This window comes from Dendropsophus ebraccatus, chromosome 11 (genome assembly GCF_027789765.1).
Source record: "Dendropsophus ebraccatus isolate aDenEbr1 chromosome 11, aDenEbr1.pat, whole genome shotgun sequence".
NCBI classification, from domain to species: Eukaryota; Metazoa; Chordata; class Amphibia; order Anura; family Hylidae; genus Dendropsophus; species Dendropsophus ebraccatus.
Window position 1 is genome coordinate 56,060,611 of NC_091464.1, and position 66,109 is coordinate 56,126,719.

The 66,109-nt window shown below is 42.2% G+C and overlaps 1 protein-coding gene across 2 annotated transcripts; it reads right to left on the bottom strand.

Moving 5' to 3' along the window:
• Positions 1-13,010: 13,010 nt before the first annotated feature.
• On the bottom strand, positions 13,011-59,296 carry LOC138768157 (apoptosis-inducing factor 3-like). 2 transcript variants are annotated; one of them, XM_069946270.1, is made up of 19 exons: positions 59,178-59,295; positions 49,813-49,894; positions 48,781-48,890; positions 47,379-47,488; positions 44,818-44,862; positions 44,646-44,727; positions 43,447-43,559; positions 42,932-43,018; positions 39,080-39,171; positions 37,670-37,800; positions 36,706-36,821; positions 30,612-30,683; positions 29,890-29,953; positions 27,453-27,529; positions 25,821-25,938; positions 19,097-19,195; positions 16,015-16,090; positions 15,829-15,933; positions 13,011-13,501 (listed from the first exon to the last, which is right to left on the bottom strand). In XM_069946270.1, exons 2-19 carry the CDS (start codon positions 49,872-49,874, stop codon positions 13,465-13,467), a joined length of 1,596 nt encoding a protein of 531 aa, XP_069802371.1. In that variant the 5' UTR covers positions 49,875-49,894; positions 59,178-59,295; the 3' UTR covers positions 13,011-13,464. The 2 variants fall into 2 exon arrangements, with proteins under 2 accessions (XP_069802371.1, XP_069802372.1); XM_069946271.1 differs by lacking the exons at positions 13,011-13,501; positions 15,829-15,933; positions 16,015-16,090 and adding an exon at positions 19,634-19,703 and having other exon boundaries at positions 19,115-19,195; positions 59,178-59,296.
• Between the last annotated feature and the right edge of the window lie 6,813 nt (positions 59,297-66,109).

Consider the following 66,109-nt stretch of genomic DNA (forward strand, 5'->3'; position numbering starts at 1 on the left):
ACAGGGAACCTCAAGAGTGTTCCACTCGCAAGCAGACACACCCACACGGTAGAGTAAGCCACCCGGTCATACACTATACGGTCACACACCGCACATGCACTCTTCCTGGAGCTAACTAGGTTCGTTTAGGCTACAAGACAAACCATCAAACTTTTAGGTTTAATGCATTAAAATGGACAGTACTTGGTTACAAAAAGACATACAGACACTGCAAACAATTAAAACAAAAGGGATAAAATAAGAAAGTTCTAATACTTAGCACAGGATGCGTCGTATGGGTTCTTCCTTCCCAGGGGATATGGGCTTAGAAAGTGGTGCACAAACCAATTCGATTGGATCCCCAACTTTGTGACAATTACATGTTCCCTAGGTCTCACTTTTATGTAAGACCTGAAAGGGTTGGGCTGAGGGCGTCACCTGACATCTGTAACTCAGCCCCTTTGGGCAGAGCTTCAGCTGCCCCCCTCAGCCCTCAAGGGAACACACTTGGACGTATCAAAAAAGATACTTTCCCAGGCACCATGTCAATGGTACGGGCCCCAGCCCTTCTTCATAATTCATATCTCGCCGTTCTGATTCCTGGCATATCAAACATCATATGCCTCGGACACTCAGAAGGTGAGATACCCCTTATGGCATGATGAGGACAGGTAGACCGGCGATGTTTGGACTCCCCGCGATGTCCTCATCATAACCGACGCTAGGAAATTGGTTCTGTGGCTCTATGTTTTATTTGAAGAAAGTTATGGGAGATTTCATATTCCTATTCCTTTCCTCAAAGAGAGTCCACCCCCTGCTGGCATGGAGTCAGTGAGCCTGCCTCAGAGGTGCGAAGTCAACACTCTAGTCACAATCTACTCCACCATCTCCTTTACAGCTCCATGCTTATTCCCCCATGCAGAGAGACTTTTGGTCTTTTACACAAGGTAATCAGACGGCCTGACTCCAAGCTAATCAATAAGTCCATATGATTAACTTGCATCAGCTATGGGTTATTGCTATTAGACTAAATCTATAAAATACCAATCACAATCTATAAAATATCCACTGCATGAATACATATAAACCACACCACACCTAAAACCACTTTACATATTCATGAATAAGGACAGGGCTGTCCATATTCCTTACAATAAGCATTTCCCGTAATAAGTCTATGTTGGTGATTTGTCTTTCGGGGGGGGGGGGGGGGGGGCAAAACAAAAAAAAAAGTTTTAGCCTGATTTCTCATTCCAGCTGATGAAACAATCATAGGCTGATCTTTTCTTTAGGCCCTGACCTAAACTGACTGGGCACCGATCCAACGACTAGGTGTAATAGCGATGTGTGACCAATGGCTGATGATTCAACCGTTTACATTACCTCTCCACATTCCCGGTTTCTCAGTAATGTAAACTGGCCAAAGGCTCGCCCTTCGCAGCCCTTGACAAACGGTTATCGGGCCATGTAATTGGCCCAGTAAACAAGCGCTAAATAAGACCCACAGGGAGAAAAGAGAGGGGTCACTCTGCAACATGTTTTACCATAGGGTGAACATCATAAACAAATAACACTAACATCCTGAAATAAAAAAAAATAAAAAAAAAGTCTTTTTACTTTGACAGTGGAAAAAACTTTGAAAGTGCAAAAAAAAAAATTTGTCTACATCCTTAAAGGGGTAGTCCACCAAAAAAATTTTTCTTTCAAATCAACTGGTGCCATAAAGTGCCAGAGATTTGTAATTCACTTCTATTAAAAAATCTTAAGTCTTCCAGTACTTATCAGCTGCTGTGTGTCCAGCAGGAAGTGGTGTTTTCTTTCCTGTCTGACCCAGTGCTCTCTGTTGCCTCCTCTGTCCATGTCAGGAACTGTCCAAAGCAGGAGCAAATCCCCATAGAAAACCTCTCCTGCTCTCCAGACTGGAAATAATACAACTTCCTGTTGGGCATACAGCAGCTGATAAGTACTGGAAGGCTTGAGATTTTTTAATAGAAGTAAATTACAAATCTCTGGCACTTCATGGTAGCAGTTGATTTGAAAGAAAAATTTTTTGGGTGGACTACCCCTTTAAAGGGTTAAAAATTAGGATATTAATGAATAAACCAGGCAGAGGGTCTTGTGCAGAGACTAGAGTATCACCCCCTGGCACTGAGGGTACTGAGGTGAGGACACGCCCACATCCTGGCCGCTGTCACCCGCCGGCTCCTCCCCTTATTATACACTCAGGTAAGTGTTCCCCATTGTCGCTGCCTCCCAGTGCCGGTAACTAGCACTGCCCGGCAGTCCAGGCCCCGCTCCCGCCTGTAATAGTGCACAGGAGCCGGCTTTATACCGAGCAGCCCCCCGGCCCCTTCCTGGAACTTATTATCCTAATGACGCCGTAGTGTGAATCAGCCTCTGCAGACACGCCGCACTGTCCCGTCTCCGTCCCCGCCCTGTATGCTGCCTGTGGGGCGCGCTCCCCCCGTCACCGCCTCCGTCATCACACGACACAGCTTTACAGCCCGAGCATTAAAATGCCAACTCACGGGAGCGCAGAGCAAAGCCTGAACTACAACTCCCGTCATGCTCCACCGCCTCTTCCCATTAGTCACCTATAGGCTGACGCTGTAAACTTATCACACTGCTGGCGCTGAAGGGGCGGGCACTTCCCCGAATCTGACACGTCACTGTACAAGATACAACGTCAATCATCGGCTTAGGGGGGCGTTGCCAATAAGGAAGGTCTCTTTAGAAAGGGGGCGTGTCCAGCCGCAGCCTGGTCCTGATTAATTATTCAGGAGGGCGTGCCGCCCCGCCGCTGATTGGCTGCGGCTAGCAGGAGTCCGTTTGCGTCATCACGTTGCCAGCTGATCGGAGTTTGGAGCCGGCTTGCTGGGAGTTGCGGGGAGACAGGACAGGTCAGCGGGAGGGAGCGGTCACTGGGAGCTGCCCGGAGCGCTGTACTGCCAGGGGATGGTGGAGGACGGCTACGTGCTGCTTATAGGGTGCGGTGTGTGGGGTGCAGAGACTGGGGTGCTGCCGGACACATTGCAGTGAGCTGGGGTCCAGGCATAGGGCGCTGTGCACACTGTAGGGTGTGGTGCGCTCCCCTAAGTGATGACACAGGAGGTGAGTACCGCGCACAGTGAGTGGAGGTGTCGCAGTGTCAGGGTGAGTGCCGCGCACAGTGAGTGGAGGTGCCGCAGTGTCAGGGTGAGTGCCGCGCACAGTGAGTGGAGGTGCCGCAGTGTCAGGGTGGGGTACCGGCAGGACTTCTCCGTGGGGGTGGGGCACCTGAACACATCGGCTGTCAGGGAGAAGTTGGGGCTCAGGCTGGAGACCACCCAGCTCCTTGGCACCTGATGGGGGCACTGGGTGTAAGGTGACCCCCCCCCCCCCCCCCCTCATCTCACATAGAGGGGACAGGTGGGGTCGTCCTTGGGGTGTGGAGGGGGGGGGGGCACAGCTCAAGATGGGGTCCTTAAAGGGTTAATGCTGGCTGCTAGGACAGGTAGTGTATAGACTGGGTGGAGCCCTGCATGGAGAGCAGCAGGGGGGCACTGTGCTCAGGGTCACTGCTGGATCAGCTGTCCCCACTGCTCTAGGCCAGGGTGGGTGTGGCATAGTCAGGGTGGTGGGTGCCTTGGGCACTCCATTGGCAGCTTCTCCTGGCTGATCCTTCCCTGTAGCCCTTTAAAGATCCTGCAGGTGGATTTGGTGATCCGGGGAGGCTTCAGCACTGAGGAAGCGGCTACGACCACACCCAAAGAAGAAGCCCTCGGCTGAGGAATGATGACATGTAGCTCTGCCTTCCACGGTAAGGATATGGCTGGCAGCCCATGTAGTCCCTGCTAGGGACCGTCCCCTCTGCTTCTCATCATCCTCTTCATCTGTAAAGTGCAATGTTCCTGAACCTGTCACAAAACTACAACTCCCATCATGCCCAGAAAGTCTTTAACAGTGGGTGCATGATGGGAGTTGTAGCTTTAGCACAGCTGGAGACACACATTGGGGACCGCCGGTATATTGTAGCCAGATCTTCTTTGTCCCTTTCTCCTCCATTACAGTCACTTGACCTCCAGCAGCAGCAGATCTCTTCTCCATTTTTCCTTACTCGCCAGTCCTCATCCTCTTACTTCTCTCTCTACTTTCTCCCATATGCTGCTGTCTCCCCCTCCCTCCCTCCACATAGATCCTGTTTGCTTCTCCTGCGTTCAGAAGCTCTGATTCATGCTTATGCAACCTGCTGTTTGACATGTCACCACTAGGGGTGGTAGGCAGTCAGTCACTACTCCGCAGGTCATGCCCTGGAGAGGGAAGAGGAGCACAAACTTTCAAGTATTTGCTTTCCCAGGCTCTGGCTGTCGTTTAGATAGAGCCTATCAGTCGTTGGTTAGCGGAGGCCTTGGCATTACGTAGGAGTAGGCAGCATGTGAATGATTCCCTATAGAGCGCTTTATATTGCTATATTCCTTACAGTTTAATCTAGTCCTTGGATTTCTCAGTGCGCTGTATGTCGTCCTCAGGCTGTTGGACTGGGTGTAATATGATGTATATGTGCACTATACTATTGTTTTTGCACTATTTGTCACAATCTTAATGCCAGTTGATATAGGAATATATGGTGTGTAGTAAATGAAGACAATACTTGGTTAATCGATAACATTCTATTACTAAATAAAAAAAAAATATCATTGAAAATTTTGTTTCAATATATAGAATTTTCCTTGGTGATAATGGAAGGGTGGCAACCAAAATGGCTGCCGTTACAGCTCCTTGGGGGAGGGGCAGGGATGGGAGCAACCTTTAGACTGCAGCAAATGTCACCTATGGGGTTGGTAAGTGCAGGCCATAAAGCTTTAGGCCTTACACAGTCTTCTGTATTGGGCTTTGCCTCTAGGCTGTACAGCAGTTACGTCCTCGTGCGGGAAAGGGTTAAAGTGTCACTATTGTAATTTTTTTTTTTTTTTTTTTTTTTTTTTTTGCAGAAATAAATAGTACAGGTGATTTTTAAGAAACTTTTGTAATTGGGTTTATTAGGCAAATATGCAATCATCTGCCTTCAAAAAGCCTTTCCCCAGGTTCCCCCCCCCCCCCCCCTCCCTCCTCGCTCTCATTCACTGCTCATTATCAGGAAATCTCGACTCTTTTACACAGTCTGTTCTATGGAGAGGGGAGGAGGAAGATTAGTCAGCAGCAGAGAACATAGGATTACACAGCGGGACCTGTTTGAAAGCAGTATTCAGAGGTCAGTTATGACTTCAGAGGACATAGCCCGGTGATGTAGCAGTAAATTAACTTTGTTGTCCTGTTTTGGTGCCTCATCTTCCTCCACCCCTCCCCTCTCCATAGACAACCATGAAGACAGGGGGGAGAGCTTCAAACTGCTTTTTCATGATAAAAAAAAAACTAAACATTTTTCTGCTAATTAACCCAATTACAAAGTTGCTTAAAATCACCTGTACTATTGATTTCTGCAAATAAAAAAAAAATTAAACAGTGACACTTTAAGGCCAGTTTCACACGTACAGGATCTTCAGCTGATTTCACGCTGCGAGTTCTGCAGATAAATCCGCTGCGATCCTGTGTCCTGTCATTTTCTATGGGTTTACATAGTCACAGTGGATTTTTCATTCTGCTTCGAGTACCAGTAGTGACTAGTTAGCAGCTGAGGACCGCCCCCATGCCTACATAGGTAGTATGTGTTTGGGCTGTATGAATACAGCTCATAGCAATCACATAATAATAATAATATTATTAATTTATAAAGCGCACTTAATTATATGGCTCGAAACAGTGCCCATAGCCTTGTTGTAATGTATTTATAGCTGTAATGGCGATTTTCGTGATTGGTTCACTTTAAGGCATTGTGTTACTAGTCGTTCTGTAAGCCCACTGTTGGAGTTTCTTCTAATCTTCTATTTTACAGTAGCATGTAGTGTGGCGTCCATTCATAGGATGGATGTTGCTGTCAGAAAATGCTAAAGGTAGTAAATCAGATAATCACAATTGATTAGGGTTAGTGGCTCCAAAGGTGAGGCATTATTTTAAAGTGAGCAAGTCATTAGAAAATGATCTATTTGTTTAAATCCAGCTTTTGTCTAATATATTTTTAAGAATTTTTGGTGATTTTATAAAATCTCGAATCTTCCAATTTCTATTTTTTGCCAGTAGCCTTAATAATAAGCTGACCATTCCTGTTCTTTATCTTCTCCTTATCACATACAGGATTACAATGAAAGTAATAGTTTCAGCACATAGTTAGTAGAGGATCTTCACCATAGCTGATGTTCAGAGCTCAGCTTCTCCCTGTAGAATGGCCATACAGGTCACAGAGCATGCCTAGAATACTCTCCTGTACAAATAAATGGGGTCTTTCAGGCTGTTGCCTGTATTAATAGGGCTTGCTGTAAAGCATGTCTCTAAGTGCTGTTAAAAACATCTTAAGCATGATAACTGCCCCCATAATAATGTTCTAAAAATTAAACTGTAACCCTCGTTTCAGTGTCATTGTTCTGAAAACAATAAATATCAACATTACAAGCGATTTTAACCCTTAGGCGACCCTGGACGTACGGGTACATCCGAGGCTGCCTCACCGCTTTCAGAGCATGGCCGCACTGAACCGCTCTGAACCGCCGCGGTCCCAGTTGCCGCTCATAGCCCGGGACCGCGGCTATTAGCGGGCACGGTCTGATCACCGTGCCCGCTAATACAGTAATCAGATGCAGCTGTCAAAGTTGACAGCTGCATCCTATTACCGAATGCAGCACTTCCCTGGTGTCTAGTGGGGAGGAGCAATCCACACATCTTACCCCTTCCGGGGTCAGCGCCGTAATGGCGCTGATCCCGGCTCGGCACTCGGAAGCAATCGATGTGCCTATCTCATGGATCTGTGCTGCATATCTATGCAGCACAGATCTCAATGAGAGATCAGTGCACTTATACTAGAAGTCCCCCAGGGGGGCTTCTAGTATATGTGTAAAAGTTAAAATAAAAGTGTTATTAGCAAAAAGCCCCCTCCCCTAATATAAGTCAGAATCACCCCCCTTTTCCCATAAATAAAAATAAACAAATAAATAAATAAACAAACATGTTTGCTATCGCCGCGTGCGTAATCGCCCAAACTATTAATTAATCCCATTCCTGATCTCGCACGGTAAACGGCATAAGCGCCAAAAAATCCCAAAGTGCAAAATTGCGCATTTTTGGTCGCATCAAATCCAGAAAAATTGTAATAAAAAGCGATCAAAAAGTCGCATATGCGCAATCAAGGTATCAATAGAAAGAACATATGGCGCAAAAAATGACACCTGACACAGCCCCATAGACCAAAGGATAAAAGCGCTATAAGCCTGGGAATGGAGCGATTTTTAGGAACATATATTTGTTAACAATGGTTTGAATTTTTTACAGGCCATCAGATACAATGAAAGTTATACATGTTATATATTGTTGTAATCATAACGACTTGAGGAACATATATAACAAGTCATTTTTACCCAAGGGCGAACAGCGTAAAACGGAAAAAAAACAAATAAAAGAAATGTGTGTTTTTTTTCCAATTTCACCACACTTTGAATTTTTTTCTGGTTTTGCAGTATACGTTATGAAAAAATTCAGCCTGTCATTGCAAAGTACAATTAGTGACGCAAAAAAATAAGGGCTCATGTGGGTTTCTAGGTGGAAAAATGCAAGTGCTATGGCCTTTTAAGCACAAGGAGGGAAAAACGAAAACGCAAAAATTTAAATTGGCCCGGTCCTCTAAGGGTTAAGAAACTCTAATAGGTTTTATTTAGCAAAATAGTTTCCCTTTGCTTTTTGAATAGAGAGGCTTTTTTGCCTAATAAAACCTATTATAGGCTACTACTGATTTCTGCAATAAAAATGTGAGTTACACTTATAAGTAAAATCTACAATAGGAACAGACTAAAAAAAGTCTCACTAACTGATCATTTACCAAAAAAACAAAAATCTACATTCACATTAAAATGTTCCTGTCTCCTGTTACTCATCAGGGAGGGTAGGTGTAACCCTGTGCTCTTGCTATGTTGAGGAACGCCCCCTGGACATTTGAGCCTCATTTACATGCTAACAGACTGCTGACAGTCCCGCTTTACCCCACAGGACACCTTTTTCCACAATACCAGGAGACGGGATGGGTGGAAACAATTACATCTACTTACCTCCCCGGCTCCAGCTGCGTTCTACTGCTTTGGTCCCCATGGTGTCCAGATGCTTCCTGGTTTTCAGACGTGACATGGCAAGCCTGCTTAGCCATTCAGCGGCTGTAGTGGTATCCTGCCTCTACCACTGAATGGCTGAGTGGGCCTGCCCTGTCATGTCTCAAAACAAGAAAGTGGCCACACACCAGTGACCAGAGCGGGCCCCTTCCTGGGCATTGCTGAAAAGGGTCCTGGCCGGAGTACCCATTTAAGACCTTGATGGTGACTTCTCTTTCAAGTGTGAGAATGTGCTAGAAATTGGTCGTTTCCATATTACAATCCATTTAAGGGTCCATGTGCAGGATCTGAATATCAGTGTAACTAAATGACCGAACACAGCTACAAGTCTGCTGCAGTTCCTGTACGTGTGAATGGATGCAAAAAGTATACACTCCTAAAACTTGAGGGTGGAGTTGTTTCCGCAAGCTGCTTTACAAGAAAAAATAACCTTGTGTTTTTATGGGACATACTGGATACATTATCACATTGCCATCCAGTACTATAATCGCACCTGTACAGCCACCACGGAGCACTGGCGTTACGTTCATGTGACTAATATCGTGTTACATCACTGTGTGCAGCTGGGTTTGTTTAATTGTGATATTTTTTCAAAAAAGCTTATAGGAAATATCTTTAGTTGATAACCTAATGCATAGATATTAGATTATAATTTTGTTATGTATATATGCTTTTAGCGGCTTCCTAAAAATGGCTTCTACATTCCTTCTAGTGGAGCAAAGGCTCCTCTATCATCTTGACTCCATCTACAGTATCTTCTAGTTACGAATGATGCTGCAGCCCATTGTAATGTTATATAAAGGGGCTTTCCAGTTTTGCAAAAATGATTTTATAATGAAGTTTTGACTTTATTCCTCAATTTTTTTTGTATGTATGTATGTATATATATATATATATATATATATATATATATATATATATATATATAAATATAAATATAAATATAGAGAGAGAGAGAGAGAGAGAGATGAGCGAACCTTGAGCATGCTCGAGTCGATCTGAACCCGAACTTTCGGCATTTGATTAGCGGTGGCTGCTGAAGTTGGATAAAGCCCTAAGGCTATGTGGAAAACATGGATATAGTCATTGGCTGTAGCCACAATATGTTTGTTTTTAATTGTTTTAGTACTCTTGCACAATAAAAACACTTTTTGAATTTCTATTTTTTGTCTTTGCATTCAGAGCACTATAGGCATATAGCCACGGCAGACCTGCAAATTTTTGATAGGCCCCTAGCTTGCGATGGCAACCATTGGCACTTACTGTGACTTTTGTGGGGTACGGATAGACAAAAGTGAGCCCCCTCCCTCTGTCAAATTGCTTAGATGCCCTAGTCACTGTTAAGAGTGACGACATATGGCTTAAACTCTGCACTGAACTTACCTCTGATCCTGGCAGGTAAAGCAGGGACCCAGTCTTGCTGCTAATGGTACAGGCATATTCAGAGAGCTGGAACAGTACACTGCAGGTCTTCTGGGGACTTTTGTCTGCACTGTTACAGCATTACAGCAATATGCAGTCTAGAAGTTTTCTTGTTACCCCTCTGAGATAATTTGTTTAAAAAAAATAAAAATTTATATATAATATATAATTTTTTTATTTTTTTTTCTAATGGGAATCTCACAGCTCTGCTAAAACAATGTGATCAGCTGACAAGCACATCACTGTAACACACCATGCACCTGTGTGATTGTCATATGAGCAGGACATGTATTCATATTCCCAAGATCTTGAATACCTGTTGAATTTTCCAATATGTTTAGTTTAACAGTTATTAAAGGGGATGTCTGGGGGAAATATTTTTAAGTTTAAAGTAGAAACTGGTACTTACCTGCCACTGAGTTCCCTCGCCAGTGCCACCAGTGCTCATCTGTTCCTTTTTTTCTATCTTTTCATATAGAAAATGCCCACGCCATTCCTTGGCAGAAGCAGTTACCCACCTTAGGCAATATTACTTGTGTATTTATATAAGGTTTCTACAGAAGGTTGGGACTGGAGGATCAGCAATGTAAGGAAGCCCTATATAGAGAATGGATGGAGCGCTGGGTGGCAGTGCATTATATTTCAGCAGTCTCATGATCAATGGCGGTCTGAGCCCCTACTGAATAACTTTTTATCCACTGTCCTCTTGAGAAGATAACTTTAGGAGATGGGAATACCCCTTTAATTTTTATGACAAGGTGTGTTCAGTTTAGACCTTCAGCCTCGAGCAGATAATCAGGAGATGTAGACATATTTAGATATAGGGGATTCCCCCAATAGGTCATATTTTGGAAAAGTAAGTCTTTCCTCTCTGTGGTTATTGTATGGACCGGATGTGTGGACTTCTCAATATATATTCACCATGTATGGAAGAACAAATAAATGGACTGTGCAATGTCATTAGTGATGTAAGAAGCGAGTGGCTGATCTGTCTAATCCTGTGACTGTGACTCACACTATGACGCTCACATACATAAGCTTTCAAGTGACAAATTAGGTCAGGGGTGAAAGTAGCTATTGGAATTCCTCTGCGTGATATTACAGGCAGCTCATTTTGTCTGTCCGGCCTCTGTGGTTTGGGAAAAAACATTCAGTTCATTGCAATCTGTCTTATTGTACGTAAACCAAATACGTTTCTTCATTCTGATAAATATTTAAAACTTTAAGTGACCTTCTCCTCTTTCCAGTTCTTAGAATGGGGTCCAGATCACTGAACCCTTTAAAGGAGACACAAATTCTTATGATCGACCAGCAAGGGTTAAAAAGGTTTTCTTCAACTTGTATCCCTTTAACGGCTATAAAACTTCAGACTCTTATGGTAAACATCTGGAGAACACTGGGTTAAAAGGATATGAAGTGTGAGGTTATACATGGGTAGTGGCACAGCACTTAGAAACTATTCCATAAGATTACATTTTAGACTACATTTTATGCATTAAAGTCGTGGAAAAGCAGCGTCCTCAAAGTTTCCTAAAACTCAGATGCCAAAGAACCTGCTAGAATGTGAAGTCAGCAATTAGAATCTATTATTCTGGGATCAGTCGCATAGAACTTGGAGGAAGATAATAAATAGTGATAGGGGAAAACCAAAAATAATTGTCTGCCTTCACCTCTATTCAGAAGCATTAACATCTGTATTTCTGTAAATATTAAGTGCCCCTTTAAGAGTTGGGGTGGAAGACGCAGTCCCTGGAAAAGATTATGGAGAGGTGGAGCTGCTGGCTTAGAACAAAGTGTATACGACACCAAGGGGCCGTCAGCCGGGTTGGAATTTAGATCATATGTATCAGGCATTTGTGGAATGTTTGGTATCCCAGCCCCTGTCCCAGCAGTGCACGTAGCTGGGAATCTGCGTCGTCGCCTTTCCAGTCGGCACTTTAACAGATGTCTCGGTAAGAAGTGTCAGGAGAAACTTTAGCAAGTGTTTTTGGTGTGATCATGGCACCGTAAGCTTTTTAATGGCTCAGTTTGCTAGTAACTTTCCTGCTATGTGCAGTTTAACAGTATTCCCCAATACCTAGAATGCTTTACCCTTTACGTATTGTCCCCTTTTAGTGTTTTTCTATTATTTTTTGATCATTTTTGCATTGTTCATGTTGGTAGTACCTATCAGTGTTTTCTAATTTGTGCTATTTTATACTATACATATTATGCTGTAATGTAGAGAGATATCTGACTTATAGATTGGGATAGGCCATCAATATTAGATTTTGAGGGTGACCTGTAGTTTAGTACAAAGAGGCAGCTATATCACCTCTGCAAGTATGCTTTTTTCCAGTGTTTCTGTAGAGACCTTGGCTTGATCATACATACAGGTAGTAAACAAGCTTGTTGACACACACCTCACATAGCTGATCTTCTGTAATGCAGTGGGTTAGGGTAGGTAGCTCATACATCTCATTTTGTCGTGAACGCAATAAGCCCCAGTAACTGTCATCTACCTCCAGGTTTACAAAGGAAGTTTGGATATAGTTCAAGAAAATGGTTTCAAACTACAGTATAGGAACATTTCCTCTGTAGTTACTGAACTTATTTATAAAGGCTCAGTGTACGTACGTTTTTCAGCCACTTTGGGTACTTGTAATGTTGTGGGATCCTAAGCACTTTTTGACAGCTATCAGATTACCAATGAGATCTTTGTGGTTGAAACGCTTTGTTTCAGTAAGGTGTTTTTTAAGGTCATGAGTTGACTCATATTGATGTCCTATACAGATTTTTAGTATTTGTTTTCCAGATATTTTATTACAGGTTCCGTGCCTTTTCTACCTTACTTTATTCCTTAGAGCAACAAAAACAGTTTATTGTTCCCAAAGGTGCAGGTAAAGGCTGGTGGTTGATATTACAGGGTGACTGGTCAGTGTACCTGAGACATTGCGCTGGAACATTGTTCTATATAAGTCACTACAAATACATGTATATTGCCTAAAATCTTGGCTTATGTCATGACTGAATATGGATTGTTTTATTTCCACAGGACATGGAAGTTGTCAGTATTTTGGCTCACCAGCAACAGTTCTTCAGTGGCAAGCTTTATGTTCATGCTCAATGCTAAAGCTGCCAGTTGAAGAACTGTTGAAGTTGGCCATTATTCCCCTAATTCTGAAGACTTTGGAAGAAGCTGAACAGGAGCGATGTTGTGGGATTGTCTCACATATTGTGTCCTGTGTAAAAGAATTTACGTAAAATATTCATGGTACTTCGTGTGGTTCATGGAGGAGGTTTTACCCTTCTTACAAACATAAATAAATATATACCCTGCTGTGATGTGTAACTGGGTGAGAATACCAAAATATTTAACGCATGTGGTCATTTCTAGATTGGAGCTGAATAGGCAGACTCTGGCTATATATTTATTACATATATTTCATTTAGTAAAAATGTGCAAGAATTTTCATACAGTATTTTTGTCATCGCTTAGCCAGGAAGGGGGAACCTTTGGCGTTCTAGCTGTTGCAAAGCTACAATTCCCATCACGTCTGGTCAGTAAAGCAGTTTTGCATTAGTAAGTAAGGCCATTTAAATAAATGAGACATATCATTTAAAATGTCTTTATGTATAATTGCACAGAAATTGTCATCCCAAGACTTGTCCTGGTCCAGACAGGATTATGGAGGAACCATCAAGCAAACTCTTGAGGGTGGCTGCTCTGTTCATTACGCAGTAGTGGATCAGTCTTATGAAGGCTTGTGTAATAGGGTACCATAACTCACCCTGAAGGATGCTCTTGTATTCCTGGTCTTTGGTTGTCAGGAAGGATTAGTATAGTAAAAAAGTAGGATCATAATTTTGTGATCACACTAATAAAGTCTTCAGCCCTGCACGGAAAATGACACATTGAGTGGTTTAACATCAATGAATGAGTAAACACAAAGAATTACTCGAACGGGATTATTGCATTGAGTTACATCTTGTCCTGGGAAACTTGCGGATCAGCACATAAAGTCTTCTATGAAAAGTGACACTTCAGAGTTTTTTTTTTTTTTTTTATGGTGAAATTTGTGGTTTAATAAAGTCTGCAAACAAGATGTGTTCTGTGTATTTATTACATTGTCAGTGGCTGCCATGGTGGCAACAACATAATGGAGGCTTGACTCAGACAAGAAACCTGTCAAGATGATGCCAGTTACTACTTAAAAACCCAGCATATGCCTACTGTATGAGAGCTAATATGGCTGTATGCAGCAAACCCCAACTGGCCTAAAATATTGAATAAAGATGAGCGAGTTTACGGTAATGAAGCAAATCGCTCCTTTAGTTTGGCAGGCTGCGCCTCCCTTGATGTGGGAAAAAGCTGGATCCAGTCCTAGGAAACTTCTCCCAGTTTCCCGGGGCTGGATCCAGCTTTTCCAGGCACCCAGAGTGGAATGGCGCAGATAGCTGATAAGCAGACTGCTGAGCTAACAAAGAGCTTTGCTTTATTACTGGTAATTTGCTCATCTCTAATATTGAGCAAGTAATAAACCCTTCATCTGAGGCACAGGAACCGGGATTTTTTTTTTTAATTCTGGATGATATGGAATATTACAGGAACTTAGCTAAAGGGTTGTCACTAGAAGACATCAGGTAAGTTACTAAGACCAATATGACAAATTAGAGACTCATTCCTCACACTGAGTTTGTCTACATTTCTGTTGTGCTGGGTTAGTTGGGGGGCACCAATAGGTCAGTGTCATCATACCCTAGATATTTTGAGGTTGGGCCCCCTGTAATAGCATACACTTAAATACATGAGCACGGCAAATGGAAAAAAAATTGGAATATCACCTTTTTCTTTTTTAGGTTAAAGGGAATATATCATCAGAAAATGACTTTTTGTTTAAGGGTGCCTTCACACATACCAGATCCGCAGCGGATTTCACGCTACGAATTCACTGCGAAATCCGCTGTGGATCCAGTGCCATTCATCCCTATGAGAGCACATACTCGCAGCGGAAATGATAGCACAACAGCCGTGGTGCTGAGCAGGTAATGTGTGCTCCTGGCTGCAGGTGGCACGGAGGAGGGGGGGGGGGGGTTGTTAACTCTCATACTCATACTTACATACTGTGAATATGTGCTCTCATAGGGATGAATAGCATTGGATCCGCAGCAGATTTTGCTGCAGATCCAGTATGTGTGAAGCCACCCTAAGGGTGTGTTCACACATACAGGAACCGCAGCAGATTTGATGGTGCAGATTTTTATGCTGTTCAGGTATTTAGATTAAATTTGCTGCGGATCTGGTACGTCTAAACGTTCCCTAAACAAAGGTTTGTTGAACATTTTTTGTGACTTTACAAGTTTTCCATTTTTCTATCTATATTCTCAAATAATTCTGAGATTTTACAGTTTTCAATCTCACCACTGGGGCTAAAACTAAGAGACTTCCTGTTGTGTCTGTGGTGATGAGAGGGGGCTGCTGTAAAGTGATCTGTACAGAATTACAGCAGCATGTGACACCAGCAGATAGAGGAGACAATAGCAGCTCCCTGTGGAATGGCTTTTCACATGTCACAGAGCACACTCAGTAATGCTTTACATTCATCTCAAGGGGACAGATTCTGTCTATTGTTGTCTATGTCCATGAGGCTTGTTGTAAAGCATGTCACTGAATGCTGTCAAAAACAGATCATGCAAGATGGCAGGTCCCAAAATAATTGATTTAAAAAATTACCGTTCGAAACAGATTGGAATAAAAGAGGATTTAGTGTCTGACTCTAATCAGTAAAAGAAAATTTAGATATGTTCCTTTTAAAATTAGTTATGTGATCACCAGTATCAGTACATGTACAGTGATGTGAGCCCACAACATACGCAGTATGCTGGCTATCAGTCCTTGGTGTTGGAGTTACATTCATTGTCGTCATTAAACCCCTCCTCCAGCTGCAGTCAATACCAACTGTGTCATTTAGGAGGTTAGATGATTGGTGCAGATTTATCAACATGGTGCAGATTTATCAAACATGGTGTTAAGTGAAACTGGCTCAGTTGCCCCTAGCAACCAATCAGATTCCACATGAAAGGTGGAATCTGATTGGTTGCTAGGGGCAACTGAGCCAGTTTCACTTTACACCATGTTTGATAAATCTCCCCCAATGTGTTTTATAAAACCAGTACAAACATTTGTCCCCAGCATAGTTATTTTGTTAAAACTTATACTTACAACACATCCTTTTTGGTGATTCTTTTGTCAGAGAAAATAATTTCTGCCACCTGGGACACAATAGGGTCAAAGTTCATGCTTGACACTGCAACCACATTGTCATCCCTGCATGAGCAAGTGAGATGAATAAATACTTAAGTTTCCAGAGTGTTACAAGAAAAAAAGAAAAAAAAAGCGTATACATACTTCAAGTAAAAAGACAAAAACTTAAGTTCTTCAAGTGTGCCTTTCATCACAATTTCAGTGTATCCTTCTCCAAATCCTGCACAGAAAAATGTAAGAAGTTAAATGAAAGGATTAAGTAGGAAGCCACAGAATCAATTTCAGAAACACTATAATTTAGAGGAAACACATTGCCATTGAGCAATGGCCGTGTGTACACTCCAGGTGGGACCATGGTGAACCAGGAAGTTACATGTTGGGATTGATTAGTGGGGCAGAAACCCTCTAACCCCATTAGAGTCCCTGCTATATGATTGTATAATGCCAGAGGGTTGTCATAGGAGCTGGTGGTTTACCAAATGCATTCAGAAAGTCTTTTATGTTGTGAGTTTGTGCTATGAGAAAAAAAAAGTCCTCCTCATTGTTCTCCACTCAGTACCCCATAATGACTGTGAAAATAATTTTAGAAATTTTGGCCAATTAAAAAGTATTCATACCTTTTGCTATGACCTTCAAAACTTAGCTCTGGAGTCATCCATTTTCTCTATAGGCTATTTCTGCACATTGATTGGAGGCAGCTGCAGTAAATGGAGCTGATTGTATCTGCTTGGGACAGACACAGCCCTGTCTCTATAAGGTCTCACAGCTGACAATGTATATCAGAGTAAACGCCAACCCATGAGGAGGAAACAACTGCCTGTAGAGCTCAGAGACTAATGGTGCGTTTACACAGGCAGATTTATCTGACAGATTTTGGAAGCCAAAGCCAGGAACAGGCCATAACCAGGGAACGGGTCATAAAGGAAAGACTGAGATTTCAAATCCATTCCTGGCTTTGGCTTCCAAAATCTGTCAGATAAAAGAGGAGAAATCTCAGTCTTTCCTTTATGACCCGTTCCCTGGTTATGGCCTGTTCCTGGCTTTGGCTTCCAAAATCTGTCAGATAAATCTGCCTGTGTAAACGCACCATAAAGCAGGCCCTCAGTAAGAGACACATGCAAATCCATCTGGAGTTTGCATAAAAAAAACCTAAAGGAATCTCAGACTCTAAGAAACAAGATTCTCTGCTTCTATAAAGGTTGAACTTTTTGGCCTCAATTCTTATTGTCATGTCTGGAGGAAACCAGGCACTGCCCAATACTAACCCTACAGTGAAACATGGTGGTAACTGCATCATGCTGCGGGGACATTTTTCATCAGCTAGGACAAGGAGACTGTTAGGATTCAAGGAAAGCTGAAGAGAGCAAAATACAGAGATATTTTTAACAGGGTTATCCAGGATTACCGAAACAGCAGCACCACTCTTGTCAGGGTGTCGTTATGCAGCCTGGCTCCACTGAAGTGAATGGAGATAAATTATAGGTGTGGTGCTGTTTATGTAACCTAATAGCTGTGTTTTTTTTTCTAATCCTGGATAACCTATTTAATGAAAACCTGATCCAGAGTGCTCTGGGTCGAAGGTTCATCTTCCAACAAGACAATGACCCCAAGTACACAACCAAGCCAACACGGGAGTGGCTGGGGAGCCCCAGCTAGAGCCCTGATGTGAACCCAAGAGACTTAGATATGGCTGTTCACTGATGGTCCCCCATCCAACATGACAGGTCTTATGATAGGCAAAGAATGGCAGAAAATCCCCAAATCTAGTGTTGAGGAGACCTGTCTACTAGCCTACGGCTATATCAGTGTTTTCCAGGACTCCCTAGAATGACATTCCAACTTCTGCAGCCGAGAGGAATCAAATGCAGAGCATTCAGTGCCGAACTTGAACAGTTTGGCAGATCTTCTCAAGACTACCCAAATCCAGTTTTACAAACCTTGTGGCTTCATATCCAAGAATACTGGAGGCTGTAATCACCACCAAAGGTGCTTTAACAAAATACCGAGTTAAGGCCCTGAATACTTATGTCTATTAAATATTTAAGTTTTTCCTTTTTAATAGTTTGCAAAAATTTCCAACATTCTGTTTTTACTTTTTGTCATAACTGGGTATTGAGTGTTGATATTCCCAGTAAGGCCTTGTTCACAGTGCAGCCTTCTTGGGTTTGATTGGTTATTCCACAGCAGGTATTTCCTTCATAGTTGCCTTCTTTAGGCTAGGTTCCCACAATGTAAAAATAAGGGCAAATAATGTTGCAAAATTTATTTGTCCTTATTTTTACATTGTGGGAACCAAGCCTTAGAGTGCACACCTGATTTGGTCTAACAAAAATGTCATGTCAGCCTGGTCTCGGCAGTCTTCACGATTGCCATACCTACATGGATTAAAAGAAAAAGCTAAAAAAAAAAAAAAAAAAAAAAAAATCTAACTAGGGTACATCTTCACAGATACTTAAGAGTACCTACATGTGGTCTTCATATTTTCTGTATACTCTAATAGGGAATTGAGTTACCCATGTTGTCTGGGGTTGTAAATTGTTGTGCAATAGCCATAAGAGGCCATTTTACCAACAATAATTGATGTTTATTGAAAACAATTTCCTATTTCTGAAATCTCTCCATGGTTGGCCACAGCTTCATCTAAATAGCTTGGCTCATGGCTTGCCTCCTCTCTATAAACAGCGGCTTTTCCACACTTCATTTAATTACGGTAGTCTAAATCTGTTGGGTAAAAGGATTATATTAGTGTTAGCTGCAATGTTTACCTATGGCCAACTAGGGCAGGAAGGAATGGAGCAGAAATACATGGGACGGTAGTTTCTATTTCAACTCTATTTAAAAAACAAAAACAAAATTTGACAATACCCAACAGTCCAAAGTGCCGCTCCTGCTAAGCCAGGCATGTCCAAACTTTTTTCGAAGAGTGCCAAATTTGATGAAGTGAACATGTGCGAGGGCCGACCATTTTTCATGCTACATGCTATATGCTTTATAACACAGGCAGATAATAGCAAGCTGGATACCTGGGGGGCCGTAAAAGTTCGGAACGCGGGCCGCAAATGGCCCTCCGGCCGGACTTTGGACATGCCTGTGCTAAGCAGAACCCAGCCGTCCATGCATTACAGAGCAACCTTTTGGCATCAAAAGGAACTGTATAATGCATTGAAGGGGTTATCCAGGATGTACAGTCTCAAACCTGGCAAGCATTATTGTCTTATGAACACACCTGCATAACGAATACTCTTTCCCAACAAAGACGTCCAAAAAAACGGTACAGACTTCACAGGCACTTGCTTGTTCAGCATGTTGAGAGCTGCGATGCGCCCTGTAAATAAAGAAAGATTCTTCTTTAGAAGTTGCATCTACAAATAGTTTACATCAGCGTGAAAATAACTCCTCATACAAGTGAATGGGGTTGTGTTGCAACTGACAAGCAGCTACTCAGGATTCACTTGTATGAATCATGGATTCTGGTCACTAGAGTTGATCGAACCTCGGGAAATGCCAGGTTCAATCAAACTCGAACATTCGATTATTAATAGGCTGAATCTCGGAATTCCAGGCAGTACCCAGGCACTCTCCTTCTTCCCCACGGACCAAGAAGGCATCAGCAATCTAATGCAGAAGGTTCAGCAATGTTCGAGTTCGATTGAACCTAGGATTTCCCAAGGTTTGATCAACTCTACTGGTCACGTCATTGGGAATCATGTATGCGTCCCCAGGCTAATGGCTTACAACTACACAGAAGTAAATAGCAAAATACCTTTGTATGCAGTGTACAGTAGATGGGCAGCCAACTGGTGCTTAACTTTCAAAATGTACAGGACACTCCCCTTGCAAAAAAAATAGGATGACTATGTAATTTCAGGTTAGTTTACCTGATTCTCATATAACAACCTAGGTTTAAAGGAGAACTCTTATAGATGAGTTCATCTCAAGCATGCTCGGGTTTGTCCAAAGCCAAACATGTAGCATTTGATTACTAGTGGCTGAAGAAGTTGGATACAGCCCTAAGGAGTCTTTCCAGGACTGTTTTCCAGGCAGCCTTAGGGCTGCATCCAGCTTCTGCAGCCATCGGTAATCAAATGCTACATGCTTGGTTTTGGACGAACCAGAGTGTGCTTGAGATTCACTTATCTCTAGTTTTTTTTTTTTTTTTTAAACTTCTGATTGCATAGTGACGTTTCTGCACAGTATTGTTTAGCTCTGCTTAGAGTATACAGGGAGAGCGGAGTATGGATTTAAAGAAGTAATATTTCAATTATGGGGTGGGGGAGTTAAATAAATAAATGCCAATAAGCTTCTTTTAGGATGTTTACCAAAGATCATAAATTACCTGGCAACATTAGTGTAGACATTTGGTTTAAAAGGATACCGTGTGTGTGTATGTATATATATATATAATATATACACACTTTTATAATTTCTTATACATATTTTTTCATTTTATTAACTGTGCTTGTATTTTAGCCTAGATATATTGTATATATTGCCGCCTCCAAGGAAAGCTGAGGAGAGCCAAAGAAGCAGTTGTCTACTCAAAGATGAGCACAGGATACAGATAGTATATTACCAATACTTAGTTCTCTAAGAACTCCTCCAATCATAACTTTTGACATCTCTGTAACAGTCTAAGGGGCCTATTCCATGGGAGTGTAGCCAGTGATTGGCTGAGCGGTCTGACAGCTCAGTCAGGCCGCACCGAAGCTGATACTACGCCGCAGGACCCGGGGAGGAAGACGAAGCGCAGGAGAAGCCCAGACAGGTAATGTATTGCTGCAAGGACATTGGTAACGATGTCCCTGCAGCCCTCGCTTAACGATCATCAGGGCCTTATATTAGGCCCAGTAAACGAGCGCTGATCTAGCAGACCCTGACTGTCAGAGGTTGAGGGAAAACAACAACAATCCTTCAAAAAAGTCTATATCCTACTGGTTAAAAGAAATAGGTGTAAAAGTAATGAAAATATAACCCCTTATTGGATATATTCTCAACAAAACATTTTCCTGGAGTAGGCTTCCATTGTCAGTTGTCATATCAAAGAGGTACTCAGGAGAAAAAGAAATATGTTCAGATTAACAGGTGCTGGACAGATCTGTAAATTAGTTCTATTAAAGGGGTACTCCAGAGGAAAAAAAAAAATCATCTGGTGTCAGAAAGTTATACAGACTTGTGAATTACTTTTATTTAAAAATCTCAAACCATCCAGTACTATATAGTATAGATGACTTCCTGCTGTATGACCTGCAGGAAGTGATATATATTTTCCAGTCTGACACAGTGCTCCCTGCTGCCACCTGTCTGTAACAGTAACTTTGCAGAGCAGTAGCAAATCCAAAATAAAAACTTTCTTGCTCTGGATAGTTTCTGTCTGTGGCAGCAGATACCACCATGTCAGACTGGAAAGAATACACCACTACCTGAAGAGCATACAGCAGCTGATATGTACTGGAAGACCTTTTTTTTTTAATCTGAATAACTTTATTAGAAAACATTTTTTCCCCCTCCGGAGTACCCTAACAACTCATTTAAGACTTCCACTATTTAGCTGCTGTATGTCCAGGATAAAGTCATGTAGTTCTCTTCAAATGTCAAGAACAGAAGAAGCTGTGTCAGACTGAAAAGCACTACACTACTTCCTCTGAAGCGTATAGCATGTATAAATGTATTTTGTATTGACTCCCTCCATTTACATAAATAAAAAAAAGAAAAAAAAATTCCACCTTTAAATTTTCAAAGAATATGTGAGGAATGAAAAGTGGAATCTGATAGGTTGCTAGGGGCAACTAAGACAATTCTACTTTGTTTTTGTTAATGGTGTTAACCATGTGGGATCAATGAAATTATTCTATTAGTTCAGACAATGACATCAAGGGGTTACTAATTGTGTCCGTCAGCTGCTAAAAGAAGCTAAACAGCTAGGCTGTCTATACTTCCTTAAAGGAGAACCCCAGATAGGGAAATAATGTATTACGTGTCTGTGTAGTTATGCTGCACTGGTAGTTGACGGACATTCAGAAAGTAAAGAGAACTGGCCTCTCTGCAGTCTACTCCATCTTCTGCTCCCCCCACCTCATGAGACAAAGATCATGTGACCACTGTCTCACATTGAGTTTGCTGTGCACAAAATGAGGATGCAGATGTGACAGGGGGCGGAGAGGGGGAGTGCATGGGTGGGAGAGGGCAGGGTTAATGGATGAAGAAACAGGGTGTGCACTGCAAATGACTACTAGGTAATGTATAAATCCTATACAAAAGGCTCCAAAACAGTTCAAATCTGAAAACTTTATTGATCAATTCATTAAACAAAATCAGAAAAACATGATAAAATACCAAAAAAAGGAGTTAAAATTCATTCCATACACAGGACAGAGATACAGGGGTGACTGCAGGTGGACAGGCATTAGATACTACCAGGTAACATGAGGTTTCCATGTTTCTGGCATATCCTCAGATCAGCAATGGTGCTGTATTGATTGTATATGGGACATTGAGACTGTGCAGTGGAGGGATTGTAGCAGCATGCTACTTGGCTCATATGGGATTCTGCAATATGCCAGAATTATTTAGCCTGTGCATCCTGGTTGATGTTCCCGTCCCTGCATTAGTTATCAATTTGTGATTATAGCTCTGCCCTGTGTATGGAATGAGTTTTAACTCCTTTCTGTGGTATTTTATTACGTTTTTCTGATTTTGATTGATCAATAAAGTTTTTAGACTAGAATTGTTTTGGAGCCTTTGTATAGGGATTTATACATTGTGGGGCCTAGTGGTCAGTATAGAAATATACTGTGTAATGTAGCCTGATAGAAAAGCACAGGAAGAGGGTATGCAAGATAGACGGATCAGGCAGAAAACTGCAACATAGGAGCAGGACTACTGTAAAACCACATGAAGAGTGTCAGATGGGAACATAGGTAAGAATTGCTTTGTTTGGAGGATTGTCTTTCTTTTTTTTTTTTTAACAAGGCAGCCCGGAGTTCCTCTTTAACAATGCCATGAAGTGCATAATACTCCTATTTTCTGGGAAGATTGCCATTTGCTGATGGACGGTATATTTTCTCAGAAGTGCCTTCTGTTTTGAATAACATTATTTAATGGCTCAAGCACAATATCCTTGCATTGCAGACCAATGGCTGCTTTCTTCCAGAACTGTGCCATATGTGTCCGTTGGTTATGTCCATAACTGCAGCTCTTTGAAGTAAATAGGGCTAGGCTTTACCATACCATATGCAAACTGTGGAAATTTTTGAAAGCAGCCATGTTTTTCTAACACTGGACAAGCCCACTTCTGGTAATTGGAATGGTAATTGTCTTGTATGAAAGCAGAAAAAGATTTAAAAAAAAAAAAATATATATATATAACTATTGTTTATTGTACATTGCAGATAAAACTTATTAAACCACCTATTGTCTACAGTAAAAGCTGTCACTGTGTAATATTTTGCCCAAATACAGGAAGATTGAGATCACAGGTGAGTGCAATAGTCACAATAACAAAACTGAGTGTGGAAGCATGTTCTGTAAAAGAAGAGACACCAGAAAAGAATTCTGCCTCTCTGATCTGCTCAGGGGTATGTGACATCAGCAAGCTGGCTACAATTCAGATTGTGTGAGAGGTCAATGAAACATGCTGTAAATTATGACACAGGCAGATTACATGACTTATTTAACAATAATAAATGCTTCACTAAACCTTCTATCCGTGTAATATACTAGACACTACAAAATGATAAACCTGTTCTGTTTTAAACTGATCTGTCCTCCAGTGACTGCAATCTACATACAATCTCTTATTTAGAAGCTGATATAATCCTTTATAACATACCCTCACACATTCCTCCCTGACTTCAGCAGTATTCACATGGGCGTATTTGGGATGTGTGTCTATTCCGTGCCAAAACCAGGATCAGATCCAATTAAAAGAAGGCAGGAAAACTTCCCACTAATAGGATTTGTTCCTATTATGACCCAAAATAAACAGACCGCACACAGATCGCCAATATGGCCACGTGAATGCGGCTTTAATACACTGTACAGGCAACAAAGACTTATCTTGGTTTGTAGTCTAGGTTTAGAGTGTACATCTCTAAAGGCCCTATTCCACGGAACGATTATCGTCCGATAATCATCCCGTGGAATAGAGGGCAACGATCAGCTGACATCGTTCATGTCAGCTGATCATTGCAGTCGTTTGTTTTTTAAACATGTTGAAAAACAAGCAACTGTAATAGCAGCGATCTGCCGCAGTCGCTCCATGGAATAGGATATGGTGGTATATACACAGCAAAGATCCATTAGATCGGCGATACATTGCTTTGGCCTGCTGCAGGCCAGTGCAATGTATTGCAGAGCCTGGATCAGCGTCATTGTGACGCTGAGTCCCGTCCCGACACGGCCAAAAGAAGAATGGATCTCCCCCCCAGCAATCGCATCGTAGGGGGGGGGGGGGGGGGGGGAGATCCATCCCACTAGACACCAGGGACACCGGGAGCACAGCATCTAAAATGCAGCTGTCAGGTTTGACGGGACCCGCGCCGGCTAATAGATCACAGCCGGGAGCAGCGCCGTTCAGAGCAGTTCAGCGATCTATGAATAGAGTCTGCTCTCAGGCAGGCTCTATGCATAGATCAACGATAACACTGAACTATGCTATGCTATGGCATAGCATAGATCAGTACAGGCAATCTAATGATTGCATGTTTTACAGTGAAAAAAAAAGTGTAATAAAAAATGTTTTTTAAAGTATTGAAAAACCGTTTTAAACACCGCAATAAAAAGTTTAAAATACCCCCTTGCCTATTATAAAAATAAAATAATACAAACATATCGTAGTGTGGGGAATTGTCCAATCTATTAAAATATAACATTATTGTTACCGCACGGTGAGCAGCGTAAATGGAGGAAGAAAAAAAACGCACCAGGACTGCTGATTTTATTAAACTATATATCAGAAAAAAATAATAAAAAGCTATCAAATTTTTTCTGTTACACCAATATGATATTAATAAAAACTAGAGATTATGGCGCAAGAAATGACACCCCAACCAGCCCTGTAGGTGGAAAAGCGCTATGGCTCTTAGAAGGTGGGGAAGAACACTGCATTAATTTGACCCTTCTCCCATATCTGTTGTTACCCTCTAAAAAAGTCTCTGATCTTTCTTCTGTCATTCTCTCCTTGGACAATGCAGCTTTACATGCCTCCCTCCCATGGAAACACAAGGTACGTCTTGGAGCAGTCAACTACTATGGTGTAATGGTGTACAGTCTTTTATTGTGGTTTGTGAACATAGTTAAAAGAAAGCTTTGTGGGTGGCAAGAGGCACAGTCCCATTCTTCTGCCCCTGAAGGCATGTACAAGAGTAACATCGGCAAAAAGGTTTGTCTAATGTACTGCACAGTACCCAAATCATCAGTGTGCTGTGTGCTTTGGAGAAAACCCAAATTTAAATTGGTTTATGAAAAGATGGGAATAATCCATTATCATTGGCTAAGACGGATGAGGAAATGTTCATAAATAGGGTTTTGTGATTGCAAAAGAGAAAATGCCAGCACGCCCTGCAGGTCCATGAGTAATTGTGAGAAGTCACACAATGCAGTGTACTTATAGCTGAGCCACTGAGTTTAGGCTCATGAGTTAGAGAAAGACAAATGCAAATATCCATGTAAACGGTCCTGTGCCAGTATATAGCAGTATACCAGAAATGCTCAGGAATTTGGTGGAAACACTGTTCATTAGTTTTTACCCTCCTTACATTACAAATTAGACTGTAGAGAATACATCTATCTATCTATCCATCTATATACATATATACACATATATAAAGTCAAACCTACATGCCTGGGCTGTCACAATTATTGTGCAAAGTTAAATTCATGAGATGAACATTAATTTATGAGATAAGGATCAGTAGCAAACATTTTAGAAACATATAGTTAATACGGCATACCATGAGAGTGAGCCATCTGCCAGTGTCCGATATTAGCCCTGTGTCCATCCATCATGGCAAGAGGAAACGATACAACGTCCCCAGCAGCAAAAACATCAGGTACACTGGTCCGCATGAACTAGAGACAAACAATAGAGCGCAGAGTTACAGCAATCATTCCTTCCTATTACTATCTGTCTGATAATGTTTTGTCATAATGGACTTCCCATCATTCTCTTGCTGTGGGAATTTTATGCAGCATAATTTCTCCTTGCAGAATAAGGTTTTATTCACAGCTAAATAAGGCCTCAGTTATATCTTCAAATATATTAGGTTCTCTGGTGTGCTAAACTGGACAGTCAGAGGAGAGTAAACAGCCCTCAATGTAAATGTCTATCTAAGGTCTTATTCCCACATTCCATGTACAGTCCATATATAAGGATGAAGTGCAACACCATGGATTATAAGAACTCTCGCCTTCATGTATCATTATGATGCCGGGAGCTCCAAAACAGCTAAAATCTTCACTGTACTGTACTGACACAGCCTTGTGGCTACTAGCTCAGGAGGTATATTTGGGACCAGGGTGTCAATTCTAAAAAGTAACAATGCCGATTGTTTTGTATTATGACCAATAAGCAAAGACAAGAGGATAAGGGGCTGTAAATAACTAGTGTAACCTGGTGTGTAGGTGCAGAATGATAGGCAGAGTCCAGCAGCTTAACCAGAATAACGACCGTTTACTTAAAATCTTCAGTACAACAAAAAGGCTTCAGTAACTGCAGGTGCAGGCAAGAGGTAGAAGAAGTAGTAACTGTAGATTGTAAGCCCTTGCGGGCAGGGCCATCTTGCCCCATGTACCAGTCTGCCATTTGCCTTCATGTAATGTGTCTTGATTTTGTATTGTTCCTGTTTGTTACCCCTATATATTGTATAGCGCTCTGGAATAAAGGGCGCTTTATAAATAAATAATAACAATAACTGTAGAAGAGAGTAGAGGGAGAGTAGAGGAGCGTCTTGAGGGCACTATCCAATGTAGCTATGTACCGCCTTATGCCCTATATTGTCGGGGTACCTGTCATGTGAGGGTAGTATGAGGCCCTTGCGCTGGGTAAAGCATACTTCTCAGGATTTCCCTGAATAGCCATGCGTTACAGTAGGATATGTAGGCAAGTTGCAGCTTTGTGCAATAAGTTGAACTGTCTGGCTATGGTTTACCCCTCCCCATAAGGAACGCATGAACGTTCGTCTGTGCCTTTTTCCCTTACAAAGTCCCAAAGTGTTACTGCTGTCTGCTGCATATTTTCCACATAAAAATTCTATATGAAAAATCTGCAGCTATTCTAGTGCTAGTAGAATGGTCACACAAACCAGAAAAGCTGTATATTTTCTATACTGAGAAACACAGATGCCACAGTGGAAAACCCTAGAAAATTGAACTCCAGCTTTCTGCAAATATTCTACAAGAAATCCAGTAAAACGTTATTCTAGACTGAAACAATGACAGAGGTATAACAGAGTTTTCCATTCATTGTCATACACATTACTAGGTTATTAAATATGCCCTTAGAAATAAAATAAATAAAACATGCCTGCAAACCTGTGCATACTACAGTGGCTTGCATTTAGTATTACATGGCACATAATACGCACCTGGTCTACATAGATAGCCCCCTTAGTATCCACAGCAACATTGCTGCCTTTCAGGAAGTTGGACACCGGCATTACACCTAGGAAAATGAGAAAACATTAATGAACAAATTATATTTTGAAGCAGATAATCAATCAATAATAAAATGTATAAATAAGCAGTACCCCAAAGAAACATAACATTTGTCTGGTTACTCCGCCTATAGCAGGCTCAAGCAATATTAAAGTGATATTGTCACCCCTTACTATATGTGTGGTTTCCTGCACCATCCACAAGCTTAGATGCTGCACATTCGATATTATCCGTGTCAGTGTCTTCTTTCTGCCTCAAAATTGCGGCATTTCATTGGTGAACAGTGTCACCTAGGCGGGGCTTCATGACTGTTTGGCCCCCTCTGCCCAGCCAGGAGATGAGGCCCAACTGATGTGAAGCCCCACCCAAGCCATAATGTTAGGCTGCTTTCACACGTCCCATAAAATTGTTTGTGGACAATGGACACGGACATGGACAATTTTAGGAACCATTCAAATGAATGTAGTCATTCACATGATCTGTGCCGCGACCCCCACCATGATCCTGATCCAGGGATCAATGCGCAGATCGCGATACGGATGGTATAAATAAGCCCTAGAAATGATATTGTCACCGCACCCCCTTTCTTCTCTTGATTCATCTTTAAAGCGACTCTGTACCCACAATTTGACCCCCCCCCCCCAAACTACTTGTACCTTCAGATAGCTGCTTTTAATCCAAGATCTGTCCTGGGGTTCATTCAGCAGGTGATGCAGTTATTGTGCTAAAAAACAACTTTTAAACGGGCAGCCCTGTGCCCTACAGCCGGGGCTTAGATTGTGTATGCATTAGGCTGGCACAACCTCTCTGTCCCTCCTCCCCACCCTCCTCATCATTAGGAATGGTCCAGGCAGATTGCCTCCTATTCCCCACCTGTTTAGCCCGGCACATGGGCTGGATCGTTAAGGCACCTGTGCAATGTTCAGCATGGAGAAAATGTTCCAGTGGCAATCCTAATGATAAGGAGGGTGGGGAGGTGGTGCAAAGTTAGGGCACAGATATTCTAAGCCATGGCCGTTAGGCTGAAGTTTAAAAGTTGTTTTTTTAGGACAATAACTGAATCACCTGCCGAACGGACCCCAGGACAGATCTTGTATTAAAAGCAGCTATCCGAAGGTACAAGCGTTTGGGGGGGGTGGCAGATTGTGGGTACAGAGTCGCTTTAAGGTTACCTGTCACAATTCTTCTCTCCCCCAGATCGGCATGCATTCGAAGCTGACACCAGAAGTTTGGATTGTCTTGAATACATCCCACACCCGGCATGAAACATACTGTATCCATGGCAAACAGATCTTGCAGCATCAGCTGCAATTGCCTGCCATTGTCGGGAGAGAAGACTTGTGATATGAAATATATATGAAACTAAAACATCCCACATATCAGTACATAGGAGACACAGGGGTAAGGAGGTGTGGACACTTCATGTGCTGCCTTATGGCAATTTTTACATGGCACCACTTTACAGAGATATTTCAGTGGGTGATACTACAGTAGGTGATGTATTATGGCTCTATACCACTACACTGAGCCATAATATGCCCCATTAGAATGAGTCCTGAAGTACAGTATACCTCTACTCAGTATACCTCTACTGTAGTGGTCACCTTTCTAAAAAAAAATTGACACGCAGCACTGTGCTCTCTAATAAACATCTATTTTATATTTGGTGCCAGAATAAGGCTTCTATGTGCCCACTGATGCTTTTAACCATACCTAATGAGACAGAACTTCCCACTGCATTCCCATAGCTCTCATCTCCAGCCCGGAACCCAGCACCATAAACTTGCATTCTGCTGGGTCTTTCGCTAGAGACAGGAGCTATGAAGTCGCACCGGAATGCTCTTCTCAAAAGGTATAGTTAGATGCAGCAGGGAGGACAGATGCTCAGAAGCCTATTCTGGCACACAACATAAAATAGGTACATTTTAACCTCAGATTGGTTACTGTGTAACCAATGCTAAGGCCATCTTCTTTTCCCAAAGGGTGATGCAAACCCATTAAAAAGTCTAAATTTTGTGCTCATATGAGCTTTGCACAAAAATTAACTGCTTTTTTAATGCCAAATGTAATTCTAAATCCCCCCATAGTGTATGTTATAACATTTCATTGTTTAGAAGAAATTTACTTTGTTACTATATTGTACCGAATTTCCTCTCTTGTTCCTAGTGTGCAGCACTTTATATTATAACACATATGTCACCCCTGTGATATTTATTCTGTACCAGAGAGGTATGTAACCTGTGGCTCAATAGTGTTTGTGAAGCTCAATAACTGAGCACACCCCATCCGTTTTGCATCTTGGAAATGTAGCTTTAAAACACAGAGCCGTGGGCTATCTGCATGGATTGTAAGTTATTAAACACAGACCTATTCCAGCAACCACCACATCAGCGGGAAGTTGAGTTCCATTTCTCAATAGGACTTCTTTTACCTGTAAATGAAAAATGAGCTACTGTCAGGAAAACTGATCCAGCTTTGATATGCCAAGGTATAAAGCAAATGCTGTAGTGCTGGAGTATGTAAGTAAACCATCCATAGCACCGTATACTGTACCGTCCAGTGGTTTTGTTCATGGTCGTGCAGTTGTGGGCACAGCAGCTTCTCTAAGTGACATGAAGCAATTTCCTGAGCTTAATAGTTTTCAGTCCTACAAACTTTTCTTCACTGCTGTTCCCGTATTTGTAACTAGCTACTAGAGACTATGTCATCTAAACTATCTGAAATGTCATCTAAACAATGAAGCTCCAACAGTTGCACATTTTATTGCCTGAAAAAATGTAAGATTGGAAAGAGATGTAAAGAAGCCGCCCATACACATTAGATAAATATTCATAGAGAACTAGGCAGGATGCAACAACAATCAAAGGTATGGCTGCTTCCTAACAATTTCCTAATGGCAGATACTTAATTTATATCTATGGACCTTATGTTAGTTTGGTCAACCGCTTTTATATGTGTATGGTTAGCTTAAAGGGATTTTCAGAGGGGTATTCCAGCCTACAACATTGATCACTTATTTACTGGATAGTCAATACATTTTAGACCAGTGGGCATCTGACCACTGGTAGACGACACCAAGGTAATCCCACCTGTCCGTCACTTCCCCGGATCTCTCTGGCCTCTGTTCTCATGTAAAAATTCACTCCACGCTCCTTCAGTAGCTGTAATAGAAAAAAAAACCCACAAAGCTATATTTTTAGAACGTTTATGGAAAGCTACACAACACAATGCACATAATGTTTTTAGGCCAAAACCTATAAAACAAACATTGCAATATGGTGAACTAACCAATTCTTTAGCCCATTTGGACCCCCAGGGTCTAGATGCAACTAGTAAATGGATACAACCTATTGCTCAACTTCTGATCCTCACTCTGCCCATGACAGTCTACCTCCAGATACCACAAGTTTATGCTTACTGGGGACTGATGTAAGGTCCCTATAAAAATGAAGCATGTGTTAGCCGAACCTGTCTATTTTAGCGGGACATGATGCTATATCTTATGTAGTAGCCTCCAAACTCACTCCCAAATTATGATGATGGAAGAGAGAAGAACCTGGCATGTTGGGTTTCAAGTGCCCAACCCTTGAGTGAGGCATCACCAGAGGATTCTGACAGCGGCTTATCTCTGCCCTTCCTCTATTTAGAACACATGAACAACTGGCAGAGTAGAGTGTTCATGTGTCTGGACAGATTGGGAGAGATAGATGTCCGACAGCCATCATATGTGTATGGCCAGCTTTTTGGAGTTCAAAGACAGCAGTATAATGGTATGTTCCCACACAGTATTTTTACTCAATATTTTGCAACCAAAACCAGGAGCGGATTGAAAACACAGAAAGGCTCTGTTCACACACTGTTGAAATTTAGTGGATGGCCACCGTTAATGGCAAATAGCGTGTTTCAAAACAACAGCAATTATTTGCGTGAGCATAGCCTCTCTGTGTTTTTAATCCATTCCTGGTTGTGGTTGCAAAATACTGAGCAAAGATGCTGTGTGTGAATATAGCCTTAATATACATGCAGTAAAAACCTATAAGCTGCAGGAAGTCAAAATATTTAAATTTATCTCTATAGTTGTTTGAAATAAAGCAGAAAATTCTACATAAATTTAGATAAAAAAAAAAAACAGAAAGAAAAGAAGTGTATATCTCTAAAGCAGAAAACTTTTTACAGTGCAACAAATTAGTAGGGAATAGCTATTTCAATATAATCCACCACCAGATTTAACTATATTAACCACTTGGATTGCTGAAAATACCTACCTTCTCCTTCTCTAGCTATACCTGAAAAAGAAGACCAAGCTTCCCCTTAGCTGTGTTGTCACAAAGAGGTTGAAGCCACAATTTTTGTCAGGCATGGTGTGGGAAGGAATCCGGCAAATTTTTTTATTAAAGCATTGTATTGCCCCCCAAAAGTTATACAATTCGCCAATATACACTTATTACAGGAAATGCTTATTAAGTGCTTTTTTCCCTGCACTTACTACTGCATCAAGGCTTTACTTCCTGGATAAAATGGTGATGTCACTTCCTGGATAAAATGGTGATGTCACGACCCGATTCCCAGAGCTGTGCGGGCTGTGGCTGCTGGAGAGGATGATGGCAGGGGGACACTGAGGGACACAGGGCACTGAAGGGACACAGAGCATCCCCCTGCCATCATCCTCTCCAGCAGCCACAGCCTGCACAGCTCTGGGAGTCGGATCGTGAAATCACCATGTTATCCAGGAAGTAAAGCCTTGATAAAGTAGTAAGTGCAGGGGGGAAAAAAAGCACTTTATAAGCATTTCCCGTAATAAGTGTATATTGGATATTTGCATAACTTTTGGGGGGGCAATACAATACTTTAATAAAAAAATTTGCCGGACTTCCCCTTTAAAGATGCAAAGATGCTGTTAGGTGCACCGCCCACCCGGACTCCTCCCATCTCCTTCCCTCACCATGCCTGACAAAAAATCTGGCTTCGACCTCTTCATGACATCACAGCTGAGGGGAAGCTTGGTCTTCTTTTTCAGGTATAGCTAGAGGAGGTGAGGGTAGGTATATTCAGCAATCAGGAAGTGAAGCCTTGATGCAGTAGTAAGTGCAGGGAAAAAAGCACTGTATAAGCATTTCCCCTAATAAGTGTATATAGGGGATTTGTATAAGTTTTGGGGTCAATATAATACTTTCATTTTCACCGGACTTCTCCTTTAATAAAAAATAAAGCGGCTGATCAAGGTTGCACTCCTCGCACTATTCAGCTATCCAAGTATATTATTACAATCAAACCTGGTGGCAGACTCCCTTTAACCTTTAGACTATCGTTTTTCAAGTTGTAGGTTTCTAGTGACTAACATAGAAACTTGCATGGAGAACTGCAGGTCTCCCTATATTGCAAAGCTATTTATTACAGCAGTTCTCACATTTGGCTTATAGAGTGTTTGCGGGGAACTCCTTCATTAATTTCTCCCATATGTCCTTACACATATCTAAAGGGACTGTACAAAGTGGTATTTAATACTGTATATAAAAATGCATTCATTGTGAAATATCAACATCTCTTATCACTAATTATAAACTCTTATTAATTGCTCATATCCCTCTTATTTTATTTTATTTTTTGAAAGAGAGACTGTCCCTTTAATGTACTCAAGGAAACCAGATCATGTCAAATGTTGATTTAATTAGAAGCAGAATTCTCATGCATGTCAAATATGAGGGAGACTCCCTGGATTTCCTGCTATTCGCCAAGTTCTTTCTTTTTGAGCTCAGAAATGTAACAGATCCGTTGTCGTCCACTGTTTATTATTGAGCGTATCTGACAAGCCACAAGCGTAGATGAGAACAGCTTGTAACGCTAGGTGACGAGGACAGATCAAAAAGCAGCACAATAAAAGGAAGAAAGACTTCAATGTGACCTGATTTTTACAGCATGTCATGTACGGTTATTTCAAGTAATATACAAACTTTCACTCCTCGCAAAGGAAAAATTACAGTAATAAACCGCTATTGTTCCCTGGAATAAAGGAAAATCATCCGCTATCACCTTTCAGATAATTCCACTGTTACCATGAGACTAGTGGTGTGGGTGTTTATTTTTTAAACATAAAGGGGTATTTCAGAGAGAAAAAAAATTATATAGATAGAGTTACATCATTTTATAATATATTTTTTCTTTTTTTAACCATTTTTGAGTAATAAACTTTTATACATTCTGTAATAGACAAAAGACCCAACAATGAGCTCTCTGCTGCAACCAATGTCTGTGTGGGCTGCTCGTGTCCTGGTGCCCACTATGCTAGGATCAGCAGCATTAGAAATATAGAGCCTCCCCCAGTTTATTGTGTATTCTAATGATCCACTCTCCCTTGACCACAAGACCAGAATTTACCTGCAACTTGCAATAAAGTTTTAATAAAACTTTAGCTATATCTCAGGAAATGGGGGGGGGGGGGGGTGTTAAAAAAAAAAAAAAAAAAAAAAAGTAGCATAAAAACATTGTGGGGGACTGACCACATGTCTACTTTACTTTAAAGTGACACTGTCACCCCCTTTTTGCATTCTGACTTCTCTACACAGGTGTAAAGGGTAAATTTTAACAGTTTTCATACCTTATTTTATATCATACGTCATGGTGCTTGTTCCAGTAAAAAGTGATTTTTTTATCATGTGCGGACTGGGCGGGGCTTCACTGCAACAGTGTCATTTAGCCCCACCCACAGCGCCACTTTTGGCCACTGTGTCTAGTATTAGGTTCAGATAATTTCACTTTAATTGGGATGTTTTGCAATGCTAAATCATGGACAGGGGTGGCACTGTAATAAAGCAGACCCTTTTTAAATAATAACCATCTATAGGAGAGATGATAAACATCTAATTTATAGGGATCCAAGCACTCCAAGCCCAGATGATCACCAGAATTTCTGACCATTGTCTACTACTACTACTCGTCACCAAGCCATGTTGTGTATGAAGCAGTGGCCAGATACTTGTACTACTGCTCTGTATAGCTCTTTTGGAGATACAGAAACAAAGGTCCATGTAACCCTATGGATAATATATTGAGGGCTACTTATTGTGGGATAAATAGACCAGTAGTGATCTGCCCATTTGAATTGTGGGCACTTTTGGGTGTGCCCGCAATCCAATTAAGCATTGAACACAATATAAAGCACGGTTGGCAGCAGTGTACACAACCATTTTTTACGGCTGCAGAACTGCCGTAGAAAATAGACACGTCAATTATTTTTTATGGCCACTGTTTAACAACGGCCATAGTGTATACTGTGTGTATACACTATGGCCATTGTTGAACTGAAATCAATGCAAATGAATGGATTTAATTACCAACGGACACTCTTTTTACTGCAAAGAACGGCCATTGTTAATGAAATTAATAAGTTGTATGAACATAGCCTAAAGGGGTACTCCGGAGATTTTTTGTTTTCTCAAGTTAAATGATACTAGAAACATATACAAATTTGTATATTTTTCAAGCCTTCCAGCTGCTGTATGTCCTACAGGAAGAGGTGTATTCTCTCCAGTCTGACATGGTGCTCTCTGCTGCCACCTCTGTCCATGACAGGAACTGTCCAGAGCAGTAGCAAATCCCCATATAAAATCTCTTCTGCTCTAGACAGTTCCTGTCATGGACAGAGGTGGCAGTAGAGAGCACTGTGTGACACTGGAAAGAATACACCACTTCCTGCAGGACATACAGCAGATAACAGCAAGATAAAAGATAAAATTATATTTATAATTTTTTTTTTTTTTTTAAGGGAAACACTATTATAACAGTAAACCTTGGTGCTGGGCAGGAAATAAACCTGGCTTTAATTCTAGAATTGTTAAATCTTCTTAGCTCTGCACAAAATAGTGATTCATGCCGCCACATTCTCCAGTGCCTGGAATACTGACTAATCTTGAGGTGGAGTCTGTGATCTTTCCGGGTGAGATTAGCAATGGCATGGTGGAGGAATGAGGAAAAAAATAAAAATCATGGACTAGCCAAATCTCCATGTATAATAGAGATTGTGGCAGGTATGCATGACGTACACATGGATGGGGCTACAGTGAGGACATTACTCACAGTTTAAACATTTAGGATAAGAATAGACCTAATGCGGTTATTCCTAAAGTCAGCCCAACTAAGGTTTTGTTTTCACTCCCAAAACTTTTCTTACTATCTAAAGCAAATAAGCAATTACATTTAGAAAACCTACTAGCCACCTATGTGTCCTTATTAATAGATGTAAACCTCAATAGCAGTGTATGTTAAATTACATTGATGTAAACACAAATCTTACGTTTGTTTTTTTTTTCTATCCTTGCAAAGGGGAATACACAAACCAATAGTCACCTTTATATAGATGGCATTTTTCTCTGACATTTTGCTCTTTTGTTGCCCAAAGGCATTCTAGTCTATTAAAGATGACCCTTCTGCTCCCTGCACATGTCTGTTTTGGTAAATACCTGTCCTTATGGAAATTCTGGAGCATTTTTACTTGTGTTGGATTGTTCCTTTAGGTGTTTTAATTTCCCTTGCCAGTTGTCAATTTAATAATATATATATATATATATATATATATATATATATATATATATATATATATTACACACCATGGGAATGTCATATTCCACAATTGTTATTTCTTTGGGAATGGAAGTCTTTACTAAAATAGACGTGCAGGTGACACTTCCATTATTAGGCTATGTTCATACTATGTAAGAGACCGTCCGGATCTCTGAAAAGATCATCCCGCCGGTACTGCACTACCGACCAGATAATCTTTGCAGCCCCAGAGTTCTGACGCGGGCGCATCTGTGCACACCCGCATCAGAACTCCCCACTGCACACTATGGAGCGAGCAGCTGGAGCACAGGGTTGCACAGGGTTTTCTGCGGCCGCTATTCACTGAATAGCGTCTGCAGAAAACTGACGCCACGAGAAATCCCAGCCGCATGCTGTGTGTATACTCTCCGGCCGGGATTCCATAGAACACAAGGCAACGTATCTTTTTGTAAAAAGTACGGCTGTTGTTGCAGATTGCAACAATGGCCGTTCTTTTATGAAAAGATACATTGTGTGAACATAGCCTTAATCTGTATAAAACAATGGACTTTAAATGTAATATATATGAGTTGTGTTTTTTCAAGGAAATATATGATGATGAAACCATGCAGTATAATTTAGAATTACCTTCATTGCAACTTCTCCAATCTGTGTCCCCAACACAGCCTGAAATGGGACATCAGATTTTCCTATTACAGACACTGAACTTGCTTTATCTGAAAGGAAGGCTGCAACCTCCATGCCTAGATACATAGGAAGAGATAATGTGATGCTTTTATTATTGGTTATTAAAAAACAAAAAAACAACAGTGGATATAAAAATGGCTGTACACATCAGACATAAGTCAAATGCAACAATTTTGGTAGAACTGGCTGGGCATCTAATGTGTATGGGGCGTCGTAACTCTCCCGACAGCAGATGTTGGCGGAGAGAAGGATTGCGCAGTTGGATTTTTGGTTCAATTTTTATTTAATTATACATACAATCAACTACAGTCACACATTTTAATGTCTGTATAAAGCTTTTTGGGCCCAATTTACACATCTTCATCATCTGGTATATATGCCACCCAGCGCGCAGGCACCAGATCACAAAACACTGCATGCTGGATGGTCCATAAAGGCCGCTATTACACGCTGCAGGAGCGAGTGGGTGAGTCCGGGGGGAGCTGCGGGGGGGCTGCCCGGGATATCGCTAGATCGTCTGGACAGCCCATAGGATATAGCGGTGCCCTGCTGGCGCTGCTCCTATTCCACGGAGCGACGGCAGCAGATCGCTGCTATATAAGTCGTTTGTCTATCAACATGTTGAAAGACAAACGACTTCAACGATCAGCAGACATGAACGATGTCGGCTGATCGTTGCCTCCTATTCTACGGAACGACTATCAGCCGTAACCGCCGACATTGGCCGATAATCGTTCCGTGGAATAGGGCCTTAAGTTCAGCACCATGCCCTTTTTCAGTCTATGGGTCAACAGATAGGATGCCGCCTTCAAAAGAGCCAATTCTACTTTACACCAGTTTGATAAATCTCCCACAAAGTCTTGCAATACAAATGACCTTGACAGTATAGTATAACTGCACCTACCTATAAATGAGCTCCCCATGATCACCACGTTCTTGCCAGTAGCAGCTTCAGATATCGCATTGGCATCTCCCGGTGAGCGCAAATAGAAAACATTCTGTAATGTGGAGCCGGGGCACTTAAGATCTCTAGGTCTAATAAATGCACACATAAAAGTATATAAAGATTTCAGTCATACCTTTGGCCATTTCTGTGTTTCCAGTACAAAAAAAAAAAAAAAAAAAGGGGCCCGATAATCCATAAAATTTGAAAAAAAAATTTCTATATTATTTTTGCAATTGTCTCATTTTAACCAATGAATGGGCTTTAGGAAGAAAACAAGCCGAGATGTAAATTGAAGTTATTGGGTTCCAATGCACAAAGTGTATGAGGGCCCCCAAGAAACCATGTGTCATTTATAGTACGCTGCACACCTAAAGCTACGTTCCTGTATAGATGAATGTGACAAGACAAATAATTTCCAGGGCAGCTGTGGATCTGGAATGTTTCTCAATGTAGCCTGTGAAGTTAAAATTTTAATAACTTCCATCATTTTGTAAATTAATATACGGCTTCTACCTTATAAATGATTGTTTTGTCTGTTTTCTTTTCTTTATTCAGTCTTTGCATCACTTCAAATGGAAAGGACCACAGAAAGACAGTGTAGAAGGATGAGACTAGATCCACTAGCTATAGTATAGGTTTATAGGAGATTATTATGTGCAGCTCCAGACTATAATACAAGCTAGAATATAAAATCAATACAAGATACATAATGCAACATATCTGCAAAGTGATTTCACTATTTATGGAGTTTATCAACACCTACGTAGTTGTGCAGTAACATATGCTCCAGTATAATTGCACAGAAAAGAAAAAAAAAAAAAAAAAAAAGACAGTAGAAAAAAAAGATCAGACAGTAGGGCAGAGGTGATTATAAATAGCTACAGGCCATGGAGACAGGGTGTGAGACTCCGTCATTCAGGTCCTCTGATTCACAGTCAATGCACAAGCCAATACAGGCTGCACACAAGCACAATGAATCTGTATTTTAAAGCAAATGTCTGCCATTGAATAGTATTTTTTATTATTTATTAAAAGGGAACCATTCACTTGCTTGGTGGAGTGTGAACTGGCCCACTTATATCTGCTCGGCACAGCTCTCGGACAGTATCTGATGGAGTGGCAATTGTATGGCTCGCATTGTATGGTCAGCTCTCCTGTCACAGAGAACCTCACCAAAACCTCTGTAACCACACAGTGACATTATACTGACTAACTTGTTGCATGACAAAGAGCAGTCTCCTGGTACTACACCTGAAATATATAGCAAAACTGCCTGCGACCACAACCCCTGTTGATTTCTTTAAAAAAAAAAAAAAGCAACATGTTTTTTTTTTTTTTTTTTAAGCGAGACAGAGATCATATCTTTACCTGCTGCCAGTTGCAATTAAAAGTTGGCTGTATTGAAGGAATGAGCCATCCTTAAACTTGACCCTGGCATCATTAGTGTTAACACAAACAGCCTAAAACAAATAAGATGAAATGTAATAGTGTTAAAACAGTGCAAAAAAACAGATTCTAAAGCATTAGTAGATACCTCTGTCTGTTTTAACTCATTTAATAGAAGCCGCCTGCTGGGCACTGAAATTGCCTTTGGAAACAGCATGCCTGTTTATTATGAATACATTTGTGATATTGGGAAGTTCTGGCACCCACATGTATTCCTCCAAATCATCACAACATCTGTCATACTGTTCAGTGCTGTATTATCTTGGATAGGCAACATTCAGTTATGGCACCAGTGCAATCCCCTTGCATGTCTACACAGTATATCGCACACAGTTGTGTGGGCTGGCCTTGTGGCAAATATGTACTCTCAGAAGCGCTTTGTAGGAAAATTCTGTTTTTATTAAAGCTGTTGCAATATTGGACTTTCCAGAGAGAAATATACTCATTTTGTCCAGTAGGGGGCAGTGAAGTTGCATATATAATAAATATCAAGTACTCTTTATAACAAAGTGTATCATGAATACAGCTACAGCAGTAGCTGAATAAAACATTAGATGTGTGAATACAATGATTATATATCTAAGTAATTATAATACTAGAGGGAAAGGATGAGTTTGCTAGGGAAAACTGTAATTGAAAGTAGTCTCTAGTACCCTGTTTGACCACCTCTAGGATACAAGAGATACTGTTTGGCATAGAAGCATACAAGTTCTGTGCAGCATTATGTTACACATTTGCCAACAGATATTGCGGCAAGGCCTGTATATCCTACACACTTATAAGCTACAGAAGCTGATATCCCAGCTGGTCCATAAATGCTCAATTGGTTATAAATCTGCAGACCGTGGAGGAGACCTTCCTGGGAACCTGGGAAACTCTTGCTCTGAGTGGGTAAGCATTATTTTGCTGAAAAAAAAAAAACAGTATTTAGCCCTGCTATGTGGGTAACGTGGCTGCCATAAGTCCTGCACATATCACTTAGCGGCCAGTGTCCCTTTGTCATTTCTAGGCGTTGTACAGGCTTTCCAGGTCATTACACCAGCACTTGGGGCAGTATGTTGTGGTACAGCTAAGTAAGTATAGATGGGCTTACCACAAGACCTCCATAATTTACCCTGACCATTGTTAGATCACACACAGAACCTGGATTTGTCACTGTATGATACAAATCCAGTCTGTAGCAGTAAAGGTTTCCTGTTTTTTAGCAGGATAATGCTCACCCACACATAGTAAGGAATTCCTTGTGTGGTGAGCCCCTGGAGGATGTTATAGCGGTGGGACGGCCAGTCACTTGCTAGATGGAAGTGTGACGCCACTTCCTGTGGTGAATGGCCAAGATACAGCCGGACCCTAAGGTTTTGTCACGCGACACCAGTGCCTGGTGGGCACACAGGTGTGATGGCATGCCTGATTTTAAGGTGTAAGGCCAGTTGTACCCTTTTCCCCTATGGTCTGTGTCCTGTCGGGTTGCTGCAGGGTCCCTTGGGGTAGTGTTGTCACAGATGATGTAGTCACAGGTGGCCAGAGCGGTGTAATGACCCTCCCGAATAGTAGGACTCCCCACCCACAGAAAGGGGAGATGTCCCAAGGTTGCAGTGTATATGCCGTGCAGGTGGTATTAAATAATCACAGACTCCTTATATGACGTTGACTTGGTTTACTATTGGTAAATGTGGAACAGGTAATACAGATGAGAGGTACACTTGATAAAGTTCCAATAAATAACAAAGAACCACCAGATCTGTGTGATAAGTGCTGAGTGGGATGTAGTAGAGTTGTACTGAGGTAGCGTAGTGGAGAGGAGAGTGCTGTGAGAGTCTCAACCCAAGTAGTAATGTGCTCTTCCGGGATGGAGATGGAGAAGGAGAAGAAGAAGCTACTAGCGTTGGCTGAACCATATTAATAGGTGACACAGGCCCCAGACCTAGTTGCCTGGGATGAGCAGATTGCTGAGGGTGATATGTAGGCTGGTCCTCTCCTAAGAGGCTTTAGCACTGCATAGTGTTGTGTGTACTTGCTAAGTGAGAAGTTTGAAGCGGAGAACTGTCCTGCGTCCTACCCATGCGGGGCACTGACTAAGACTAGACTACTCTTTACGGGGGGACCTGGCAGAGGGCCAGGGCCCAAGTAGAACCACTGTGGAGAGCTATCTGGTCTGTGTCCTTCCTCCACAGAATCCTGACTAAGACTCCTTCTTTACCCAAGAGAGTGGCCTCCAATCCAGCGTGTAAGGTGCGCTGTGGTTGGGTGGAAAGAATGTTAACAGAAGAGCAGAAAGAGAAGAGGTGATAGGACAGAAGAAAACAAGGATCCTACTGTCTAGCAGATTCTGGTGCAAACACACAGTAACCCTTTGAGACACTTCAGCTGTGCAGCTTTCACACTTAAACACATAATATAGCGACATCTAGTGATCATCTTTAAATAGTACTTTGACCTCAATAAGACCACATAAAGTACAGACTTTTATGAAGGGTGTGAACAGAAGCAACACCCCTAGTGGGACACCACACTTAGAGCGTCTCCACAATGGTGCACTACTTCCTTGGCCTTCCGAGTTGCCAGATGTAAAGTCAGTTGAGCATTTATGGAAGCAGCTGAAACGTTAGCTTTGGCCTCCTATGAACTTCACTGCAAACAAAGCAGATCAAATGTCCCTCTCTACTGGATGATTGCACTGGATGATCCAGCAATGTATGGAAAGAGCCTTCACAGCCTTATTACAAACTGAGCGTTCCTAATGTTTAGTTCTATGTGGAAATACGTGTTTTGACTACAGCATTGATATGCACCAGTTTAACAAGTTGCACTTGTCCAACTTCATTATAAGACAATGTCAATGACTGGGATGACATGTGGTTTATATATACCCAAGCTATGTCCATGCACAGACACAATTCATATCTGCATCAAAGGTTCCAATAGAAGCCTTCTTTGCATGCCAGATACCATTATGAAAGCCCAAGGACCCCTTTAAAATTAATAGGGTCCACTGTGTATTGTTAGTGTTTTGCCATTCGATGAATCCAGCACCAACATTATCAAAACAGAAGAGAAAAAAAAAAGGTTAGGGTTGGTTTGTAGTAAAATTCTGAAAAGAAACAAAAAACAAACAATCTAGATTAAAAAATATTTTGCATAACTAGAAGTAAACTGTATTGTAATAGCGATTGTGATTATTCAAGGGAAAAAAAAATCATTAAGAGTGTGACAGAATCCAATACAAAAAACTGACCATTAAATAGTCATAACCACATTCCTGTACAACAAAAAAAAAAGGTTAGGCTAGTATAGGAAAAAAGGGAGTGTGGTTGTGAGGTACGGCTTTATAAGAGGCTTGACTTGTCACTCCAGGGTGTGAACGGTTCATTGCTTGTCAAGAATAATTGATCACATTTCAGTTTGCATAAACTGCTTGGTATACTTTTCTACTATATCTCTTGGTACAGGAAAGTGCAACACACAACATATTCCTATACGGTAAAAAAAAAAAAAAAAAAAAAAAAAAAAAAAGATGCTGAATGTATTCACATAATGTGAACAAAGCCTAATGCCCTGGTAGTTACAATTACACATTATCAAATATACTTATAAGCATTTGTAATTATTGAGTTTAGCAAAAAGACTATTTTGCCATTACTCACATTGCTGGTTGCTGCTCTTTGACATTATGATAGAACGCATCCTTCAGGTTAGGATTTTATGGCGTCAAGCATTATACTCATATTATTGATGGCACCAAATTTAACCACAAAATAAACAAACATACATTACCTCTTTCTCTGTCAGTACTTCAATATCATACTGTTTGTAAAATTCTACAGGACGCAGATAGATCTCGACAGCCTTTGCATTCATTGCCTGTGGAGATATAGTCAATTTGGACATGGATAAAAGTATGAAATGGTTAAGAAGAACATATGTGCGAGATAGTTCTTGGCAAATTCAACCTGTTGAAAAATTAATAGATATGACAGAGAGAACCTTAGATTCCTGGCAGATCTTGCAAGCACAACATACTCCCCAATTCAAAGTGTCTCTCTATTGGAGGGGCAATATCCACTTTTCCCTCTGTTCTTTAAAACACTCCTTTTTACCCTGAGAAACTGGTTTGGCCATCAGTAGAAGGATTAAAGCACTCTCCCAAATGTCCGTCAGATATTGGTGGAGATAGGGGTCAGATGTGATAAAAAAAAAAAAAAAAAAAAAAAAATCACTGCTCGACCACCTTGTTCTTATCCTCATAAACCAACACTTCACAGCAAATTGCAGGGTCAGGTACTACAGACCTTGCTTAGTTTTGTTCTGTCATATGGGAAGTCCTTTTCTTTTGTCACCATGACAATCCTTCCTGTATAACCTTCCTGGCGAAGAGTCTCAGCACAGACCAAGGCAGCAGGGCCTATAGTAAAAAGAAATGCAGAAAATCAGAAAATGCACATTTTTATGTCATATCATAGTGGGGGATTTCTCTGCCCTACAGATGGAACCTTTAATTATGAGACCATATGATAAAAAGGACCTCTAATATACCACCACCGTTTTTCTGAACTCTTAAAGGAGAAGTCTGGCAGATTTTAAAAGCCAGTAGCCTGCAGGGGGAAGGGGAAATTAATTACAAGTAGGAACTTACCTCTGCCCATGGTGAGCGGCTGGAACGGCTGCAGAAACCCCGCCGGAAGGAATATTCCCTCGAGTTGTGATGACGTCACAACATAGGGGGAAAGGACTGTCCCAACTGATGAACTGGCCACTCAATGACCTGAGCAGCCATTTCATCATCCGGGTTGAAAAGTGTGACGTGGACACCCCTGAGATCCTGGAGCCCGGCAGGGTCCAGTGGCCACTCCCCTTGGCCATGGGGAGAGGTAAATTGTCACTTGTAATCAGTTTCCAACCTCCTCCAGTAGGCTCCCGACTTTTAAGAAATCGCCTGAATTCTGCTTTAAATACAAACCTCCCTTTATTCTGTTAGAATAGCTTTAAAAAAATAGCTTGCTTCCTGGAAGAGCAAGCTATCATTCATTCATCTGGGGCAGTGGGGGAGGCTTTTTACAAGGATAAAGGAATGGAGCACCTATGGAAGGGTAATGTAAGAATGCTTGCTTATGGTGCGTTCACACCTACAGGATCTGCAGCAGATTTTCTGCAGCAGATTTCATTTAAATAACTGAACACAGCATCAAATCTGCTGCAGATCTGCTGCAGATCCTGTAGGTGTGAACACACCCTTAATAGGTAACTCGTGACACCAACACCTTTTCTAAGGTATTTTGTAAAATGGTGCCTGTCATTCTCTCAAACAATTTTTTTGTTTATAGAATGCCACATTTAATTTGGCAGATTGACAGCTTTTGGTGCAGATGTGCCAAAAATTCACCACAGTTTTAACAACATGCACAGCTTTCATTTATAAGTCATCTCATATAGGTGAAGCTAACAGCCAGATTGCTACTCATTTGTCATTTATTTCCCCCAGTGCGTTTACCTGTTCCAATGATCACAACAGTACTTCGGTTACCAGCAGACTGGCTACTCATAGATTTCACCCGTTTGGTACTCTCCAGTGCCTACATGAAAAGAAACAGCTCATTTGTTGCAATATTATATGGATGCTACTATTCTAGAGAATTTGGTATAGGAATTTGTTAGTATTTTACCTTTTTACTGGTGACAATACACACACTGCCATTCTCCACTGTGACCTGTAAGAGGAAAAGCAGAAGAATGAGAGCTAGGAAGCAAACACGCCAAATATATACTGTAACTGATAAGCTGTCCAAACCAGCTTTATATAGTAGTGGTATAAGTACCACTTTGTCTACAATAGGGTCAAGTATTAGACATCTACAGTAATGGCCAAAACGGAGCTAAAAAAAAAAAAAAAAATCTACATCAGAATCAGCACTGAATCTATCAAGAAGATATTGGTGTCGTATTTGATGTGGTTTATTAACATAGCATGCAATTTTAATGGGACTGGTCAGCACTGAGACCCCCACGATCTCTAGTTACAGCTGAAGTAGTCTACATCTTGGCTTTCAATCATGCAAGAAATAGCTCCATAGACTTATAATGAAGCTTGTCTCCTGCAAAGAGTCGTATTGAATGCAGTGGGGGGTGAAGCACACAATGGCTGGCATCTCCCTACTATGTCTAGCGATGGGTGGGGGTCTCAACAGGTCAAGAGTTTTTACAGTAACATTTAAATCCCGAATACATTTTTATGGAAGCTCAAAGCAGAACTGATTGGAAGATGTGACATGTCACAGATTTTTATACAGAGTGCTTACTTGGCTCTCTCCGGCACCTCCACAGGGATGAATAGAGCCGCGGGTCTCGTGTAGAGATCAGCAAACTTTTCAAAAGTTCGTTCCGACCGGACTTCCGGATTTTTTCGGAAGGTTCGGTTCGACCGAATTTCAGATTTCATACTTTAAAGCATCTATATGATACAGGGGTAGTGTATTTGGTTGAATTTAGGGCTCTACATGTCAGTAACATCATTATCTTTTCTGTATCTTAAAGTCAATTTTTTTTTTTTACTTCAATATTCACCATTACATGGTCTATGCAGGAAACTCACCAATACAGGGTCTATGCAGGAAAAAGGTCACAAATTCAGTGAAGGAGCAGCAGTAGTAATTGGAGGCCAGTGAAGGTCCAGCAATAGTCATTTGAGGCCGGGACCGGAGCAGCAGTAGTCAACATGGAGGACAGGCATCAGCAACAGTAGCCAACATGGAGGCCAGGCAGAAGCAGCAGTAGCCAACATGGAGGCCAGGCAGGAGCAGCAGTAGCCAACATGGAGGCCAGGCAGGAGCAGCAGTAGCCAACATGGAGGCCAGGCAGGAGCAGCAGTAGCCAACATGGAGGCCAGGCAGGAGCAGCAGTAGCCAACATGGAGGCCAGGCAGGAGCAGCAGTAGCCAACATGGAGGCCAGGCAGGAGCAGCAGTAGCCAACATGGAGGCCAGGCAGGAGCAGCAGTAGCCAACATGGAGGCCAGGCAGGAGCAGCAGTAGCCAACATGGAGGCCAGTACAGGAGCAGCAGTAGCCAACATGGAGGCAAGGGCAGGCACACCAGTAGTCAACCTGGATGCCAGTTAAGGCCCAGCAGTAGCCAACAAGGAGACAAGGGTAGGCACAGCAGTAGTCAACATGGATGCCAGTTAAGGCCCAGCAGTAGCCAACATGGAGCCAAGGGCAGGAGCAACAGTAGTCAACAGAGGCCAGGCAGGATATCGCCTCCAACACAGCTATGCCCTGCACTTGATTGTCCCCTGTCTCTTCCCCCACGTGCTCATCACCATCATAATCAAAGAGCAGTTCGCTGCTCATAGACACCAAAAGTTCCCTTGCAGGTGGCGGGTCACAAATATATATCACTTTTTTTAAGACTTTTATGCTATACACCTGCACCAGGTATTTTTGTCTCTCAGGATAAGACGGATGTGATATACACACACACACTATCAGAAGTATAGGACTTGTATATCTGTAGAGCGCGTTTTTGTTCCGTGCACCCTTTGCTGTCCTATGCCTAATCTATCTATCTTTCGCCCTCTCTATATTTCTCTCTGAATCACTAGATGTTTCTCCTCTCCGCTTTCCTAATCTTTCCTTTCCTACAATATCTTCTCAGTAGTCTGTAGTACACAACAGCAGCAGCACCAGCAGCGTTTTCATAATCACGAGCTGTGTGCACTGCAGCCATTAAAAACCTCCTTCCTCTCTCTCTGTGCAGACTGCGTGGTGCGGTCATGTGACCACTCCTCTTAAAGCAATACTGACGTCACACAGGGGGTGGGCTAGTGCAAGATCCCTGCTGATTGGATGTGAAAGCGCTTTTCCCGCCCGGAACATTTCCTGCTTTCTAGAATGGTGGATGCCATTTTAGAAAGCAAGAAAAAAGAAAAAAAAATCAGAGCGGATTTCCAAAAATCCGAATCCGATCTGACTCAGATTTTTTGAAAGATCCGAACCGGATCCCATACCGGCCGAACCAGTTCGCTCATCTCTAGTTTTGTGCTGTATTCCACGGCTCTATTCATAACACAGAAGCCAGGGGCTGATACAGAGATCGGACCCCCTGTGATCTCTTACTTGTCCCCTATCCTGTGCATAGGGGACAAGTTAATTTTTCTTGCAATACCCCTTTAATATAGTCAACACTAGATAATTACATTGTAAAACTTACACTGCATTGCACTTACATTACCTTAAAGCAGGGTAGGCTGTCCAGCCCAGGAAACTCTTCTATGTCACCGTTTCTGACATTGAAACAAGCCCCGTGCCAGGGACAACGCACTCTGTCCCCTACCAGAACCCCTGAAATTCAGTAGAACAATTTATCTGGTATGCTATTTCTTCTTCCAAGTTGCTTATACACTATAACACTAGTATATTCTACAGCAAAAATATAAACAATGGCGACCACCATTGTTGACAAGGATTGATGTAAATACAGTATACACAAAAAAGGTTCGGGATCAAGATGGTTAATAAGAGAAAGCAGGGTTACAATATCTTCCTGCACCACCAGATGTCGCTCTACCCAATACTGAAACAACCCACTTACAAGATATGTACACAAAGAGAGACCATGGGCATAGTTCAAAGACAAATAATTCTTTTATTCACATGATTATATAAAAACCATGTAGCAATAAAAGTATAGTATACTGATTAAAAATTCTAAAAAAAAAAAAAAAGACCACTTAATAAAATCAAAATCCATGTGTCCACGCAAGTGTAAAAAAATATAATGTAAGGTGCCTAACAGGGTGCTGCAACAAACAGTAAGGGCCAACAAAGCCTCTGCCTGGTCCTGTTTTGCAACCCCTCAGAAATAGAACACTCCCCCATTTTGCTGCATGGACTGAAGCCGTCCCAACGTATGTCTCGCTTAGTACAGCTTCCTCAGGGAACTTCCCTGAGGAAGCCGTACTAAGCGAAACGTACGTTGGGACATACCCTTATAAAGAATAAGGGGAGAATCTGATGGTTAATTACATTTTAATTTATATTAAAAAAAATTATATATATATATATAATATATTTGTAACTCTTTTCTATTCCCACAAGGGGACTTTGACATCAATCAACAGATCAGTATTATAATATACTGCACTAGTGCTCTGACATGGACCTTTACATCAGCACCTGCGATCATGTCAATAGGAAGCTGATTGGGAGAACAGTGTCAGCAGACTTCTTTCATGTTGTAATCACATTCTGATCATGATACGTAAGAGGTTAATCTACAATTAAGAAGAGCTTTGTCTGTTCCCAGTAGTTACAGCAGGACGTCCTGTAATCCCAGCATTGCCGTATTTTAGCCCCACCATACAAACATTTTGGGCTAGAATAAGTACCTGTCAATGTGCCGTTTGTGACTTGAAAGTAACGTGTTACCAGCTATAAATGAAGAAATCTGACAGCAATAGGACACATTTTACAAGTTAACATGTGTACTGTATATTCTTCCCATTTACATTATGTTATCACTGGTAAATGCATCTGCAGTGAGTTAATACACTCATCATAAATATGCTGGGACTAGATAGATGGGACCACATAATAAAAAAAAATATATAGACAGAATATAGTATATTTTTTACCTTTACTTAGAGGTGCACCATAATGAGAGCACTTGTTTCCCACAGCACTGAACACACCATTATTCCTCACTAGGAGAACGGATTGTCCTTGAACCTCAAACTCCCGCATCCTGGAAAAAGAACATAGCAAATATAGTGACTTACTTATCATATACAAGGGCAAGGATGAAAATGCTCATTTCAATATCTCAGCACTTATTCAGTCACAAATGAAAAATCCTCTTTAATTTCTCATCAATACCTTGCCAAAATCTTTAAGACATACAATTTCCTAGACTACACAGTTTGTATGTAACAATGCAGACTCGTTGGTATGCATGGGAGCTGTAGACTTAAAGCGGCACTATCAGCAGGTTCTGCCCAATAAACCTGCTGATATGCCGCAGACGTTTTTCAGTAATCTTAATGAATCCTTCCATCTCCTCCGCTTTCTTGAGTTATTCCCTAATTGCCCCTATGCTAATCAGGGGCCTAAGGGCATTTGGGGCATCACCCAAAGGTCCGGACCACCAGCTTGGCCCGCCCAGTCTTCCCCCTCCCATGCCACTCAATATGCATATATGAATATGCATAGTGGGCGGCCCGGAGCACCCCCTGGCCCACCCAGAGCAATCCTTCCCATGCTGCCTAGTTGCTCACTATGCGGCACAGTAGGGGGCGTGCTGGGCGGGCCAAGGGGGTTGCTCTGGGCCACCCACTATGCATTATCATAAATGCATAGTGAGCGGCATGGGAGGGGGCAGACTGAGCTGGTGCTTTGGGCCGTCAGGTGACGCCCCAAATGCTCTTAATCCCCTAATTAGCATAGGGGCAATTATAGAATAACTCAAGAAAGCGGAGGAGAAGATTCATTAACATTACTGCAGTCATCAGGTAAAGAATGTCTGCGGCATATCAGCAGGTTCAATGGCCAGAACCTGCTGATTGGTGGGATATTTTTCACTTTGTATATTTTACATATATTAAAGCAATGGGAAGGATGTTACAAAAGTGTAGAATAGCCCTGTAACATAAGCAGCGAATACTTCTTACTCTCCATCCTGTAAATCCGTTTCCTTGCAAAGTTCTTGAGTAATCATCTCATGTCCATTCATAGTGATTTTATTTTCAGCTCCTGTAATATAAACCAAAATTACACACTGTCAGCAGTAAATAATACAGTGACCATAATGACTCTCCTTATACAAGAACTAATAGGCTGAGTGATTGTAATGGTTTAAGTTACACATTTTTACATATGATAATACAGGAAATCTGGCTACGTATATATTACGTAACTCATATTTTCTGATATTTCTAATAGAAAATAAATCCCCTTTATTAATTTAGCACCTAGATTCACCATGGGTATTATGTCTTAAAGAGGACCTGTCTCCCCCGGTGCCAGAGTGACAGGCTCCCGACCCCCCTGCTAGAGCCCATCATACTTACTTGATTGCGCCGGGTCTCGCTTCACTTCACGCTCGCGCCACTGAGATGAGTCATACGCTCGGGCCGGGCTTCCTGTGGGGATATATCCATCCCGGGACCGGCCGAAGAAGTGGGACCCAGCGCGATCAAGTAAGTATGAGGGGTCGGGAGCCTGTCACCCCGGCACCGGGGGTGACAGGTATTCTTTAAGGTCCTTTTACCCAATCTTCAACCATCTGAGGCTGCAAAGGAGTGCCAATCAGCAAGATCCACACTCACTTGCAGTGCCTTTACAAGGTACGATTAATCATAAGGCTGGGTCGCACAAACGATTGTTGCATTGTTCATGTAGCCATTAACATTCATTGTTATTGGCCGCAGGTCTCCGTTACCAAGGGAGATGCGATCAGCCGATGAGCGGGCATTTTCCTGCTCCTGATTGCTGTCACTTTTACACAGGCCGATTATTGTCTGAATGACTGTTTCTAGGAAAGCTTGTTGCTGGTAATCGGTTTGTGTCCTTATATATTGCTTATTAGTATATCACAGACAGACAGTAAAAGGGGTAGTCCAGAAAAAAAAAAATATTTCATTGTATATACATTCCTTACCATTGCTTTCCTCTCTGTATTTACACATAAGAGGTGTCCGCTCAGCCAGTTACTGTATGGGGAAGCTTAGCACTGAGGCCAGGGATTGGCTGGCATATATGTCAGGAAGGAGAACAGAAAGCTTTGAGCAGTGAGATCGGCTGCCATATTGACAAAGTCTAGAAAAATATATTTGCTGACAACTCCCTGTGTCAGATCAATAGTGTGCATAGATCAATAGTGTAAAGAAGAATAGGTTAGAAACTTTCTAATATATCTTATCAGTCAAAAATCCTTTGTATCTTTATCAGACTCTTAACCTTCCCCTATTCACTAAAACTTTCAGCTCAGTTCTGTCTTAAACCAGCGGCTTACTCTCACATTACAAAACCCAGTGGGCTATTTAGAAAAGAGCTATAATATATAATGAACATAAGAACCAGTAGTCTGGAGATGACTCATTGACTTCTATGGGTGTCGTAGGCATCCTCTGTGACCTCTTCAGAAGTTAGAGTGCTAGGACAGCATAGAGGTGAGCTTTGGTCACCTATTGTGAAAAGTGAAACCTGTGTTTAGCTGTATAGCAGAGGTGTTATGTTTAATTGTAGTATTGTCTGTAATGAGTAGAGGAAAACTGAAAATTCTTCTCTATGGAACAAGTAGAACAGGACGTGACAGCCTGTTGCTAGGCTCAGTTGTCAATATAAAAACTCCAATATATCAATTATTTTATAAAGAATAAGACATGAAAAACTAAAAAGAAACACCAAACATAAAAAATACATTTAACATTAAAAGAGGGTAATGTTCTTATTATACGTTCTCTTTATTCCCTCATATAACTAGTAGTCTAGGATGATGAAGGATAAAGCAGTAATATCTGTGATATTCTAGGGCAGGGCTGTCAAACAAATATACAGTGGGCTAACCGTTATATTTATTGTGTGCACTTAGCCTCCCTGGCTCTGTGAGATCGCTGTGCATCTCCAGGTGCTGAACACTATGATAAATGATACGATAAAATGCTACGGCATAACAAACATAGGATAGAAGGGTAGAGGCCCCTCCCCACATTCGTAATTAAAAGGCTTATTGGCGCTTAAAAAACTTTTGATATTTTGGTGCAGTTTTACAGAAAATAATAAGGGTACAAACACACACGGCATATACGCAGCAGATTAGATCTAAATAACTGAACACAGCATAAAATCTGCACCACCAAATCTGCTGCGTATCTGCTGCAAATCTGCAGTGTGTGTCTGTACCCTAAGAGGCGTATTCTTACCTTACTATGCCTGGTGTCCTCCTGCAGTGTCTTCGGGTACCCTCTTCACCAATGTAGCTTTAGGATAAACTTTTTCGGATGGCCGCAGCACTGTCCCGTTGGTGACTGGCTGAGCAGTCTGTCAATACCGAAACAACCCCCTCCGTCCCCCTACATCAACTATTAACCCCCTCTGCCCCCCCCCCAACTACTACTAATTCCATCTGCCCTCCCCACGTCCACTATTAACCCTCTCTGCCCACCATGAACCCTAACACTCCCCCCCCCGCTCCCCCCAGTGTCTTACTAAGAGTCGGTTATGCTGAAGGTTCCTCTCTGCGTAGCGACATCCTATGAGTATGTACTGACCGGGCCTATAAGCTAAGGAAGTATATGTCTGCAGGCCAACTGTACGAAATTATTTAATTTCCTCAGCGGCCTTATGAATCGCTAGATTTCCTTGTTGGGCTAAAAATAATGGCACGGTGGGCCAGAGTTTGACATGTCTGCTCTAAAGCAAGTAATGCTGAATTCATGTGTAACTGTACACAGCATGCTGTTCCCTGTCAAAGCCACAGGTTTTATTACAGATTGCTGTGGTTATAAGAAGTGGTTTTGTCCATGTGGTTTGTACAGGTGAAACATTGCAGTAATTGGGGGCAAAGTACATGTGCATCTTTTCCATTAGAGCTCAAAGCTTTAATAGGTTTGGTATTTGTATCAACAATAATCCAGAGCTTTTCATAGAGTATTTAACCCCTTAAGGAGAAGGCCAATTTTCATTTTTGCACTGTTGGAGCCCAGAGAAATGTATTGCTGAGTCAGGATCAGTGTCATTACGATGATGACGCCCGGCACAGGCAGAAGTACAGATCTCCCCTCAACGATTGCATCGCGGGGGAGAGAGCCGACCCATGAGACACCAGGGACATGCCGTACATATCATTTAAATGCTTAATTAGCAGGCACGGCGAGCAGACAGCGTCAGCTAATAGAGGCGCTCTCTGGTTGCTGATAGCAGCCGGGAGCAGTGCCATTCAAAGCAGGGTCCAGGCGCGAGCCCTCTTTGAACTGGCCATGCGCTGACATGACATAGGAGGTAGGTCATGGAGCGTTGAGGGGTTAAATTGTACCTGTGTAGAGATAGAGTTACAGTAAGTTCGGGTTCGCACGGACTCCATCATTCAGCATTTGAATTCCTCAGCCTGGATAACATGGATGCAGCCCTAAGGCTGCCTGACAAACATGGCAACGTATCCAAGCTTTCCAACCAGCCCTAGGGCTGCATCCATCTTGTCCAAGCTGAGGGATTTAAATGCCGAGCATTTGGGTCTACGCAAACCCAAACTTACTGTAAGCTCTCTCGTTTCTACACCTGTCGTTTTAGATAACTTTTCAGGATAAGTCGTATATGTGTACATGAGGTGAATGACTATTTCCGGCCATGATATAACTTTATGGAATTTTTCATTTTTTTTCATCAGATTTCTGCTCTGCAAGCTTTCTCATTTCTAGTTGTCCCTAAATATAGCCTAAGGCCTAGTATGTCTGTAGTAAGGTCCTGTGTTGTCTCTTTGCAGTCTCCACTTTTTCTGGCTCTTTTCTTACCCCTCCGCCTCTATAAAAACTTGTGTAGGAAATATAATTATATATATATATATATATATATATATATATATATATATATATATATATATATATATATATATAAAATTTATTTATTTTTTTTTTATTTTTTTTTGGGGGGGGGGGGGGGGGATTATTTTTTTTTTCCCCCTCAGGAGAACCCAATTAAAAGGGAACAGAAATGCACATGTGAGTAAAAAAAAAAGATGTTCTGGTTCTGTTCATTTGCTAGGGAAGTAAAGGCCCTTCTACCTGGCCCAGTATAGGACCGTGCAAGGATGCAAAACGATCAAGGCTACACGTGCTGTATTATTCATGCAGCCATTAACACTCATTGTTATCGCCGTACATCTCCTGTTTACATAGAGAGACGTTAACGATAGATTTTGCTGCGCGTCAAAACACACAGTCATCCAATGAGCAGGCATTTTCTCGCTCCTCAGCTGATCGCTGGCACGCTTACAAAGGCCGAATTAATGTTTTTAGGAACACCCATTGCTGACGATCAACCTGTGCGAAATGTCATATGGTTTTTAATAATCACTAAGGGGGGGGGGGAGCATATCATTTTCTTCCCAATCTATGCCCAGTTTGCATGCTGATAAGCAGGCAGAGTGGTATGGCAAGGTACAAAGTTGTTGTGGCCTCCTCATGCACCAGATTTACACCTGCAGGCATGGCAGCCTCGGATTTGCTGGATTTATTAAGAGGCATGCTTTACTCGATAAATTTAATTCCCCTTTAAGACCAGCATACAGAAATACCAGTCTTGATAAATCCCCCCCCCCCCCCCAAGTATAGATTCACATGTGTTAAAAAAAAATAAACTGTCTTGAAAACGGTTACAGAGAGCCCAGGTTTGTAGGTGTGTAATAATAATTTACATTAATTAGTCAGAAATTTACTATCATAAATAACTTTATAAAGTCTGAAGCTTTGTCCTTTTGTTATAGAATGCTCTGCTCCCCTTTAAAACCATTACTGCTCCCCTGATCATTTACTGGAGCTCCAGCTCATAAAGGGAATAATTACATGTTAGGGAGATGCTGTTCAGGATACTAGTCAGGGTTTACAAGGGTTACAAGTGGTGAAGTTCTCAGCTTTCCCTTATTGTTAGGACAGCAGTGACACAGCAGAAAGTTCCATTAACGCAACTTATATTATCCCCACCTAAATGGCCAAACAGTGTAATCTCTAAGAAAGGTGCAGCCGCTGTGACAGCAGAGAAATATTGCTGAATAAATTATCCACAGCATTAACACCTTCTATAGGGCAAAGATGCAGAACCTTTTTGGTCCGAGGGTCACACTGTCAGACAGCACCAATACAAAAGGACCGAATAAAACTGAAAGTAATATTCCCATTTAAGATGTTTATGACATATGGACAGTATATGCTTAAAAGCGAAGGTACCATCAGGACATTCACTTTAAGTTCTTCACATGGATAGAACGGCACTGGCGTGGGGAAGCCGATGCGGTGGTCCTTTTTTTAAACCGTGACCCAGTTTCTACGTACGGTGCTGTCCTGGTCGTGAAGCACTGGAGGCAGGTGGGAGTGATTCTAATGAAGCCACGTCATAGAGGGGGGGGGGGCTGCCTCCAGTGCCTGGGAATAGAATAGTTCTAATCATGTGAAAAAAAAGTGAGTGTACTGATGGACAGATAAAGAGAATGTATCAACAGGTAGGGATTACACTTTTGGTGCTCCTGCTTTTTAGGAAACAGGGTTCCCCCGCCTCACCGTTCACTCAAAGAAAGAAGAGGTGGCCACAGAGTCACAGGAAATCCTCCATCATGTGACAGGAAATATAAGGATACTGTTGGACAGTACCACACACATGCAAACTTGTCTCCGCCTCATTGACTTCTCTGGAGTGCCAAATCTATCATACACAGTATATCCTGTATATATGCCTCTAGTAATGCCTCACATAGAAATTATTAGGTCCATTTTGTGGTGCTTTTAGATGTGTTTTGTAGTGCCATCTACACCGTAGGCACCATGAATATGCCATAGCAGTGCCAGGCACAAAATATCATCTCTATAAGGGTAGCTTTACACGAACCGTATCGGTGCGTCTTTAACGCTGCGTTTTTTACATGCGCGTTTTGATTTTCACATGATTTTCATGTGAAAATCAAAACTCGCATGTAAAAATCACACCAAAAATGCAGCGTTAAAAACGCAGTGATATGGTACGTGTGAAGCTACCCTAACAATGCCAGCCACACAATGATTCCATAACAGTGCTAGACACAAAGTACCCCAATAACAGGACCAGCTAACTAGTATCCCGCTATAACAATGCCAGCTACATAATAACCACAATATCAGTGTCACACAAAAAGTATCATCACTATAACAGTCACATAGTGTAACATAAGTATTTACGTGTCTCTTTTCTCGCATAGCGTGCCACTCCGCTTTTCTTTGACATTAAAAATACATGATAACACATAAGGTTCTCGGAAAGTTGCACTTGGTTTCTGTTTACATAATGTGTGGAGTTGGACGGTTTGGGGGGTGGGAGGGAGGGGGTGATTGGAGGGTATACCCTCCAGGGTTTTTGTGATTGTATGGGGATAAATTCTGTATTGTGAAAAAGTTTTTTTTTTTTCAATAAAAATTATTCTGATTTAAAAAAAAAAAAAAATACATGATAAGCCAAAAGAGGGTGATATCATGTATCTTTGAAGGTTCGCAGATATTTATGAAGAATCAGAAAACAGAAAAAGCATCAGAACCATTAGGGCACAGACAAGCATGACTATGTCCTGATGGTTGGGGGCAACACTGAATGGACACCATTTGGCTTTCCAGACTTGTTGGGAATATAGTTTTGCAACAGCTGGAGGGTCACCGGTTGTGCACCCATGCTAGAAGGCAAAGACGTGTTTCAGCTACCAGTTAATATGGCTATGAGTCGCACCAAGATGTGTTTCTGTGTGGTTTTAAAACACCTGTTACTGCTCACAAGGTTTTAGCAGAACAGCAATTTTAACTGCAAAACATTTATAAACCACAAAATACTGTATGTACCCATTTCAGCTACTGAAGTTACATGGGTATTTTCCCATAAACAGGGCCAGCCTTAGGGGCCAGCCTTAGCGACCCACGATTTGGGCCGTTTTTGGTATCGATACCGATGCAGCTTTTAAGCTACAAATAAGGGTCCTATTACACAAACAGATATCTGACAGATTTTTTTCAGCCAAAGCCAGGAATGGATTTGAAAAGAGGAGAAATCTCAGTCTTTCCTTTATGACCTGTTCTCTGTTTATAGTCCTGGCTTTGGCTATAAAAATCTGTCAGAGATCTATAGGTGTAATAGTGCCCTAAGGGTACAGACACACGTACCAGATCCGCAGCAGATTTCTCGCTGTGAATTCACAGCGAAATCCGCTGCGGATCCCTTGCCTGTTAGTTTCTATGAGAAGTCATACTCGCAACGGGATTGACATCCTGCTGCATGTGTGTGACAGTCCCGTTAACCCCCTGTCGGCTGGAGCATACATTACCTGCTCCACGCTCCAGCTTGCTCTGGGGCTCCCAGGGTAAGTGCGCTGATTGGCTGACTGACCAGTACATCCAGCCGGGAACCCCTGAAGCAAGCCGGAGCGCAGAGCAGGTAATGTATGCTCTGCCAGCGGGGGGTTAATGGGGCTATCACTTACATACAGCAGGATGTCAATCCCATCGCGAGTATGCCTTCTCATAGAAACTAAGGGTGCCTTTACACAGAGATTTATCTGACAGATTTTTGAAGCCAAAGCCAGGAATGGATTTCAAAAAAGGAAAAATCTCAGCCTTTCCTTTATGACCTGTTCTCTGTTTATAGTCTGCTCCTGGCTTTGGCTTCAAAAATCTTTCAGATAAATCTCTCTGTGTAAAGGCACCCTAACAGGCAAGGGATCCGCAGCAGACTTTGCTGCAAATTTACAGTGAAAAATCCGCTGCGGATCTGGTACGTGTGTTTGTACCCTAAGGCTGGGTTCACACACAGTATATTTCAAGAAGTATTTGGTCCTCATGTCAACCAAAACCAGGAGTGGATTGAAAGCACAGACAGGCTTTGTTCACATAATGTTGAAATTGAGTGGATGGCCGACATATAATAGTAAATAACGGCCATTATTTCAATACAACAGCCGTTGTTTTAAAATACCAGCAAATATTTGCCATTAAATGGCGGCCATCCACTCAATTTCAACATTATGTGAACAGAGCCTTTCTTTGCTTTCAATCCACTCCTGGTTTTGGTTGACATGAGGACCAAATACTGCCTGAAATACTAGGTTCCCACACAGTATTTTGGTTCTCATATTGCAACCAAAACCAGGAGTGGATTGAAAACACAGAAAGACTATGCTCTTACACTGTTGAAGTTTAGTGGATGACCGAAACTTTATAACAAATAATGGCCGTTATTTCATAGGAACGGACGATGTTTTAAAATAACGCCAATTATATGCCATTAAATGACGACCATCCACTAAATTTCAACAGTGTTAGAACATAGCCTGTGTTTTCAATCCACTCCTGGTTTTGGTTGCAATATGAGGACTTAAATACTGTGTGTGAACATAGCCTAAGAGTGGATTTAAAAGAAACAGTTAATATAAAGGAAGCACTAATAGGTATGCTTCCTTCTGGATCCACCTCTGTCTCTGGCTTAGTAACTGCATCCAAAAAACTGTGTGAGGGCAACCTTATGACTCCACTGCTGTCTAGTTCCTGGCCCCTGCTTCCCTATTTAGGCCATATTACCCAGACCTGCAGGGTACCTGAGGAAGACAGGTGATACCTGATAGTGAAAGATGGTGTTACACCTGGGGGGAGGGGGACAGATGGTATTTGGTGTGAGAGAGGGTCTTGGATCAGAAAAGAATAGCAGGTACTTTTTTTTTTTTTTTTAGAGGGGGGGGGTATCCTTCATCGTGAGTGGCAGGACATAATGCTGCTCTAGAGATCATGCCGGTTGTTGTAGTTACTATACAATGTTGATAAAGTATGGTTATTCCTTTAGTGTCGTAATGGTGAACCTATTCTAATACTGCTATTTTATGTGGATTTTCACAGGAACCTGTTGTGACTTCATAAGTAACAAAAGATAAAACTCTTAAAAGAAAAGTTTAAAAGTATCAAAGTAAAACTGGATTTTGAAGCCACTTTAAAGGATCCAGCCTTACAAGTACATTTCTAACTCTATTATAAGCAGTAGCGATCACGCCTGATGCCATGGCTGCATGCACTAGTTGCTGACGGACAGGTTCTTTCTTGTATTAGAAAAACGATTATATTTTTAGTGACTCTAACCAAAGTCTTACAATAAATAAATAAAATACATAAAAAGTGACATGCTTAGCTGAGTGTATACAGCAATTGTAGCATTACAATGATGGTTAGATGACATAAAGCTATGAGAGTGCTTGGAGGGTATCCACACCTGTAATGCTATACGTTTGCAGGAAGCTTGTTACATGAGAAAGTTTGTAGGTACTCACCCAGCTGACACAGTAGGTGCTGTCAGTAGTTAGCCCTCACTGGAGATCTGTGTCTCCTGTTCCTGTTGGACTTGCCTTCATACAAAGCTGATGTGCACATTCATCATGAGCAAGCTGCCAGACAGCAGCCAATCGCCTTCCTGCACAGCCTCGTCACCTGGCAACCACCCCTCCCAGGCAGCTCCACAAGAGGCTGGAGAAGTTGTCCAGGCGGAGTCACTACTAATAAGCACCAGTCCTATAATATACAACTCAGCACTACAGCAGATTATAGTCTAGTGACTTTATTGAGTGTGCTCACTTCTGGTGCAACCAGATCAAGAACTGCATGCAACTCAGCTCCAGATTGCTTCCCAAAGTGGTTCAAATCTCATTTACATCTCCTACATGCACATTTTTGGGACTTTTTTGGTTTAAAAAAAAGCATGTTTTAACCCTTTGAGGACCAGGCCCAAAATGACCCAGTGGACCACGCAAATTTTGATCTTTGTGCTTTCGTTTTTCCCTCCCCCCTTTCTAAGAGCTCTAGCACTTTCAGTTTTCTATCTACAAGCCATGTAAGTGCTTGTTTGTTACAGGAATAGTTGTACTGTGTAATGGCGTCATTCATTTTTCCATAACATGTATGACGGAATCCCAAATATATTATTTATGAAGATATAAATAGGTGAAATCGTAAAAAAAAGAATGCAATATGGTAAGGTTTGGGGGGTTCCTGTGTCTACGTAATGCACTATATGGTAAAAGCAGCATTATACTATTATTCTATAGGTCAGTCCGAACACAACCATATGCAGGTTACACAGATTCTCTAATGTTATATATATTTTTTTAATGAAATCCTTTTTTTTGGCAATTAAATATTAATAAAATGGACCTATTGTGACACTTATAACAGTTTTATTTTTTCACCTACGGGCTGTATGGGGTGTCATTTTTTCCGCCATGATCTCTAGTTTTTATTAATACCATATTTGTGAAGAACGGACGTTTTGATCACTTTTTATAAATTTTTTTATATAAAATGTAACAAAATCGGTAATCCGCGCACTTTTTTCCCTCTTTTCGTGTACGCTGTTCTCCGTTCGCAATGACGCTTCTTATATTTTAATAGATTGGACAATTACGCACGCTACGGTATATTATATGTTTATTTATTTTTATATGTTTTATTTATATAATGGGAAATGGGGGTGATTTAGACTTTTATTGGGGGAGGGGTTTTGGGGTAGTACGTTGGTGTTTTTAACTTTTTTTTTTATATACATTTTTAGTCCCTTTGGGGGACTTGTACATACATTACTTTTATTTTACACACTGATCACTGCTATGACCAGAGCGTCGATCGGACCGCACGGAGGCAGGTGAGAGACCTCCGGCGGTCCGTTTTAACGATCGGGACCCCCGCAGTCACACTGCGGGGGTCCCGATTGGTAAGTGACAGGGGACTCCCCCTGTCACTTACACTTAAACGCCGCGGCCGCGGCCGCCCCCAACCCCCCCCCCCCCCCCCGTGAGTTCTCCCTATACTCACGTGATCCCGCCGGGTCCCGCTTCCTGAGCCGGTAGATATCAGCGCCCGAAGCCTGGCGCGCGCTGACAGGAGAGTCCGACGCTCATAGAGAATGAATGGGGAGTCCGATGCTTCATAATTCTCTATGGGCACAGGTCTCCTTTAATGTCACGCTGCAGGGTGTCATTAACGGTGAGGTGCCGGCTGCTGATTGACGGCTGCTGGAGCGCGCTTCATAGCTCAGGACGTACTGGTACGTCCAGGGTCGTCCGGGGGTTAATAAATGCATTTTATGTGTATAATTTTGGTTGTGTTTTTCTCATTGCAATGTGATTCTTTGATCATGTGATTTAGGGTACAAACCCACTTGCCGGATCTGCAGCGAGTCTCCTTGCTGCGTTTTTGCAGCGAGACTCGCTGCAGATCCCAGCCCTATACTTTCATTAGCAGAGAAACTCGCAGCAGCGATGTACATCCCTGCTGCGATTTTGTCTGCAGCCCTCCCCATTAACCCCCTAGCCGCCGGACATTATACATTACCGGGTCCCCGTTCCTGCTTGCTTCGGGGCTCCCGGTGTCTTCATGGCCCGCCCGGCCAATCAGTGCGCTGCGGCGGGGCAGCGCACTGATTGGCCGGGCAGAACGTGTCGGGAGCCGCCGAAGCAAGCAGGAGCGGGGACCTGGTAATGTATATCCTGCCCGCCCCCCTGCAGCCCCGATCGCCCCCGGCCGCATGATCGCCCCCCGCAGCCCCCGGCCGCACGATTGCCCCTGCACCCCCCGGCCGCACGATCGCCCCCCACAGCCCCCTGCAGCCCCAATCGCCCCCAGCCCCCGGCCGCATGATCGCCCCCCGCAGCCCCCGACCGCACGATCGCCCCCCGCAGCCCCCGACCGCACGATCGCCCCCCGCAGCCCCCGGCACCCCCCAGGATCCACAGGGAGAAGAAGAATCATGTTGTAGTGCTGCACTAGAACAAAGAGGTGAAATATTTTTGACAGTATTTTTAGATTGATCTGATCTGTTCCAAAGGTCTATAAATACTAATATCAAAATGTATTGATGTCCACTGAATTGGTCACGGCTGAGGAAGATAGAATTACAATATTTATGGTTAAAAATAATTGTATACACAAGGGTCAAAAAACAGACCCAGTGTAATAGTGCTGCATTTAACATAATCATATATGTACAATATAAGCAACACAGTAACTAGCATACAAGACGCATAGCAATGCAATATTCCTTCTCCTGCTATTAAAGGTGCTTCCAGGTACTTTTACGAGATGTCCAAGGATGGGTTGTTTGAAAATAATGATGCACATCTACCTCCCTGGCTTCAGCATTGCCATTGGTATCATACAGCTTCACCCCACTGTGCAGCCGCTTCCCAGGCCTGGGGGCTGCCTTATTCACTGATTGGCTGGGTGGTCCTGCAATGTCACAGCCCCAGAACCCGGAACAGTGGGACAGAGTGGCAGTTGCAGGGTGGGGTAAGTGTGCTTTATTATTTTTTAACAACACATCCCCGGGCATATCTCAAAAAAGGCCCTTGTCCAGAGTACCCCTTTAAGCACCCCCAACAGCTCCGTACTGTCCTATAACTAACTCAAGGATCAAGTTACAAAGAGGTTTTTTTTATGGAGAGAGAGGCAGCTACGAGACAGCTCTGAATGTAGGATATCTTACCATAGGGCTTCATACACAGCTTAGGCAGCTCACTGCAGCTATTACTTCTAATAATTGAAGTTCCTTCAGTAATTGCTATGGAGTTGTTTCCACTCTCCAGCACTAGATGTCACACTTACACCTAATGTTGCTGAACTTGAAAAAATGGTTTGACGTAAGGATCGTATGTTTTATATCAGATAGCTTGTGAGCTATAAATATACATCTGATAGAGATTAGCCATTCACACACAAACTACTACAATTATAGTATTCTCTGTGTTGGCTAATGTTGTGATGACAAGGTGGAAGAATTACAGTTGACCAGGGATCCAGTAGACCAAGGCATATATAGTGTATACTGACATGCATGTCATCATCATTATGGAGTGACCATTAACTTTTAATGCCAGATTAAAAAAATATCCACATTAGGGTGCATTCAGACATACAGGATCCGCAGCAGATTTGATGGTGCAGATTTGATGCTGTGTTAAGTTATTTAGATCAAATCTGCTGCGGATCCACTGCAATACGGTGTGTGAAGATACCCTTAGGGGGACATGTATCAATGGGCGTACGTTTTTTTTTTTCTGGCGGAAAGTGACGATTTGCGCATTATTTTATTCGCAAATGGCCGTTTTGCGAATAAAATATTCGCAAATCGCCACTTTCCGCTGCGTACGCCGGGGGGGGGGGGGGGGCAGGAGGGTGTGTGGAGGGGGCGGGACGGGGGGCGCGGACTCATTGCCCGCACGATTCATCATTTTTAAACCTTTTAGGTGGCGTAGGTTTTCGGCTGTGCGCACCGACGCGCACGGGATTTATGTAGAGGCAGTCCGCCTCTACATAAATCTCCGTAGCGCCGGAGATGCAGGGACATTTATAAGTCCGACGTAAAAAACATCGGACTTAATAAATGTCCCCCTTAGTGTTTAAAAGGGTTATCCAGTGCTACAAAAACACTTTTCCCCCTCTCTTGTCTCCAGATTGGGTATGGTTTCAAACTCTGTTTCATTGAAATAAATGGAGCTTAACTGCAACCACACCTGAACTGGAAACAAGAGAGGGGGAAAAGTGGCCATGTTTTTGTAGTGCTGGATAACCCCTTTAAAGAGCGGGTATGTGAGGCCATTTGTCCAGTATTGTTAAACTTACAATATCTTATACACTTACAGCATCATATAAGGTCAGCATTTAGGCTGGTGTCACACATTGCAGTTTTTTGGTTAAACTTCCGCTGCATTTTTTGAGCCAAAGACAGTAGTGGATTCAAAGTCAATAGCACAGGATATATGTATCTCCTGGTTGGATACACTCCCTTGCTTGTTGGCAATAAAAAAAAAAAGCTGTGTGTGAAACCTTAAAGAGGACCTGTCACCCACGGTGCCAGGCTCCCGACCTCCCGCTAGAGCCCCTCATACTTACTTGATCGCGCCAGGTCCCGCTTCTTCGGCCGGTCCCGGGACGGAGATATCCCCGCGGAAAGCCCGCGATCAAGTAAGTATGAGGGGCTCTAGGTGGGGGGTCGGGAGCCTCTCACTCCGGCACCGGGGGTGACAGGTCCTCTTTAAGGTATTCCCATTTCCACTAAGGACAGCTTCACATGTACAGTATCGCAGCGGATTTGATGGTGCAGATTTGATCTAAATAACCGAAAACAGCATCAAATCTGCTGTGGATCCTGTACGCGTTAATGCATCCTAATACAGTTATACTTATATATTTCTGCAAATACATTTATTTAGCAAACCTCTCCTGATATATTTTCTCTCACATTGTTGACAGCTAGCTGTCTATGTTACTGACCACCATTCTGCTCTTAAAGTGACTGTACCACCAGGCTCAGGCTGAAGCACTGGAGGCAGGCCGACCCACCCTTAGTGGGAAGAAACCCCCGCCCCTCTATGATAGGGTTCCATTTATTCAAATGGAGTCACATCATGGAGGGGCTGGAGTTTTTTCCCACTAAGGGTGGGTCGGCCCGCCTCCAGTGCTTCAGCCTGGGCCTGGTGGTACAGTCACTTTAAACCATTGGTCTGGCTGGTGCTTGTTTTGCTGGTTCAGCTGCACAGGGGCCCAGGAAGGTTAAGGGGCCCTCTCAGCCAGTATTGCACGGCGATGTCCATTGTCCTGGTGTCAGGACTGTATCTTTGCGGAGCATTATGCGCCCCTCTGCTCGTGCTGTGCGGCCGAGAAGGCGCTGATTTTCTTGCATTCTGTTTCTATGTTTTGTTTTGTAGTGTGTGAACACTGGTTTATTTGCTCTCTTTGGGAGACACACCCGACTTCACCTGCTGAGTTCTGTCTGGTCATGTCTGGGTTAATCTGTGTTTTGGTTCTGCTGTGACTGACAGGTCTTCCTGCCAGTGAATCTGTTTTGTTCTCAGGTGTCTGTGCTTGGAGATCAGGGGGATGGTCCAATGATGTTCTGGATCAGAACCCTGGCCTCCTATATAACCTCCTCAGTCTTGGATATCATTGCTGGTTATTGACTTAGTCTCTGCCTGCTTGTATCTTCTGTGTATTTGCTATTCCTGATCTTTGCCTTATTCCTTGACTTCCCTTGCTTGCCGCCTGCCCTTGACCATATTGCCTGGACTTTTACTACGTTTATTGGATTGTGATTTTGTACTTTTGCTGCCCGATTGTTGTGACCCGGACTGTTGACTATTCTTCATTGTGTCTGTCTGTCTGTTTGTCTTGTCTTTGTGTCCCACCTAGCCAGTGCAGGGACCGCCGCCAAGTTGCTCGCCGCCATCTTAGGGCGGATTGTGGCAAGTAGGTAGAGGACAGTGGGCGGGGCTGAGCTTAGGGCTCACTGTCTTGTCTTGTCCTGCTGTCCGGATCCTAACACCCGGATTGGCAATGAGTGACAGCTTCGCATGTGAATGGGGAGCACAGCTTTTACAGGCCAATTACCATTTAGCCGATAGCTACTGAACACTCGTAAACTGGTCATACACTGCTTGGGCAGTGTAATACGACCTTAACAATCTTCAATTTTGCTGTGCACCGCAAAACTTCTATCTACTATATTATTTATTAGTAGGTGAAGGTTCACATCTTGCACCTGAATATAAGGGTCTGTACAGAGTGGTACACTATAGCATTTAATTCTTGATATAACCCATTCACCCATAAGGTTTTCCACTTTGTTACCCATATATACCCCCATATATAGGGACATCACATTTACTGAACAAAACTACCTACAGAACAAGAATACATTTTTCTCTCTTATAACCTACATAAGAGATCTCACATCGCTACAGCATATAAATATAACAATGTGTTGAATTATTAAGAGAAAACTATATCCATATGATTAGTACAGAAGGTAATGTCTATACAGGCTCACTGCTTAGTTGCATAGTAGTTGCACACCATGTTATATAATAATAGTACATACACACGTAACTGTCTCTCCGGTAATAGCCCAAAAAATTTTTTTTACAATGTTGTTTTCCTTGTTTTAAAGTTACATTACAGCATTAGTGATCATAGTATTACATAGCTCCCCAAGGTCAGATTTACCTCCATTTCTCGTCTATGACTTAAAAGACTCACAGAAGAATGCAAATGTCCTACATTTCTGCATGTAAATCGGCAGCAGAAAATTATCACCAAATTGTGTGGATTTTGGTGAAAACATGCTGTTATGAATTTTCAGTGGAATGACACACATCCAAAAAACAGCTATCAAGTGGACAAAAGAAGACATTATGTGATCGTAGACTTAAAAGACAGT

Excerpts from the sequence above, each read along its gene's own strand:
- LOC138768157 (XM_069946270.1), bottom strand. The coding sequence starts at position 49,874 with ATGAATGGACATGAGATGATTACTCAAGAACTTTGCAAGGAAACGGAT. Across the intron at positions 47,489-48,780 it reads TGGTGCACCTCTAAGTAAAG|GGGTTCTGGTAGGGGACAGA; the intron begins GTAAAAAATATA and ends ACTGAATTTCAG. Across the intron at positions 19,196-25,820 it reads GCAGATGGCTCACTCTCATG|GGCGCATCGCAGCTCTCAAC; the intron begins GTATGCCGTATT and ends CTTTATTTACAG.